This window comes from Pediculus humanus, genomic scaffold (assembly GCF_000006295.1).
Source record: "Pediculus humanus corporis 1103172108180 genomic scaffold, whole genome shotgun sequence".
Classification (NCBI taxonomy): domain Eukaryota; kingdom Metazoa; phylum Arthropoda; class Insecta; order Psocodea; family Pediculidae; genus Pediculus; species Pediculus humanus.
Window position 1 is genome coordinate 282968 of NW_002987750.1, and position 61990 is coordinate 344957.

The 61990-nt window shown below is 30.8% G+C and overlaps 2 protein-coding genes across 2 annotated transcripts; both read left to right on the plus strand.

The window, feature by feature from the left end:
- Positions 1–37505: 37505 nt before the first annotated feature.
- Positions 37506–47027, plus strand: Phum_PHUM412780 (uncharacterized protein; the record flags this gene model as incomplete). Its single annotated transcript, XM_002428928.1, has 3 exons — positions 37506–37527; positions 37799–37807; positions 38308–47027. The coding sequence occupies 3 exons, from the start codon at positions 37506–37508 to the stop codon at positions 47025–47027; spliced, it is 8751 nt and encodes a 2916-aa protein (XP_002428973.1).
- Positions 47028–48908: 1881 nt separating this feature from the next.
- On the plus strand, positions 48909–60412 carry Phum_PHUM412790 (uncharacterized protein; the record flags this gene model as incomplete). The annotated part of the gene is made up of 11 exons (XM_002428929.1): positions 48909–49184; positions 49273–56989; positions 57220–57416; positions 57824–57989; positions 58067–58213; positions 58293–58529; positions 58631–58871; positions 58968–59149; positions 59282–59560; positions 59650–59930; positions 60320–60412. The coding sequence occupies 11 exons, from the start codon at positions 48909–48911 to the stop codon at positions 60410–60412; spliced, it is 9816 nt and encodes a 3271-aa protein (XP_002428974.1).
- Between the last annotated feature and the right edge of the window lie 1578 nt (positions 60413–61990).

Consider the following 61990-nt stretch of genomic DNA (forward strand, 5'->3'; position numbering starts at 1 on the left):
TTTTCTAGTTCATTCAGTATTAGGTAAGGAATATTTATTTATTTATCTGTCGATTCCCCCCCCCCTATCTCTCTCTCTCTCACATACACACACACACCCTCTCTATCTCTCTCACTCTTCATTGCAAATTTAAATAAAGTGGGTCATTATGAAAATTAAATTAAATTTTTTATGAAAACGCGGAAGAGTAATAAAAAAAAAAATGTCCTCTCCTTTTCTTTTCTTTTTTCTCGTGTGGGAGCAGCACCATCAGCATCAACGACAGCACCAACAGCAACACGTTTAACACCCCCAAAAATTTTTTTTTTTTAATAATAATAATCATATTTACACTCGCGTTACTAACAAAAAAAACTTAAAGTTATCATTATTTTAATTATTCACTGTTCCTTTCGATGGGAGCGACAGACCATTCATTTAATTAAATTTCATTACGGCATTCATTATTATTATTATTATTATTATTATTATTATTAATATTTTCGAGCGTGAAAACGTGACCGTTTCTTTTCTTATAAAAAAAAAAATCGCTGTGTGTTATTTTTTCCCTGTAAGGAATGTGCGAGTGAGTACGATGAAAACTAGTACCTGCTTTTAACCGAAATTTCTTTATACCCATCCATTTGGTAAAAGTTGTATCGAAAAATTTTTTCTAAATGTGAAAGGTGTAGTGGTAGTGGTAGTAGTAGTTGTGGCAGTAGAACAAACACGCGTACGCACATACAAACAACATCTTCGACAAGAAAGCAATAAAAAAAAAACAGACAAATTTTTATTACATTTTTTTTTTCTTTTTTTAATAATGCCAATTTTATTTAATGACTTTTCATCATCCCTTCTCCAGTTTGTTCGTTTGTTCGTTTGTTCGTTCGTTTGTTTGTTTGTTTTTAATTTCCGAATCGTGAATTTAATTTTTTTTAAAATCGAAATCTGAAGAAAAATTACGAGGGGAAAAAAAAACAGTTTTGACAATGACGGTGATCGGTGACGATCACATTTTTATTTTTCATTCATCGACGACAATTTTCACGTTTACGTCATAATAAATACGTCATTCGAATGACGTCATCCGTACTTTAAAAAAAAAAAAAATTTTTATTATTTTAACCGGGAATCATCGCCAACATTCTTCTTCCTCGCAAGAAAATCTTTTCGTTCGTTCGTTCGTTTGTTTGTTTGTTTTAAAATAAAATAAAAACATTATTATTATTATTATTATTATTATCCACCATTAAACACGACAAGGCTACTTGTCGGAGTTTTTAAGTATTTATCCGAGGTTTCTACCCGATTCCTTAGGGACAAATACTCGAATTTCGGTGGTGCCACTTATTATAAGATAGCACCACATCAATTCTTGAAGGTCTTCCTGAGTCCGTCTTTTTCGATGGGAACGATTTGTCTCCTGAACTGGGCTCCGGTGACTAACATCTTTGGAGTGGCCAGGGTCAGAAGCAGTGAAATTCACGTTCTCGTCGAGCTGCCTCAGGTCGACAGTAGAACAAGATTTGTTTTTTGGTTCTTACTTTGTCTTGTTCTCATTTTTTTGCTCTTTTTAAGCCAACAGCACGTGGCGTTCTCAAACGGTCACCCATCCAAGTTTGCACCACGCCCGATGCTGCTTAACTTCGGTGATCGTACGGGAACCGGTGTGACCAGCACGCTATGGCCGTTGGCTTTTATTATTATTATTATTATTATTATTATTATTATTATTAATATTAATATTATTATTATTATTATTATTATTATTATTATTAGAAAAAAAAAATTTTGTTTGTAGGAAATGAGAATAAGGAGGCTAACAACGTTAAAATATTTTACCGTGACAAAAAAAAAAAAAAATTTTAAAACGTCCGTTAAACAGCCCATGAAGTTAATATAAATAATAATAATAAAAAGTTTTCATCATCGTGATAATGCAAATAGAAAATTATTATTATTATTATTATTATTATTATCATCATGTTTGTTTGTTTGTTTGTTCGTTCGTTCGTATTTTTCTGACTGACAGGAAGTGCATGAATTTATTTAAATAAAAAAATAATACGTCACGAATTTGGGTTACTTTTTACAATTTTTTTTTTATTAGAAAAAATGGCAAAAGAAATTTATTTTTTTTAAAATGCGTGTCCGCCATTTTGAACTTTTTAAACGGATGTGAAATGAGAAAAGCTCATTCATCACACGTGGGAGAAGTGGAAAATAAAAAAGAACGGTAAACACGTAAAAGCTCTGATGCCACTTTTATAAATAAATAAATAAATAATTTTTTTTTTTTTTTTAAAGTGGTTTTAACCTCGTTTTTTTTATTTAATCGAATTCCTATCCATAATAATAATAATAATAATATCTATAATAATAATAATCGATATTGATTCGTCGACTTTCGATATATAAAAAAAAAGAAAAGAAATGAAAAGAAAAGAAAACTGAATCGATCGTAAATTAGAAATTTAAAAAAAAAAAAAAATTCAAGAGAAAAACATTTTTTTTAGTTTAAAAATTTAGTTTGTGCAAAATCACATGACTTTCAAAATGATCATCATTATCATCATCATTATCATCATCATCATCATCGTAGTCGGGTGAGAAAGTAAAAGTTTTAAATCGAATTTAATATGAGAGATTCGATTTAACGTTAAAAAAAAAAAAATTTAATGGAAAAAGTTGATTTGAAAAGAAGAACAAAAAAAAAAAAAAAAATTCCTGAAGAGATGTGTGAGAAAGAAAGAGAGAGAGAGAGAGAGTGTGCGTGCGTGCGTGTGTCGTTGTGCGCGTGAGTTTGCGTGCTTGTGAGAGTGTGCTGGAGAAAAGAAGAGAGAGAGAGAGAGAGCTAGAGAAAAAGAGAAAAATATTTCCAATCAATTTTTCTTTTTTTTTTTTAATACCAACATTCGATGATTAATTAATTTTTTTTTTCTTTCATTTCGTTCACTCTCTCTCTCTCTCTCTCTCTTTCTTTCTCCCTCTCCCTCTCACTCTCTCTCTTTTTTTCTCTCTCTCTCTCTCTCTAAAATTTTTTTTTGGAAACAATCAATGGAGCGAATAAATAAAACTTTTTTTTTTTTAATATCAAACGTTTTGAAAAAAAAAATACGCGCGTTTTTAAATTCTTTTTCGTCATCGTCGAGACGTTTGGTGACGTTTAATCGATGACGTAACATCTTTGACACATTTTAAACGTACCGTTACTAACGTACTGTCACCCAAGTACTCACCGACGATACTTCTTTCGCGTCACGACCGTCAAAATTTATTTTACTTATTTCATTATTTTTTTACATATCGAACGCATTATTTTTATTACGCATCGAGTACGCAGTCGTTCGAAAAAAAAAAAAACGCGCCTCGTTTCTCATAGTTTTTTTGTTTTGTTTTTTTTTTTTGGTGGAGCAGGTATGACCCAGTATTTTGCCAAACATATAATATGCATTGTAATTCTTAATAGATAAATAAAAAAAAAAAAAAAAAAACGTGATGGGAATTTTAAATGTAATTTCATATTCAAAGTAGGTAAATCATGATTAAATTTTATGCGAAAATTAAAGAAGGAGGTGACGGCTACAATTATTATTATTATTATCATAATAATAATAATAATAATAATAATAACGACAATTATTATAAAATTGTTGTACTAAAACAAAAATAATAAAAAAAAAAAAAGTCTTTGAAGTTAATGACACGATCGTCGTGTCATTTGTCTTTTTTTAAACTTTTCAAATCAATTTAACCTTTCATTAATAAATAATCATTCGAGTTTTTTTTTATTTTTTATTTTTGGTTATTTTTAGGTTGGCAAGCCTTAAATTTTTCAAAAAAAAAAAAAAAATTTTTTTTAAAATCGTTTTCCGATCGATTTTATTATATATTACCTTTACGTATTCCCCCTGCGCGCATGTGTCTGTTTCTCTCTCTCTCTCTCTCTTTAACCTTTTATTATTATTATTATTAATAATAATAATAATAAAAACCGTTTAAAAAGAATGTGGATTAATCCAAATTTTTCGCCAACACTCTCGCGCTCCAAAAAAAAAAAAAAAAATTTTCAAGCGTGGGAAGAAATTTTCATCGGTTTATTATAAACAAAGACGAAAATTTTAAAATCCTTTTTCATCGTCACCGTGAATCGATCGATCGATCCATCGATACAAACCAATCAGATCGATTTTTGTAATGGTAACATAATCGAAAAAATAAATATTACGGCCTTCTCATATAAAAAGCAAAAACAAAATAACAAAATAATTAAGAGAGAAAGAAAGAGGAATTCTGTCTCTCTCACACACACACAGAGAGAGAGAGAGAGAGTCGAATGAAAAGTATTAAAAAAAAAAAAAAAAAAACAAATAATTCCCAGGACTTACTGGCACACAATTGAGTTTTGATGATAATAATAATAATAAAGAGTGAGCGAACATTACAGTTATATCGCGCGGGTCAACTCTGGAAGACCCATCCAAGGTTGGTAAGACTATTAGTAGGCCTCAAACTGCGACCTACATTTCGAATCATGACTCAATGATTTTTCGCTCATCGTTTTATTCCACTCTTCATCTTCTTTTTTTTTCTTCTTCTTCCTCTTCATCACCATCGTCATCTTCTTCACTCTCATCTTCTTCTTTTTCTTTCATTTGATTCCAGTAGTTTATTTGAGTCCATCTAAAACTAGCAAATAATTTCTCACACGTCATTTTTTCTCATTCAAAATTTAAATTGGATCATCTTGCGTACCCCCCCCCATTCTCCCCATTCTCCCCTCATCGTTATGAATTTATGGTTCCTGGAGTCGACGACGATCGTTTACAAATTATTATTATCATCGTCGTATTTTTTTTTTGTTTCCCCATCGTAAAATATTATTATTATTACATTTCGGACGAGCACGCAACATTACGTTAAAGAAAAAAAAGCGTTATTTGGTAAATGAATGTAAAATAAAATGACTCGCACGCACATGCACGCACGCACGCATACACGCACGCACACACGTGTAATAACGGAATCATTTGCCATTGTGTTTCAAATAATCATAATAATAATAATAATATATATAAGTTAAAGAAAAAAAAAAAAAAAAGAACCGAAATGATTACCATCCCGGTAATTTAAACTAAAATATATAAGCGTAATATTTCAACCAATTACGAATCGAGTACCACGAGTATTAAACAAAAAAAAAAAAAAATAATAATAATAATGATGATGATGATAATGATAATAAAACACACGAGACGGTCTGGATGGTTTTGTTTTTGTTTTTTTTTTTTTTCTTACTTCCCACGATACTTATTTTCCTCCAAAGACTTGAAAGAAAAAAAAAAAAATTATTTGTTTTAAAGTATCCGTTTGTTTGTTTGTTTGTGTTTGTTTGGTTGTTAGCCCTTTTGTTGTAAATCTTCGATTGTTGGAATTTTCCACCAGAAAGCGGCGATGGCAATGGATACTTTTCAAATATTTGAACCAAATAATCAATCCGAAGGAAAGAAAAATGTCGAACCGTCGGTCAAAGGTCACAACGCAAAAAAAAAAAACGGAAATTTATTTTAAAATGCGTTTACGCACTTAATAACAACATGTAAAATAATAATAATAATAATAATTACAAGTGCGTGATTAATTCGTTAATTACGGCTTGAAAAAATCATTTTGCCACATTACCGACCTTTTAAAAAAAAAAACGCGTGTCGTAAAATAATAATAATAATAATACTAATGATAATTTAGCGCTAATTATTTTCCGTAATAATATAATGTTCGTCATATCACTTAACGTACGGTTTAAAAAAAAAAAAAAAAAAAAATTAAAATCGTATGAAAGGTCACAAGGTCAAAATACAGAGAGAGGAGAAAAAAAAAGAAAAACATTTTTGTCATAAAGTGTCGACGACGCATTTCCCGTACATTTTTCTTTGGATTTCCCCCCCCCTTTTTTTTTAATATTTAAATTTTGAATTTGGAAAAGTTGCGACAAAAAAAACTCGTTTTACAATTGTGAAAAAAAAAAATCTATATTATCAACGTCATCAACGAGTTTTTTTTTTTTTTTTTTGGTACCACACGGATTGTATATGAAGAAGTTGAAAATGTCGTGAAATTTAAAAAAAGAGTCTCTCTCTCTCTCTCTCGCTCGCTCACTCACTCACCACTGGAATTAAAATTGGCCTCTAACCTAAATTTCTCGTTTTTGTATGTTTAAACAAAACGGTACGCCCCCTTCCCCTTTCCCCCTTCCCCGACGATCGATTTCGTCCGTTCGATTTTCTTTAACCGGAAGCGAAAAAAAATTTTTTTTTAATTTTCCTTCATCGAAATTCACTTCCTGAGGGTATAAAAACCGTTTGAAAAATAAAAACATTTTATCAACATTTATTAACTTGTCCTATTGTTTTTGTGCCGTTTTCCTCGTCGTCGTCGTCGTTGTCGTATTATCGTAAATTGCGACAAAACCGACATTTTTAATTTCGATATAAATAAATTACCGTTTTTTTTTTATTTAAATTTCGAAAAGAAAAAAAAAAAAAAAAAACTCGACAATAATTGCGAAACCTACTTTTTTTCTTCTTTACAATTTTACCTGACTCAATATTATTATTAGCTCATTGTATTTTTAGGTGTCATCATCATCATCATCATCATCATTATTATCTATATAAAATTTGTACTCATCTTATGTATGTAATCAAACGACGGCATAAAAATTATAAGATAATAATAATAATGATGCTAAATCTAATCAAAATGTTTGACCTGTCGATGACACGGAACAACCAGCGTTTCGTCGCCCGTTTGTTTCCATCACGCAAAAGAAATAAAAAAAAAAATTTTTTAAAAATTTTCATTTGGCGATACGATTGCGTCGAAAAAAAACGTTTTCTAATAATAATAATAATAATAATAATAAGGATATCGGTCAGTTTTTTTTCCCGTCGGGAAATCGTCTCGCGATTATTTACACACGCGATTTTTCACGGAGTTGCCTAACTTTTCCTGTTTGCGGAAAACCCATAATAACACCCCCCCCGAAATTCATGAATGAATCATGCAGAAAAAGTAGAAAATTCTCTTTAAAAAAATTTTAAAACCGTTTTTGATGAATGAACGCATGTGTGCTTGATAAACAAAAAAAATTAAATTTAAAAGAACGCAACAACAAACAAACAAACGCAAACAAACCAACAAACAAACGGAAAAAAAAAAAAATTTTTTTCTATTAATGTTAATCTCATCTTAACCATTTCAATTATCGTAAGGCGGGGAGGAAAGGGAGATAGGGAGGTAAAAAAAATATTTGATCAAATGAGAATGAAATTTAAGAATCGTTTTGACCTCGTGACCTCTCTTTCGACCTTTTTTTTTTTTGAACCCCAATCGAAAACCCAATTTTATATCTCCTTGTCACGTTTAAACGAAACCTTTTATATAATTTTCGCGCCTTTTTTTTTTTTTATTTTAAATATTATGGGAACGAATGAATTTGCGTAGAGGATTATGTAGTCAAACGTAGGGAAAAAAAATTTTTTTTTTCTTACCCCCCCGGGGGAGCACCATTTTGTTTTTTTTGCGTTCGATAATAAAAAAAAAGAGAGAAAAAAATTGATGGTAATTAAAAAGTTGTAACGTGTAATTATTTATATTTAAAATACTTTTGAAGATGATTAAAATTCTATTCTCTCATCCGTGTAGTATAAAACTAGCCGAGAGGTAGTAAAAAAAAAAAAAAAAAAAAAAAAAACTGTTACTTTATCAGAAGGTTATCAACATCGAATTCCAACAAAAAAAATTCTCCAACAAGTATTTTACGACTGGAAATATTTTTTTTAAAAAATAAAAAACCTTTTTTCTGGAAAACCGTCCTGGAATTAATCATCCCATTTTATTTTTCCCCCAAATTTTTTTTTGCGAAATAATTACGAAAATAAAAAAAAAACCTTAAAATAAAATTTAATAGGAAGAAAGAAAAAATTTTTTTAAATTGTTTAAGTGGGTCAGGTTAAACAAATTCTATTGACCCTTTACGACTACTACGTCATCAAAAAAAAAAAAAAAAAAAAAAACCATAAATAAATTGATTTCGTTTCGCTAAATACTAAATACACGACGACGACGACGACGACGACGATGACGATTTTCGTGGATTAAAATTTTCTTTTTTTAAGGGCCCTACCTCCCCCTTCCCCCCTAACAAAAAAAAAAAAGGTGAAAGGTGTGCGTGTGTGTGTGGGAAAGAGAGAGAGAGAGGAAGAAAAAAAAAAAGAAAATCGAAATCGAAAAAAAAAAAAATTTTGAAACAAATCAATTTCTTCGACGTTTTTTTTTTTTTTTGACTCTCTCGTTATCACTCACTTTTCGAATTGATTAGAACGTTGTTATACACGTGTAATTAGTGAGGAGAGAGAAAAAAAAAAGAAAAGATTCGTACCCGTCAATTTATCACATATAAAAGGCGGGAAAAAGTTATTTAAACCGATAACTTTCGCTATTTTTTCTATTATCATCATCATCATTATTATTATTATTATTATTATTATTATTTTAAACATTCTTTTCTATTTCCACGATATTTAAATTTCGGAAAAGATGGAGAAAGAGAGAGAGAGAGAGGGGGGGGAGGTCAAATCGTGTACGGAAAAACATTTTCCATATTTAACAAAACAAACGTTACGATAAATTTTTTTTTTTCGTAAAAAGCAAAAGTTAACACGTTTGCTAAGTATAGAAAAAACAATCATTTAAAAATAATTTTTTTTGTTTTTACACGAACGTTTTTCCGCAATACTAATAATAGGCCTCGTTTTTTGATTTTTTTCTTTTTTTTTTTAACAAAATAAATTCGACACGTGACGTTACACGATTATTATCATTATTATTATTGTATTTTACGCGCGTACACTTTAATGCGTTATTTATATAAATTTTATGATTCGATTACTACTTATACAAAAAAAAAAACAAAAAAAAAAAAAAAAACGAACGGATTCTCTTACAACCATCATCATCATCATCATCATTATTATTATTATTTACCGTGACCGAATGGCAAATTTTTTAACGTGAGTAAAACGCCGCGTTTTTTATTTTTAATTGCAATTTAAAAAAATTAATTTAAAAAAAAAAATAATAATAATAAAAATTTAACACGCGATGACGTGTTAAAATTTTTTATAGAATGTTCTACAAGATTCTAAAAACCTCCTATTCACACCTGTCGTTAAAAACAACAACGCGCGTATAGAGAGAGAAAGAGAGAGAGAGAGAGAGAGAATGAGTGAGCATGAACCACGCCCTGTCTGTCTGTCGTTTCGATAAAAATTTACCATAAATAATTTAATTGTCGCAATTTAAATACCTGACAGCGGTCACAAATACGACAACCGACAACCGACAACCAACAACCAACAACAATCGCTTTGTTCAGTCTTTGCCAAATTCTCCATGTTCTTCTATATAACGTTCTTTTAAACGTTGTCCAAATCGTGTGCGTGCGTGCGCGCGCGCGTTTTTTCATCCAAATTATTTTACTTAACTTAGTATTACATTAACAACTTCAATAATCTTACTCATTTTGTGATTACGTCATCGCATAACGTATATTATTATTATTATTATTATTATTATTATTATTATTATTATCATTATGAGTTTTTCATTTGTAAATAATGCAGTTTTTTTACGTAACAACCAACGCGCGCCAATTAAAAAAAAATTTTGTAAAAAAAAAAAAAAAAAAAAAATCGATTTTATGATTAACTGCGGCGAGTAAAACGTTTAACGTTTTAAGGAGGAAAAAAAAAAGGAAAATTAATATCGTGTGCGAAATATTATTATTATTATTATCAGAGTAATTAACAGTTTATTTCTCCAGTCTCTGGAGTTTTGTAAACTTTTTTTTTTCTTTGCGGTTTTTTTTTTTTTTTTTTCACGAAACCGTAAAATAAAAATTCACAACCGTTTGAAGGACGTCAATAAATTTTTAATAATTTTTTTTTTTCTGCTGGAAAATTTTTTCCAGGTTTTATTATTACATCACATCCAAATCTTCCAGGCTCGCCGCCATGTTTTTTTTTTATTATCAAGCAACAAAAAAATATTTTTATTTAACCTGATTGTTAGTAATAATAACCAGGTAAAACATTTTTCTTTTGAAAGAATTTTTAGATTTAACAAAATAATAATAATAATAATAATAATAATAATAATAATAATAATAATAATAATAATAATAATAATAATAATAATAATAATAATAATAATAATAATAATAATAATAATAGTAATAATAATAATAATAATAATAATAATAAATTACAATTGATGACGTTGGAAAAAATTTTCATGGAAAACAAAATTATAGAATCCAGTTCGTTGTTGTATAAAAAAAAAAATTCAAAATTGAAATTGAAATGATGAAAATCAAAATGTGATGATGATAATCAATGATGACTCAGCTTGAAAATTTTTGAATTTTTGGAGCCACCGCCCCCCTTCCCGTTTTTTCCCTCCTTCCCTTCCCTCACCCTCTCCTTCTCCATGTCTGGAATTCACCTTTCACCCCACCGAGTGATTTCTTTTTTTTTTTAAAATTAATTGTGATGAGAATACGCAAACATTATTCTCATTCAATTGCAAATGCGTTTTTATAATAATAAATATTATTATTATTATTATCATTATATATATATTGAAAACTTTGTCCAGGATGTTTGTGTGTTTGTGCGTGTGTGCGTGTGTGCGTGCGCATCAATTAAACCAAGTTCTTTGAATCTACACACTTTCTCTCTTCTCCGAGATTGTGATTTACAAACAAACAAACAACCAACCAACCTGACTCCGAATCGAGTTTTTTTTTTTTGTGTGTGTGTGCATGAATTAATTTCTCTCTCTCTCTCCCTCCCTCTCTCTCCCTCTCTCCATCCCTCTCTCTCTTTCTTTCCATCTTCTGCTACTACGTGTGTGAAAAATTTTAATCTAAAAATTCGAATATTTCATAGAGTAATAATAACAACAACACTAATAATTTTTTTTCTTTTTCCTAATAATAATTATAATAATCATTATTATTAATTGTGTTGTTGTTTTTCTCTCTCGTTCTCTCGTTTGTTTGTTTGTTGTTTGTTGCGTTTGATTGTTTGTTCTCATTTTTATCGAGTGTTAATTTATTTGATTCGTTTTAATAATAATAATAAAAAAATAATCAAAAATTTTGATTTTTTTTTCGCTTTCTCCAGTTAAAATAATAATAATAGTAATAATAATAGTAATAATAATAATAATAATAATAATAATAATAATAATAATAATAATAATAATAATAATAATAATAATAATGATAATGATAATAAAACGTGATGAAGAATAAAACAATAGGGGGGTTAAATTAATCACGAGGTCGTGAAAGGTGATTCAGGTCGGAATTTTCTTGTATTAATAATAATATTTTCATTTATTAATAATAATAATAATAATAATAATGATAAATATTATTATTATTATTATTATTATAATTATTATTATTATTATTATTATTATTATTATTATTATTATTAATTTTTATAATAGAAAAAAAAATTTTTTTTTACGTTGGAAAAACTGACGAACGAAAAATTTTATTTGGCAAATAATAAAAATAATGATGATGATGATAATTATTTCTATCGTATATAAAAAAAATTGGGATTTATTTATTTATTTTACATAAGTTTAACATAAAGCAGAAGACGTAGATGAAAATGGAAAAGAAGAAGAAGACGTCCTTGTCGGTTCTTTTTTTTTTTTTTTTTTTTTTCATTTTCCCTTCGATGGATGAGTTTAAGGCGGATTAGAAAGGAAGTGACTTTTCAAATAACAAAAAAAAAAAAAAAAAAAAAAATTTTTTTAAATGTTATCGATAAAAATATTTTCCAGGCATTTATTCTTCATTTACGTCAAAAATAAAAATAAGATTAAAATAATAATAATGATGATAATTCGAACAACCCGCGTTTTTTTTTTTTTTTTTTTTAAAAAAAAATTTACAATTTTTATACATAAATAAATTTATTTATTTATTTTTTGTTCGTTTATTTCGACCTTGGTAATTTTTTTTTTTTTTCACATTTATTATGGGTCGTGCCCATCATCGACACGACGCCATGTTTTAATTAATAAAAAAAAAAAAAAAAAAAAATTATCCGCTTAGCCTTTGTCTGTTTATTAAACCTTTTCAACAAATAAATTATCTACCGTTTGACGATAATAATAATAATAACGGAGATGATGACGATGATGATGATGACATTAACATTAATAGATTGTGCGATTAATAATAATACAATTTTATTAAAAATAATAAAACCTCATTTATTTATTAAAAAATTATTTTAAACAAAACGGTAAATAAATAAAATGCCGTCGTGATGATGATGATGATAATAATAACGCGTAATTATTTTAAAACTCAAAAATATATATAATTAATAATAATAATAATAATAATAATAATAATAATAATAATAATTTTCCCGTTTGAGTTACCTTGAATTAAACCGAAAGATTATTATCACTGTGTTATCACGTCTTTCTCCCTTTTTATCACACACACACACAAAAAAAAAAAAAAAAAGATTTAATTCATTAAACTCGAAAATTTTTTTGTTTGTTTGTTTGTTTGTTGAAAAATAAAAAATAAAAAATCATCATCATCATCATCGTCATCCTTATTAAACTTAACAAAAATATTTTTCCCACGTATTAACATTTAAAAAAATTATTATTATTAATTAAATTGAGAGAGAGAGAGAGAGAGAGAGATGATGAGGGTGGTAAATGTTAAGAAATGATTATTATTACTTCGTAGAATGTAAAAGATGAAAAATTATAATGATAATAATAATAATAATAATAAACCGTCGTCACATAACGCGTGAAAGTTTTTAAATGTCAAACAAACGCGCGTACGTCGACGACGACGACGACGAAAATAAAAAAAGTTTTTTTTTTTTTTTTTTTTTTTGATTTTTGGAGAAAATCAATTAACCTTGAAAAATATTTATTATTATTATTACCATTATTATTATTATTACTATTATTATTATTTCATCGAATTGAAAATAAATTGAATAAAAACGATTCACGACGTTCTTTCTCTCTCTCTCTCTCTCTCTCTCTCTCTCTCTCTCTCTCTGTCTCTATCGATGTTTTATTTTATTTTATTTTCTCCTCCAGTTTTTGTTTTGTCCAGTCGACCGTTTTTTTTTTTTTTATTGAAACCCTGGAGCGTTATTAATTTTTTTTCATTTTTTTTTTTTTTTTACGATCACGATGAAATATTAATAAATAAATAAATAAATAAAATTCAATTAAATTTTATTTGGTGAAAGTTTTGTGCCCACACACAAACACACACCTGGAGAATAAGAAAGAAAAAAACTATTAACGATTTATTTATTAATCTATTCGCGCCCGTTATATTCGCGAGGAAAGGGGAAGAGAAAGAGTTTAAAAAAATATTTTTTTCCAGCATTTTTTCGAAAAAAAAAAAAAAAAAAAAAATTTCTCCAGATGATTTCCTTTATGTAAATTATTAAAAAAAAAAAAACATGATTTGCACTTTGTCTTCGACTCTACTACTACTACTACTTATTCTTACACCTACGCTTAAAAGCACGTTAATCATAATAATAATAATAATAATAAAAGGTTTATGAAGTGGTTTTTGTAAGGGGGGAGGGGGGGTTACCAAATCATTTTATTATTACTAATATTACGGTAATAATAGTAATAATAATAATAAAATTACGACGACAAATAAATAAAAAAAATAATTACGTTGCTGTTATTTAAAAAAAAAAAAAAGAAATTTTATTCGACGCAACTACTACGGCCCCTATCATCATCATCATCATCATTATCATTATTATCATCATCATCACCATCATTATTATTATTATCCTAATTGTCGATAAATCAAATATATTTATTTGAATTTAAAAAAAAAAAAGAAAGAAATTTACGAAATAAAATTTTTTTAAAGGTTTTCGACTGAAAAAAAAAAAATTATGCCAAGTTTCCCTCCCTCCCTCCCTCCCCTCCTCCAGAACTCATTTCGATGATTGTTGTCGCAATCGATCGACATTAAAATAAAACAAACAAGCAAACAAACGAAAAATGGGATAAACGACAAACGAGAAAATAAAAAAAAAAAGTTTTTTGTTTAAAAAAAACGTTAAAATAATTTTTACCGGAAGTGAACGTTCACGTTTACTTTTTGTTCTTTCCGTACGCATGTTAAATTAAACCAACCACGTTTACCTTCGAACGGGAACAAACAAACCAACAAACAAACGAAAAATACAAATTTTTTCCGTTTTTATTATTATTATTTTGTTAGACATTTGAACCGAAAGAAAAAAAAAAAACATGGTTACCCTCTTACTCAATCATTCTTATTATCATTATCATTATATTTATTTTTATTATTTTTATTATTGAAATTTTAATAGAAAGTAACAATTTTAATAATAATAATACAAGACTCGTGTAATTTTTGTTTCATTATTATTATTATTATTATTATTATTATTATTATTATTATTATTATTATTATTATCGTCATCATGAACAACAATAACAATAACAACAACGACAACAACAACAACAACAACAATGTTAGTCAGTGTTTTTTTTTTAATGAATTAAAACAACCGAAAGAGAAATTTAACTTTATTATCGTCATCATCATCATCATTACTATTACGCATACAAACAAACAAGCAAACAAAAAAAAAAAAAGAAAAATTTTCTCCAGGAGATTTGAATTTTTCTCCAAAACAAAAAAAAAAATAAATAAAAACGATAATGATAATAAAAATAAAAAAAAAATTAATTTCGATACGTTCCCGCTTGTGTTGTTTGTTTGTTTCTTCGTTTGTCTCTTATTAATATTCGATTAAGTTTTTTTTTTTTTTTTTTTTTGGAAGAAATTTTTGTTGGAATATGTTACGACGACGAACATGTTTTGTGATCATAATAATAATAATAATAATAATAATAATTGATTGAATAATCTTTAAAAAAGTTACGACATGGAGAGAGAAAAAAAATCTTTTCCTTTGTTTTTCTTTCTTTTTTTTTTTCCTTTGCCAAAATATTAAAACGTAATAAAAAAAACCCAATTCGAAAGGGGAAGGCGGGGGAGGAGGGGAAGAAAAGCGCGCGAGCAATTTCTCTCCTGCCACGTTTTTTTTATTTTTTTTAAATAAAAATTTAAATCGACTCCAAAATCTTTTTTTATTTATAAAATTTAAATTTAATTTAAAAAAATAAAAGCTATTATTATTACTATCTATTATTATTATTATTAGAAAATATTTAGGATTGAAACAAACAAGGAAGAAAAAAAAAACATTTTTTTGTTTTTTTTTCTTAAAAAAAAAAAAAAAAAAGAAAAGAAAAAAGTTACGCGCCACGTTTTGACCTTTGTTACTTTAAAAGAAAAAAAAAAAAAAAAACTTTGATGATTTTTTATTACGTAATAATTTTTACGATAGAGAAAAAATAAATAAATAAATACCTGTTATGGGAAAAAAAAAAAAAAATTTTTTTTCCAGGAGGTTAATCTCTCTCTCTCCCTCTTATAAATTTGGGCGCTACGAAGGCCCTTTTTAATACAAACGTTTCGTAATTTTCCTTAATATTAAAATTAAATAAAAAATCGATAAATTTACGCGGAACGCGCACTCGCATACTAATCATTTACATACGCACGCACGTACGCACGCGAAAAAAAAAAACAGGCAGACAAACAGACAGACAGACAAACGAAACGAGTAGGTAGGCAGACAAACCAGGCAAACGTTTAATCATTCCAGCAAAAAAAATGTAACAAAAGCGTTAATTTCACGGACGTGCAGTCAAGGAGTTAAATAGATATTTGCTTTTCATTATTATTATTATTAAAAAAAAAAAAAAAACGCGCGCGTTTTAAATTAAAATCACTTTAATAAAAAAAAAAATTTTTTTTTGGGGGGGTTTTCGTACCTTAATACACAAACGTAAAATTTTTTAACGTTATTTTGACATAGTTTTGCCCGTTTGTTTCGTTTGTATAAAAACTTATTGGAATGAAAAACGCGCGCGTTTCTTTTGTTTTTCTCATTTTCGTGATTTTTTTTCTTTTGTTTTTATTTCCACGTTTTTCTCATGTTACGTAAAAAGAAAGAGAGAAAAAAAATAACGATTATGTTATTTTGTTTGTCATTGTCATAAATTTTCCCCCTCCTTCCCCCCATCTTTTTGAAGAAAAAACGCGCGTTTTTCTTTAAAAAACGAGGGCAGAACCGCAAATCGTAATAAAAAAATTTTTCATTCATTCATTAATTTCTTCTTCTTCTTCTTTTCGACTTGATAATATAAATAAAAATTACTCGGGTAATTTTTTCTTTTTTTTTTTTTTTTCAAATGTTGAAATCGTCATCACCATTTATTATTATTATTATTATCACGGTTATAATTTTTTTTTTTTCGGGTTCATCCGTTAAATAAAAAAACTTTTTATAAAGTTTGGATTAATTATAATTATAAAATACTGTTAACGGTAACGTTACTGATAACGATGATAAGAAATCGGACGAATAAAATGACACCGCGCGTCCCACTTTTTTTTTTTTTTTGGAAACGTTTAAGTATCATCATTATCGTTATCATTATCATTATTATTATTAATACAGACCGGATGAGAATTTTTTTTAATACGATCGGACACATCGTTTTCATTACCTTGTAATGAACTCAAGTAATAAAAAAACTAAATTACGGTTAAAATTTTCATCGATATTAATTATCGTTATCATTATTATCATTATTATTATTATTGTATTTTATCGTCTGCTTTTTGTCCGACGACACACCTTTCGACCTTTTAATATCAACGATATCATAATCACCCGTGTAAAAACCCGAAAATAATTTTTATTGTTGTTATTTTCAAGGGTTAATTAATTATTATTATTATTAATAACGGTTTTTTTGTTTTTTGAATTTTCGGTTCGTTTTTTTTTTTTTTGGTCATTGGTCTGGAATTTTTCTCCAGAATTCTATCTTTCCAGAATTTTATCTTTCCAGAATTTTACTGAGTTCCCGACGGTGGAGTTTTTTTTATTAAAAAAAAGTTTTTTTTCCGAAATCAAAAAAATTTTCCTCTTTGGAATTTTCTCATCCTCCAGCGATTTCGATCGTTATTATTATCATTATTATCATCATCGATTAAAAAACTTTTTTTTGGAATTTTTTCGATGACGTAACGGATTTTTGGAAAATCTAGTAAAAATATTGTTGTTGTTGTTTTTATTAAATAATTTTCTTTTAAAACGATTTAATTGAAATACAAAAAAAATGGCGGCGGCCATTTTGAAAACAATTAAATATGTTTTTAACGCATGCGCGTTCACGTATACGAGACAAACATTTACGCGTTCTCTTTTTTTTTTTTTTTTTTTTTTTTTTTTTTTTTTTTTTTTTTTTTAAATTAATTACGTTCGTCCTGATATGGAGTGAAAATGACAAAATCCTATACATAACCGCCCGAAATATTATTATTATTTTTTTTTTTTTTTCGAAATGAATTAGAAAACGTTTTTACGCGCGTAATAAATAGCAAAAAAAAAAATGGATTCATTACGAAAACGCGGCGGAAATTTTTTTTTTTTTTTTTCTAATCAAATTTAATAATGACAAATGATTAACCAGTAGTGAGTATGTTTTGTAATAATCATAGGTTTTTTTTCTTTTACAAATTGAATAAATAATTCGAAATCTCTTTCGTGTCAAAGGTCAACCCCCGACGTCGTTTTTCACGGTTCACGTGACGTCATAATGAAACATATTAATATTATAATAAGATTCAAAAATTGTAACCCTGTCAAGTTGGGCTGTGTACGACCGTCTTATTTTTTTTACTTTTTTTTTCTCACGCGCCCATTAAACTTTCGCTTCCGTTTATTATTATTATTATTATTACTATTATTATTAGAGAAGATTCTGGAAAAAATTTGCCAACACGTCCTTGACTCCTAGAATTTTTTTGACCGATACAAAAAAAAAAAAAAAGTGATTGTCAAAATTAAAAAAACAAAAAACTTTATAATTGTAAAATTAAACCTGACGTCCTTCGTTCTTTTGTTTAAATAAATTTAAATTTTATTATTGTTATTATTATCATCATCATCATCATCATCATCACCATCATTATTATTATTATTATTATTATTATTATTAATATTATTATTATTATTATTATTATTATTGATAAATAACGCGTTTTTAAACTTATTAATCTTACGTAAAAAAAAAAAAAAAAAATTAAAATTAATAAAAAAAATTTTTTTTTTTTTTTCAACTATTTTTTTTATCCTTTCGACTCTTGGCACTCGCGTTATGCCAAATTTCAAGGTTGATTCTTTCAAAAAAAAAAAAAAAAAAAAAATGCCTTCTATCATCATCATCATCATCATCATCATTATTATTTTTTAATTAAAAACAAAAATGGCGACGGGATTGCAAATAATTCAAACGACAGCAAAAACAAAAAACAAATCGAAGAAAAAGTTTCTCCTTCTATACGAAAAGAAAAAAAAAACCGTTTTCGTTCGAAAAAAAAAAAAAAAAAAAATTCGAACACGAACGAACGTGGAATTAGAAAAGTAAAAACTCAAATAATAATAATAATAACGATAATATAAAAATTATTACGTTCGATTTTATTCGCTGTGTAAAAACAAAAACAAAACAAAAAGCAAAAACAAAACTTTTACTTCCTCTCATTCTTGATCTCGGGTTAATTTTTATCATTATTATTTTTTTTTTCGTAATAATAATAATAATAATAATAATAATAATAATAATAATAATCGTAAATTTTATTTTTATCATTATCATTATTAATAATAAACAATACCGCATTAAATTATTTTTTATGACGTAATATATATATAAATAAATAAATTACGGGGTGTCGGAGCGCGTTCGGTTTGAAAATTCAATTTACTCCACCGCGATTTGTTTTAACAATTTACCACTTGAGCAAACGATGATAATGATGATGATAATAATAATAATGATAATAATGATAATGGGATTGCATACTTTTAGCAAAACGAAACGAAAGTTCACCACGTACAAATGCGTAAATAAAAAAAATAATTTTTTTTTTCGACCGGATAAAATCGAAACGGAAAAAAAAAAAAAAAAAAAAATGGTGAAAGTAGAATTCTAAAAGGATGATGGTTAAATTGAAAAACGTTTTAGAAATTGACACGCCGTAAAAAGAAAAAGAAAAAGAAGAAGAAAAAGTCATGAAAGAAAAAATACGCGTTGACCCTAATTAATAAACATAAAAACAATGCGTGCGATTGCGCGTAAAACACACGCGTACGAAAAAATAAAAATAAAAAATATTCAATTAATAATAATAATAATAATAATAATAATAGTAAAGGTGACAGAAAAAAAAAAAAAAATTCTGTGATACCACGTATTATTAAATTTTTTTTTTTTTTTTTGTTTCTCAAATAGTGGAAGAAGAAATAATGAATATTATTATTTTTTATTGTTTATTGCGTTTAATGAAACGTTAAAAAAAAAAAAACAATGTTTGTTTTGTTTGTTTGTTTGTTTTATTTTTTCGTATATTGCACACCCTTAATTACGTGTACCGCACACGAGCAAAATTTACGTAAACCGTTCGGATAAGATATAAGAACAACAAACAACGACAAACGAAAAATTGGTCATTAGGTGAGTAGGCAGGCGATTTCTCGTCGACACACCTTTTTTTTTTTTCGCTTAAATTCCATGGATTTTTTATTTAGCCTCTGAAAATTTTTTTTTATTGTGATTCAGCAACAAACTTTTTTTTTTTTTTTTTTTTCGTATGATTCATACATAAAACCGGAATAAAATGACGGCACATATCCGTGTCTCCAGACATATTGTTTGTGTCGTGACTTTAATCGTATATCAAATATTATTTTTATTTGTTGTTGTTGTTGTAATTCTGGAACTCGTTATATCGACCGTTAAAAGACTCGCCCATTTTTCTTTCTCTCTCTTTTCCATTTCATTTTTTTCCTCAAACAATTTTATGTTTGGAAAGGATCTAAACCTTTTCGGAGAACGTGAGAGAGAGAGAGAGAGAGAGAGAGAGGCAGAGACAAACAAAACTCAATAACATTTCATTTATCAACCCGAACCTGGGGGGAAGGAGGAGGGGAGACATTTTGTTTTTTTTTCTCTTTTACTTTTCACTTATTTAAATTTCCAGTCTGGAGATTTCCAGCGTGGAATTTTAACGAGGTTTAATAATTAACTAATGATTATTTATTAAAAACAATTTCTCTATCGAAAAGGTGTTACCGACTCATTTTTTTTCTCTCTCTCTCTCTCTTTCTCTTTGACACCTACTGTTAATTGTTGATATAAATTAGAACGCGCGTATACACGCACACGCAAACGCCTCCTCCCCCCTCACACACACTCTCACTCTCTCTCTCTCACTTTCTTTTTTGTAATAATAATTTATGTGCGTTCCAAAATACGTATATGTACGCACTCATGAATTATTATTATTATTAATATTAAATATATTTAACAACACGCGCGTGACATTATTTAAATTAATGAATTATTGAATAATCGATTCGTACGCGCGTTCGATAAAAAAAATTAATTATTACCAATAACGCGCGGAAAAAAAAAAAATTTAAATCAATAGTTTCCATTCGATTCATTTGTTATATTTTGCTGCGAATTTGCCGGGGCGTTGCGTAATTTTTACACAATTCAAACAAACTGAATCACACGCACACGCACTCACGCACGCACACTCGCACGCATATAATTATACATTTGGTGATTAATATAGAATTAGAGATTTAATTATGTAAACGTTTTTTTTTTTTTTAAAAAATTTAGTAACAAATTAATAATTATCGATTACTAGTTATTAAAATTTTTTTTTTTTGCCACGCCGCCACGTTTTTTTTTTTTTTTTTTTTTCTATCTATAAGTTAAGAAAGAATAAAATTAAACTGGATTTTTATTAGTTAAGCACCTTTGAGGAGGATCACAAACAAACGAACAAACAACCACAACCACCACCACCACCATCACAGTTCGATTTCACCTTACGTAACAAACAAACAAACAAATTAATTTTATTGGGTTGTTGAATTTTTTCTACAAATTCCATTATCATTATTATTATTATTATTATTATTGTATTCGTATTGAAAAGAAGAAAGTTTTTTTTTTCTAAAGGAGAGAAAGAGAGAGAGGGGAGAACAATGTCTGGAATATAAATAAACTCTATGAAATTAATGAGATGTGACACGATTATTTTGGAGAGAAAAAAAAAACAGGTGAATAATTTAAAACAACAACAACAATAACAAACTGGAGAAATCGATAACTGGATAACCGACTTTTTAATTTTTAAAAAAACGACAATTTGGAAACCGGATATTATTATTATTATTTTCCCGACAGAAAAATTTAAAAAAAAATTTTTTTTCTCCAGCGTCGATTGACGACGACGAAATCAAACGCAAATTATCTATAACGGATCGCCAAAACGCGGCGTGTATAAAGAAAAAAAACAAGCAGACGACATTTTTAAACAAATAATAATAATAATAATAATAATAATAATAATAATAATGAGAAATTTTTCATATTTTTTTTTTTTTTTGTCCAGAGCCGAATCGAAACAAGTGTTTGGAAGTTAAAGTAGTAGTAGTAGCGTGGAATTCGATTGCCTACGGCGTGGAACCAAATAATCGAAACTCCGACGTGGTTTTAGATAGATTTTTTCGTTATTAATTCTTTCCCGTTCGATAATACTACATATATTGTCCGTTTGTACGAATGGTTGTTATGTGTGCGTGAGTGCGCGCGCGCGATTGTCCCAGTTTTTATTTTTTTTTCTTAACATCCTACTCGAAGGCATTGAATAAAGTGTAACCAGACATGGTAATTTCAGGTTTTTTTTTTTTTTTTATTTATCCAGTTTTTTTAATTTTTTCGTGACACTTATTATTATTATTATTATTATATATACCTGTTTTCTCTATTTAATAAATAAATTTGATAAAAACTTCCCTGGAGGTTATTAACTACTCCCCTTCTTCCCCCCGCCCTCCCCCCAACCGACCGACCGATTTTATTTCAAACGATTTATATTAGGAACGAAATAAAAACATGAATGAGATAAAGACACGTTTTTTTTTTTTTCGGTTTCTTCTTTTTTTTTTAAACTTTTTCTGACGAGAATAAAAAATTTTTCGAATTCGAATCGTTTTTGATTTAAGTTGGTAGTACTTACTTTCCAAGTACATCAATGAAAACCGGAGTTTATACAATCGAGAAAAAAAAAACTCGTACCTGTTTTTTTTTTTTTTTGTGATGACAAGTGTATACCTCGATGTAGATTACCTTGGATTATCAAAATGTTTTCTCTCGTTAAAAAAAAAAATTGTTATTTTTAATGTGATGATTCCACGACGTTTTCCCTTCCCCTCCCTCTCTTCTACCCCTCTCGAATCAATAATTAAATTATTTATTTACCTGGAACAAAAAAAAAAACGTTTAAACGCATACACGGTTATAAAGTCAGCCATTTTGTTTTTTGTTTTCGTTTATAATTAAAACGCATCATCGAATTGTGGGAATTTTAAATTTTTCTTCTCCCTTAACCCTGGAATGATTAAAAAAAAATAAATAATAATAATAATTTTTCTTTTTGTTAACTCATCGTCTTCTGCTTTCATTCCACTCGATTATTCTCTAAACGGTCACGGTCAAAAACATTTTAAATAATAATAATAATAACTGCACGATATTTTGTTTTTTTTTTTTTTTTTTTCTTTTCAAGTTCATCAAGTCAATTTGTTTCGAAATGATTATATTACGATTGATAATCAATTTTTATTATTATTATTATTTTTTTTTTGTCTGCTGCCACTTCTTCATATTTACCCATGAAAAACAATAAACATAATTAAAAAACACTATACGACGTTCCGAACATATTCTCACGTAATTTTTTTTTTTTTTAAATTTAATTTAAGGTTTCAGGTAGTTTTGAAATCATCATCATCATCATCATCATTATTATCGATAATAATTAAATTATTATTATTATTATTATTATTGTTGTTTCATTTTAGGTCAAAACGTGGCACAATTTAAAAAAAAATATAAATATAATGATGACTACGGTTATGTTATTAAAAATAAAAATGAAAAAAAAATTAATTTGCAAAACATAATAGAATTCGTTGATAATAATAATAATAATAAAAATAATAAAAATCCTGATTGCCCACTTTTGATACCTTTAAGGTATAATCTCACAAAATGAACTCCATCTTGAATTACGATGATAATAATAATAATTAGGTATAAAAGAATAAAATTTCTCTCTCTCTCTGTCTCTCTCTTTCTCTCAAATCTTAAAAACGATATTAAAATACGTTCGTCGAAAAAAAAATTTTGTTTTTTGTTGACGAACGTAACCGTAAACGAACGACATTTAAATTTAAATTTTTAAAATAAAACCGCCATCACGGGTACCAACCTAAATTTTTTTTTTTTCAAACGAAAACCGTTATTATCATAACAAATTATGACGTAGGAATTTCTTTTTTTTCCAAACCGATTTACGATTTGATTATGTAAGAAATGAAAAAAAAAAAATTCGATTAATAATTTCGAACGTTTTTAAATTCCACACACACACACACGCATTCTAGAAAAAAAAAAAAACAAATTATTTATTTATTTATTATTATTATTATTATTATTAATAATAATTTCGAAATAAGTAATTCGTCGAACGTTCAAATTCGCAAACCTTTCAAGGTTGTATACATTTGATTACGAGGAACATAAATTTATTTATTTATTTATTTAAAGTAACACGTTGTTATGTAAACGAATAAATAAATAATAATGATAAAGATAAGTAGCATTATCATTATTATTATTTGTTATTAACGGATTATTATTATTATCGCGCGTTTGTTTTTGTCGAAAGAAAGGTAAAAAGTGAAAGGTTGGTTCGTTCGAAAAATTTATTTTTTCTGTAATTAAAAAAAAATTTTCCCCCCTCACTTTATTATTATTATTATTATTATTATTATCATTCACATTTTATTCATCGTCTGCTTTATTACATAAACATTCCTTATACGATGAATATTAATCGTCGCACACGCACACACACGCACGAATGTCGTTAAATTATAAAAATTGGCGAATTTTTTTTTTTTTTTTTTTTGGAAAACAAGGGAACATTTTTTTTTTCTCCAGAGTTCGACAAAAAATATTATCATCATCATTATTATTATTATTTAAATGACATTTTTTTTTTTTAAACATTACAATTTTTCCTTATTTGTTTTACTATTATTATTATTATTATTATTATTATTATTATTATTATTTTTAAATCGATTTATTTCGACGTGTATTTTTTTAAATTTGAAATTAAACGACAAAAATTTATTCGCCGGATGATTGCAAGGGGGGAGGAAGAAGTGGTAGTAGTAGTATAGTAAGAAAAAAATGGCCGAAACGGAAGTAGAACAACAACAACAACAAAAACAATTATTAATTAATTTAAAAAAAAAAAACAAACAAACACGATACAAAAAAAACACGAAAAAACAAACAACATAAAAAATTTAATGTTTTCAATTCGAAAAACGAGGAGGGAGGGAGGGGGGAGCGAAACAAAAATCATTCCAGACAACATCAACAACAACAACAAGACAAACTCGTATCAATAAATTAATAATAATAATAATAATAAAATTCTCCGTGACGTAGTAGTTATAGTTTTTAAATGAGGATAAACGAAAAAAATTTTCCAGGATTTAAATTCCACTCAATAAACAATCATCATCATCATCATTATTATTTTTATCTTTTTTTAACGTCTTTTAAAGTTATTTAAAAAAATTTTTTTTTTTTTTAATGTTAATATTTATTTAGTAATTTAAACAAATTCCAGAGGACTCTGATTGTATTTATTAGGTTTATATTTCATTTCTTTTCTAGGACGAAAGTTTTAAATAACAAAAAAAAAATAATAATAATAGTAATAATAATAATTTATTTAAACGATCAGAAGAAAAAAAAAAGAAAAAAATCATTATTATTTATGTATTTATTTATTTTTCGTGTGTTAGGTAACGTTTAAATGAGGTAACAAATGTTACCAACATTTAAAAAAAAAAATTCTTATTGGCAACCAAAAGTGACGACGTGGATTATTACGTTTAGTAAATTATTTATTTATTTATTTATTTAAATTAAATAAATTTTCCAATAATATATATGTATATATATTCACACACGCCTACTAACCTATAAAATCCTTTTAAAAAATCGATAAATCCATAAATAAATAATTTAACGCGTTTAATAATAATAATATTAATAACGGGGAGGAAAAAAAATTTTTTCTTTTTTTTTTTTGGTTTTCTTTATTCTTCTGCCACTTTCTTTTTTTTTAGGAAGGGGCAAGGGGGAAGGGGGCCACGTCCGCTTGTGTTTTATATATAACGAAGAGAAAAAAAATTTTTTAAAAAAATATATTTACGACGGACATCGTTTTCTTTTTCTCTCTCTCTCTCTCTTTCATCTCGCAGGTGTAAAACACGGAACGTCATTAATAAAATAATAATGATGATGATGATTTCATACGGTTTTTTTTTTTTTTTTGAACAAATTCCGATGTAAATTTTTTTTACTGTTTTATATAAAAAAAAAAACTTGACAATGCAAGGTCAAGAACTTTTATTAAGATTCATCCAAACGGGGCGTTCCAAAAAAAAAAAATTAAAGGCGTTCGCCTTGGAACACCCGAATGATAAAAAAAATATTTTAATCGTGACGTCATCACATCCCGTACAACATATATTTATATATATATTTAGATTTATGATTAATCTATAATTAATTAATTACCTTTTACACCTGCACCTATTAATAATTAATAATAATAATCTTACGTTTCTTTTTACCGCACTTAAATGCACACACGCACACGCATTATCATTATTATTATCATTATTATTTTTTTTAATTTGATAAATGCCGAATCGATTGATAAAAAAAACCGTTCGTAAAAATTAAAAAGAAAAAAAAAAACGTTTATAACAAGCGGATTATTTTCGTAACGGTTAAATTTTATTATTATTATTATTATTATTTTCCACCATTAAACACGACAAGGCTACTTGTCGGGGGTTTTTAAGTATTTATCCGAGGTTTCTACCCGATTCCTTAGGGACAAATACTCGAATTTCGGTGGTGCCACTTATTATAAGATAGCACCACATCAATTCTTGAAGGTCTTCCTGAGTCCGTCTTTTTCGATGGGAACGATTTGTCTCCTGAACTGGGCTCCGGTGACTAACATCTTTGGAGTGGCCAGGGTCAGAAGCAGTGAAATTCACGTTCTCGTCGAGCTGCCTCAGGTCGACAGTAGAACAAGATTTTGTTTTTGGTTCTTACTTTGTCTTGTTCTCATTTTTTTTTTTTCTCTTTTTAAGCCAACAGCACGTGGCGTTCTCAAACGGTCACCCATCCAAGTTTGCACCACGCCCGATGCTGCTTAACTTCGGTGATCGTACGGGAACCGGTGTGACCAGCACGCTATGGCCGTTGGCTTTTATTATTATTATTATTATTATTATTATTATTATTGTTGTTGTTGTTGTTGTTGTTGTTGTTGTTGTTGTTGTTATTAACCATTAAATCAATCGATAGATCGATAAACGATCGAAACAAATTGTTCGTATTGCCCAATTAAACTCTAATTCTTTATTTGATTTAAAAGAAAAAAGGAAAATTCTTTCGTGATGATAATAATAATAGTAATAATAATAATAAATTTTTTTTTGTTTATGAACCGTAAAAAAAATTTTTTGTTGTTGTTGTTGTGAATTACGACTTCGAAACGAGTAATAAATAAATAATATTTTTTTTCTTTTTACCTACGTTTAATTCAATATTTAAAAAAAAATTACTCGGTTGTTAAGAGTAAGTAAAAGTAATAAAAAAAATTAATTTTTTTTCAAATTTTATTATCGAATCTTTATACAAAAAAAAAAAAAAAGATTTCTACATATCATCATCATCATCATCATCTTTTTTTTTTATTTATACGGCCGCGAGGTAAAAGATGTCGAGGTGAAATCAGATATTAAAAAAAAAAAGATGAAGATTTTCTTACTTTATTTAATGGTTTTAATTAATTAAACTTTTATTACCATTATTATTATTATTATTATTATTATTATTAGAGGTATAAAAGATGGCGGCGGTAGTGATGGTGGTAGCGGCGGTAATGCCACAACACCTGAACGTTGGAATTTTTTTTTTCTTTTTTTTTCCTTTTTTTTTTTTTTTTTAAAAAAAGAAAATTAATAAATCGTGATTGACCTAATTTTTTTTTCCTTCTCTTTCTGACTACATTTCAAAATGAATAAAACAACAACAAACAACAACAAGCAACAAACAACAAATTATACGGTAAAAGTTGTTAAAAATGTAAAAGAATGGATCCCATATGTAATTTTTTTTTTTTTCTTCTTTTCCAATTCGCCATTTTAAATATATTCGGCAAAATACCGGATTTTTTTTTTTTTTTTATTTTTCGTTATAGGTACGAACCTTAAAACGAGTTTTTTTTCGTGACCTTCGAAAGGTCAAATTCTCAATTTGAAAATTTATTTTTCTAATTTATTTAAAAAAATCGATCGATGGATCGATCGATCTTTTTTTTTTGTTAAAAATTTCATTTCGACTTAATCGATTGTCAATCGATTTGTCTTATTGAAAATCAAATCGAACGTTTCAAAATAATAATAATAATAATAATGACAACGAGTTTATTTTTCGAAGGTTGTAGGAGATATGGGGGAGGAGGGGCAGGGGGCAGGGGAAGAAGGGAAAACATTTCCTTTCACTAACATCATTTTTCATCGAAAAAAATTTGTTTTTTTTTTTCTTTTAAATCGACCTCGAATATGGCGAACGTATACACACAAACTTTAAATATCAAAATTGTTTGTTTGTTTGTTTGTAATCGTTAACCGTTCGGTACTTTTCTCAATGAATTTTCATATACAATCTGAACTTTTAATAATAATTAGAGAAACAAACGGAACCGAAACGAAACGACGTCGCCTAATTTTTCGTTTTTTTGTTTTGTTTTATTTTCTAAAATATTTAAGTGAAAGTTTTTTTTTCGTTTTTTTTTTTTTTTTTTTTTTTTTTTTTTTAGGGCCCTTAAGGCTCCCCCCTCGGGGAAATTTTTAATTGTCAATCAATGAAACGTTACAAAAAATAAATTTTTTTAAACAACTCAATCGATTTTACACTTGAAAAAATAAATAAATAAAAAAACTTTCGTTTGTTTACTCATGTTGTTGTTGTTTTAAAGGTGCACCACCGATTTTCAAATGTTCAAAAATGAATAAAGAAGAGAGAGAGAGGGGGGGAGGGGGGGAGGGGTTTAACGTAATCAATAACCGAACGTATTGTTAATATCGATAAGAAAAACTCGTTATTATTATTTCATCAAAAACTACAATCACATACAGTAATTTTTTATTTTCCCCGAGAGACGAATTTTTACTTTTTATAATAATAATAATAATTGAATAACATCAACAAAAAAAAAATCTTTTTTTTTTTTTTTCACTTTCTCCAAACGTTCATAATTTTTTTTTTTTTTTCTATTTTCGAAATCACTTTTTGAATAAAAAATTAAAACACAAAACTTTAATTACTTATCACAAAAATGGGTAATAGTTATGGGTATAAATAAGGCAACAAGACGAACGGGTGGGGAAACTAATTATCGATATATCGATTAATTTATCGATTCTCGTTTTTTTTTTTTGTACGATAAAGAAGTTTTTATTGAGGGTATATAATAAACAAACGTTATGTTTGAAGCAGGAAAAAAAAAGAAAAAAACAATCGAAAAAGAAATTTTCTTTTTTTTTCTCTCTCTTTAAGTTATTATTATTATTGTTGTTGTTGTTATTATCATTGTTATTATTATTATTATTATTACTGATACCGTTATCATTGTTATTGGTTAAACATCGATACGTATTATTATTTTACGAGGAAAAAAAAACAAAAAAAAACAAAAAAAAAATCACCGAATTTTCCATGCTTTTAAAATTTTTTTAGTAAATAATAATTAAAAATATTTTTTTCTTCTGTTATTTTTTAATTCTGACGTTGTGACAGAAGAAAAACAAAAAAAAAAAAGTTGCGACAAAAATTTTACAAAAACCGCATTTTTGACTTTATACTGCTGCCACGACGATTTCATTTTGAAAAATACCAAAACAAACCGCAACCTTAATAATATACATATCGAAATACTATCACTGCTACCGCCACCACAACAATTTCCATTTTCCCCCCCCTTACCTATCCTTTTTTTAAGCACAAACACACCCCCTTCATCCCCGCATTCTTACCCCCGTCATTTCATCACCGTCAAGCCAAGGAAAATTTTACCGCGAAATGAAAATTCCTATCGTTTTTTTTTTTTTTTTTTTTTTTTTTTTTGGGAAAGAGAAGATTTTTTTTTCGTTCGATATCCATTTTTGTTTATTTCACGATTATTCGTGATAATAATAATAATAATAAACGAATTTTTTTTTTTTAAATGGCCGCCGACGTCCTTCCGCTTTAATAATACCCTCATCGGTCGGCCCTGAACTCTTCGACGTTCCTCCTTTCCATTCAAAATGTTTGTAATCTTTTGCCTGACATTTGATTCGTGCCTTCGAATAAAAAAAATTATTAATTTTTTCAATTTTTTTCTACGTTTCTTCTTCTAATCTTCTCTATCGAAATTCGAAATCGTTTCAAGATCATACACACATTTCGCAAATTTAATAATAATACTAATACTGATAATAATAATAATAATAATAATAATAATAATAATAATAAACAATGAAAAAACATAATAATAATAAAAAAAAACCATTTACGCGAAAACAAATTAACGTTTCCCTCAAATCTTTATTATTATTATTATTATTATTACAAAAAAAAAAATTGAAAGATGAAATGAGAGAGAAAGAAAGAGAGAGAGAGTGAGAGAGAGAGAGGAAAACACATCATCACGATTTATATCGGAAAGGAAAACAATAATAAAAATAGTGAAAGGAAATAGTTTTTTTTTTTTTTTTTTTTTTTTCTTATAAAAACAAATCTCAGCCATCTTTAAAAACAAAAAACGCTACGGTTTCATAATTTTTCGTTATTCATTCTTTCATTCTTCGTCAGATAGTGTCGATTCATTACAAAAAAAAAACGATAATAATAATAATAATAATAAAAATAATGATAATATTGATGATGATGATGATGATGATAGAAAAGAAAAAAAGGAAACCGAAGAATGAAAAATACATAAAAACACACGTAAAGGAACGATGGGAGGGATTCGGAGGCGTCACGGGGGGGAAACTGGGAGGAGGGAGGTAGGGATTGATAAAATCAGTATAACCGTTTCGTGATAACCGGAAAAGGAAAAAAAAAATATAAACCGGAAATGAAAAAAAATGGATAAAAAACATAAATTATATCAACGACATAAATAAATAAAATCATCGTCGTTAATAAAAATTACTAAAAAAAAAATTTAATATGGCGGACACGTAAAACCGTAGTTAAAGGTTAATGTCAAACTAATTAACTATTTCTAATAATAATAATAATAATAATAATAATAATAAATTTGAAAAGGAGAGAGAATCCGAAAGGGAAAAAAGAGAAAAAAGGTGTGTTTGAATATTTTTTAATTATTTACAAGATGAGGGTGAATAACAACAAAAAAAAAAAAAAAAAAACAAGAAGGCCGTGAAATTATCAAACGTGGGTAGTAGGATCAGCGAATAGTAATATAATAATAATAATGATAATGATAATGATAATAATCTCGTTTCAAACGTCTTTTTTTTTCAAAAATAATTAGGTTAGGGTTACTGTTGGGTTTGTTTATTTATTTTTTTTTTTTTTACCTACATTTTCCAAGGGTAACAAACAGGATGAAGATGATGATGACGATGACGTCAGTGATGCTGTGCATTATTATTATTATTATTCCGTTTATGAAGAAAAAAAAAAACGAATAAATGAAAGAAGAAGAAAAATTAGAACGAAAAAATTATTATTTATTAAAATCGATTATAAAAAATTCAAGTTTTTCAACTTTTAAAAAAAAAAAAATTAAATTAAATAAAAAAAACTGTTACGGTTACTTTTACAAAGTAGTAGTGGTAGTAGAAAACAAAAAAAAAAAATTTCTAATTCCACGACATCATATCTCTCACATTTTTTTCTTTTTTTTTTTTTTTTTTTTTTGCGTTCGTTTAAAAAAAATAGAAAAGAAAACCGAATTGATTAATGGTTTTTGCTTTAATTGTCTTACAAAATAAATCACTATATAATAAATTTGATTTGTTTTTTTTTTTTTTCAATTTTTCATTTGTTTGTTTGTTTGTTTGTTTGTTTCAGGAAATGAAAAAGAAGCGTACAGAGACGTGGAAGGGGAAAAAATTCAATTAGAAAAAGAAAAAATAAGTTTGGATAGAGTTAAAAGAGACGATGCAGGTAGGATTTACATCCAACTTCCATACGTTATTATTATTATTATTATTACTATTATTAATATTTTTTAAAAGGTTGAATTTTATGTACATAAACAACAACAACAACAACCATTAACAATAAAATAAAATTTTAACGTAAAAAAAAAAAAAAAAAAAAAAAACAAGAGAAAAATTAAAATTGGTAAACAATCGCAATCGGTACCGTTAACGAAATTTTTAAAAAATATTATTTTTCTACAAAAAAAAAAATTATTATCATTATTATCATTATTATCATTATTATTATTATTATTATTATTATTATTATTATTATTTTTATATAAGTTCTGTATATATAAATGGAAATGTTAACACACGCAAATGTCATTTAATTCTAATAGATAATAATAATGATAATAAAAGAAAAATATATAAAAGAAAAATATATAAAAGAAAAATTTTTTTTTTTACTCTTAATGAATCGTTCGTTCGCTAACCGCCCAACTACGCGCGAATGACAAACGTTTATTAATGATTCGCGGGTTCGAATAAAAATTGAAAAACTATAAATAAATAAATATAATGATGATGATGATGATGATGATGATGAATAGGTTTTCTTTTGTGAAATAAAAATAATAATAATAATAATAATGAAAGGAAATTTTTGAAGTAAAAAAAAAAAAAAAAAAAGGAAAAAAAAAATTCGATTCGTGACTGAATGAATTCTAAAAAAAAAAAAAAAACATTTAATTGACGTCACCTTTCCCTAAAGTAAAATTATCAAAACAATTAAAAAAGAAAAAAAGAAAGAGGAATACAAAGAGAAGAGATAGAGAAAAAAAAAAAAAAAGAAAAAAGAGAGGGGGAAAAAGATAGAAAAATAAAGAGAAAAAAGAGAGAATCAGAAAGAGAAAGAGAGAAGGAAAAATATTCAGAAAAAAAGGAGAGAAGAGAAACAGAAAAAGAGAGAGAGGGAGAGAGGAAGAGGAAAAAAAAGAAACAGATAGAGGGTAGTTAGAGAAAAAGAAAGAGAAGAAAGAGGAAAGGGAAAGAAATGAAAAAAAGGGAGAGAAAAATATTAAGACAAAAAAAATACATTGAGAACAAATAAAAAATATAAAACAGAGGAAAGGCAGAGGAAAAAAAAAGAAATCAGAGAGGGAAAGAGAAAGAGATAGAAAAGAGAGAGAGGAAGGTAGAAAAGCGAGAAAGATAAAGAGGAATACAAAAAAAAAAAAAATTTTAAAAGAACAGGTAGAGGATATATAACATAGAAGGAATGTAGAAGAAAAAAAAGAGATCAGAGATCAGGAAAAGAGATCAGAGAAAGAGAGAGATAGAAAAGAGGAAGAGAGAGAGATAGGGAGGGAAGTAGAAAACAGAAAGAGAGAGAAAATAAGTATGAATGACAATAAAAAAAAAAAAAAGATAGGAGGGGCGAATTATTTAAATCAAAAAAAAGTGGCACACGCAAATGCGGACTTTTAAATTTTTAAATGGCAAAAAAAACAGGAAGTTAAACAAAAACGGAAACACCGTTAAAAAGTAAAAAAAAAAAAAAAAAAAAAAAAAAAAGGCGGGAAAAAAAAGAAACGAGAAGCTCTATATTAATAATAAAGACGTAAATAATAACGTCTAAAAAAAGTTAGTTTCCAAAATTGATGATATTTCATTAACTTAAGAATCAAATCCTCTTATAGCGCTATAAAAAATTATTATTATTATTATTTAATTTTAATTTTCAAACTGTACATTGAGAAATAAATAAAAAAAAAAAAAAATCTCCTCATCCCAAATTTGGTTCGATTAACTCAAATGAATGACTACTAATTAGTAAAGTAACGAAAAAAAAAAAAAAAAAATTGCAAATGGCAAATTTTTTAATTACAATTAACTGTAAATTATAAATAACGAAAAAAGAAAATGACAGAAAAGAAAAAAGCAGAAGAAAAATTTATTATTATTATTATTATTATTATTATTATTTAAATTGAGATTGCGTAAATCTCTTGGAAAAAATTTTTTTACGATGAGAAAGAAAAAAATTTAAATTTACCGGAAAATTTCTTTATTTTATTTTTTTTTTTTTTTAACGCTTACTCCACGTAATAATGATGATAATGATAATAAATAAAATAACACGGTGATTAAAATAACTAAAAATAAAATAATAATAATAATAATAAAATAACTAATAATAATAATAATAATAATAGTAAAGCTATAAATTCTCGAAGGAACGCGCGCGTTCACGTTTAGCAATTACATAAATAAAGCGCTATAAAAAAATTAATTTTTTTTTTTTTTTTCGTTGCCAAATTTATTAATAACCCCTTTAAATTTCCTTCCTCCCTCCCTCTGCCTCCACCCTCCTCTCCCTTCCCCTCTCCAATTCGAAATTTCATACGAAAATTTTCCTTTTTCCTTTTTTTTTTTTTTAACTGTTTTCACCTTGAAAATTTAGTATAATTAATCAAAAATTTACAGTAAAAATCGAACAAACAAACAATCATACTTCTAAGAAACTTATAAAACTTTAAAAAAAAAGAAAATGACTCCAATGAATTTTCCAGAATTTTCCAGAATATTCCAGAGAAAAATTTTTTTAAAAAAAATTTTCCAAAAAATAAATCGTGGAAATTTAAGAATCGAATTAAAATACAAATCATCATCATCATCTTTATCATTGCTACTAAAGCTCAAACAGAAATATAAAAAAAAAAATTCCAGAGCCGTGAGAAAAATCCGGTTCGGAGCAAAAAAAAAAAAAATCCTGGAAAACGAAAAAAAAAATTCCAGGATGAACAACAAACGATTATCCAGATCCTATTTATTAAAACTTATAATTGAATGATCAATTTTTACACGAGAAAAATCTTTCTAAAAAAAAAAAATGAGGTCAAATAAGGTCATGGAAAATCAAGTTTTACTAATTATTCTTTTCCCCTTCTCCCTTTACCCCTCCCGCGGGATCCTATTTACTTTTCCCTTTACAAAAAAAACATTTTTAAATTTTTAATTAGAAGATGATTCGAGGTCTAAAAAAAAAAAAAAAAAATTAAAAACGTATAAATGATTAATAACAGCAACAACAACTACAACGGAACGGTTATCCCCGTTTGTTGTTTAACACGAATCCAGGTAAATTTTATTATCATTATTATTAGTATTATCATTATTATTAAATCAATCATGCGTGAAAACAAATCTCATGATGTTATTTACTGTACGAGTCACGTTAATTATAAATAAAATTTTTAATTAATTTTTATTACCATTTTTTAAATAATTTATTCGGTTTTTAAAACAAAGAAATTAAAAATAATAATAATAATAAATTTTAATAGCAAATAAGGAAATAAAATGAGAGAGAGAGAGAGACAGAGTTATTTTTGTTTGTTGTTTGTTTTCCCGTTGTTAAATAATCGATCATCGCACCGTAAAAATGAATATTATTAATCACAAAAAACACGTTTGTACGAAACTTTAACAAAAAAAGAAAAAAAAAATTTTTTTAAATGACGTCATCACAGCAAGCAAACGAACAAACACACAAAACAACAACCAAAAAAAAAATTCTCAACAACCGAAGGAAAAAAAATTCGACGTTTTTAAATGTTTCATGCTAAAACATTTCGCCAACGCGAAAAACATTCGAAAACAATTAATTTTTATTACTGACGTAATCGTGAAACAAACACATTAAAATTATAACACATCGTTTGTTGCAATTTTAACAACAAACAAACAAACAAGCAGAAAACCTAATTGATCGTTAATTACATAGAGAGAGAGAGAGAAAAGTTTGTCGATAAATAAAAGAAAACCAAATGTGAATACCGACGATAACTTTTGCGTGTTGGATAAATAATTTTTTTTTTTTTTTTTTTTTTAATCGAAGCAGACGACGACGTGAATAGCAGACGACAATGTGAATAGCAGACGATGACGAGATGTAGAAGCAGACGACGACGATAATGTTTTGCAATTTGTTGAAAAATTCATGTGAACTTTAAACTAAGCTTTGATATTAATTACAAAAATTTTTTTTTTTCACATGGATTTACGACATTTTAAAATTTATCATCATTATCATTATTATTATTATTATTATTTGTAGGAAAAAAAAACGTTTTTTTTCTTTTCGATTTGGGTTGTAAAACCTAAAAGGTTGTTAACCTTTATTTAAAAATCATTTTTTTCTAATTCGTTAAAAATAAATGACGTGCGAACGCAAACGACGACAAATATAAATATGAATTCATTGAATTCGTTTTTTTTTTTTTTTGAGGTCACGACGACGACGACGACGCGATGCGTTTATTATTATATTAATTTATTAGATTTCGTGTCACGATACGTCAATTAAATTTTTTTTTTCTTCTTCTTCTGACACTTTTTTTTTTTTTTTTTCATTGTCAACCTCCAAAAAAAAAAGAAAGGAAAACAAAATCTTCTCCGAAATTAAAAAAAAATTCTTTACACTACTTTTTACAAAATAACTGTAAAAGTATTTACTTTTTTTTATCGGGGAAGTAGACGATTTTAACCCCCCGATTCGAATAAAAATTATCATCATCATCTTTTTAGTTATTGATAATAATATTAATTTAAAATTGATTTATCACACACGCATACGCGATCGAAAATTATTTTAATTAAATTAGAATTTTTTGCTCCCGTTTTTTTTTTTTTTTTACAATGGCCGCCATCTTTTTTCCCCCCACTCGTTACCGTAAAATTAAAATATTATTATTATTATGTGTACCGATAATTATTATCGTCTGACCTTCGATTCGTCAAGGTTTTTTTATTTTTACCGTTTTTCGTAAATTAAAGCGCAATTAAATTTTTATATTTGAATCATTTATAAATTTAAATTCAAATTATTATTATTATTATTGCGCAGCATCCACGTCATCGTCGTCGTCTTCAACGTCATCGTAATCGAAAATATTTTAATTTAAATAAAAAAAGAAAGTTTTTAAATTTTAATAATTAATTAATTAATTAATAAAAGGAAAAAGGGTTCATTTATACGTAACGCGTATGTTTACGCATGCGTACAAATGCGTAAAAATGCGTCGCATTCGCGCCATTTTCCACGTTCCAAATTTTTTTAAAATTCCCTTTGTTTCTCTCGTTCATTGTTTGTTGGGGTTTCAATGTTTCTTCATTATTATTATTATTATTATTATATTATTCTTTCTCTCTCTCTCTTTTGTTTCTATCGCCACGAAATTTTTTTTTCCTCCTTTCCCCTCACCCTTCCCTCCCCTGGAGTTACCACCACCGATTATTTAAAACATTATTATTCCCTTCCTCATTTTTCTTTTTTTAACAATCAAATTAAATGCAAATAATTTTAAATAATAATAATAATAATGATAAAAGTTGTTTGTTTGTTAATTGAAATGTGTTCCCAGTCATAAAACTATGTTACGAGTATTATTAACCAATTTGTAATTTTTTCCCTATCCGCGAACTCTACGACCCCAAAAGAAAAAAAAAAACAAAGCAGACGAATTTATCATCGTCACCGTCGCAAATTTACATTACGTTTAACAATAAATACTCGGTCGCCATTTTGTTTTTTTTTTCGAGGGAAATTAATTAATTACTCGATCGATTCGACGGGAAAATTTTTTTTCAACTTGAGTATTTCCGGTTACTTTCCATTTGAAATGGAAAATGATCGAATAAACCCTTTTTTTCGGATAAGGCACCAATCGATAATCGATCGGAAATCGTTAAAAAAAAAAAAAATAATAATAATAATAATAATAATGATGATGATGATGATGATGATGATGATGATGATAGAAATAAATGAATTATTCGTTAACCGATTGTGATTGTTTTTTTTTTTTTTTTTAATTACACGCACACAATTTCTTAACATCAATTTCTTTGATTTTTACATGTATATATGCACACACGCGCACATACGACAGTAATAATAATAATAATAATAATAATAAAAATAATAATTATTTTGGGGGGGTATTTTCATGATAATAAATTTTATCGTCATTTAAAATTACACAAATTTTTGAATTGCGTAGTAAACTCCACGTCATTTTTATTCAGAAAAAAGTTTTCTTTTTTTTTTTTTCTTAAAGTCAATGGCAGTAATATTCTCTTCTTCTTATTACGTAATTAATTAAATAAAAAAAATTATAAACGGTAATAAAAATTACGTAATTAATTTTTTTTACTTAACAAAAAAAAAGAAAAGAAAAAAGAAAACGAAAAACATTTTACGTAAAATTTTTTGCTAATTCGACTTAAATTTTTTTTTTTCTGTAAAATAATATTTATTATTATTATTATTATTATTACTATCGTATTTTTTTGTTTTGTTTTCTATTGACACGATCATTTAAAAATGTCAGTAACAAAATAAAAAAAAATTTTTTTTGTATAATTTTGTAAATATAAAAAATTAGCGCAAAATTCGCACGAGCATTTTTTTATCAAGAAAAATGTTCCTGCTTGCTTTTTCATTTTTTTTTTTTTTTTTAATGTTGGTAACAGGTTTTTTTTTTTTTTTTTTTTTTTTTTTTATCTTTTGTTTTTATGTTAATCTTCTTTCCGCTGTCTCACACAATTCACTAATTGACAAACAAAGGCTTTACAACGCTGTTACTGATCGACAATGATGATGATACTAGAAGCGGAAGATCTGCGAGACCTTCTGGCGTTCTCACATCCACGGCTCGAACGTTTGTACACGATGGCACAACAACGGAGTACGGAACTCAAGTCATCGGTACCACGTTAGATCATGGAAAATATTATGCTCAATTGTTACAAACTAGTTCGAAAATATATTACGGAAGTCATGAGAAAACGAACACGATTAAAACCAAATCCGACGATAGAGTTTATTACAAGAGTCGTTATTTAGGTTTTCCACACAATGTCGATAATTACATACAATCCTCCATTTTTCAAAATTTTCAACCCACTGAACCTTATTTTATATACGCGAGCAAAGAATCCAATCCCGAAAATCTAATCAAAACGGAAAATTTTGAAATCTCATTCGAAAACGGCGGTGCTAATTATCGCGATTCGAAATCGAAAAAAGAAGGCGGTGGTTTTGGTGTTGGTGGTGGTGGCGGTGGCGGCAGCGGCGACGGCGGTAACAAAGAGGTTATCATATTTCAAAGCGGCGACTCCGGACACCGTGCGGGAAAAAATGAAGAAAGCGGTGAAGTTATCGAAAACGTCATAAAACAAGAAAGGATTAACTTGTTTAACAAAAACAACGGTCAGTACGAAATAAAACCGACAAAAGTTTTTTCCAATGATCTTCCGACCGTCACCATTCGTCACGATTTTGCACCGAGCGGATTCAGCGTCGTGACGGAAGAAAAAAAAGAAGAAAAAATTTTCAAACCGGAAAAAACAAAATTGAGATCCGGTAAAAGTTTTGTTAGTAAACCCGTTGAAAAAAAATTCGACACCGTCACATACATGGGTTTTGCTGATTTTGTAACAACGGTTGGCAATACTGTTATTGTTTTTATGCCGAGCACGAGATCGGGAGATGATAAAGTTAAAGAAGTCACCGTGACTAAAATTGAAAGTGCACGATCTAAAAGCGGACAAGATGAAACCGTCGTGAAAACTCTCGTGTCGGAAAATCCGATAACCGTTACTAAAACCATCATCGAACACGATGTTAATCTTCAAACAACTGTACCGTCCCCGGTGGGCCTGGACAAAGGTGAAAACAAAGGGTTCGGAGAAGGTTTGGAATATGTATCGTCGGCTTTAGCGAAAGAACAAATTAAATTTGGAAATCCCGGTTTTGTCACGACCATTTTAGAACCTTCCGAAGTACTTTTGGAACCGTCCGAAACTATGTCTTATTCTTCGATTTCTAGAACTTCTCAAGTCACGGAACCTTTAGCGACGTTTGCAACAACCGTAACGAGAACTTTTAACACCGGTGGTAGCGATAAACCTTTGGGCTTGTTGAAATCGATCGGAGGAACAAAAGCGTACAATGGTACGACCACTCACTTCGCCAGCATGATTTACGGTACTTTTATCGACGGAAGCTACGCTCAGATACTTAAAACGTCATCCAATATTTATTATTTGGTTGAAACTCCCGACAGTATAACGGCCACCGTGGTTATCGATCAATCAAATACCGATTCACCAGATACGAAAGTAGTAGTCGAAGTTGAAAATCCTTCGACGACGGATGTTACCTTATCCGGTGTTGTTACAACTCCGGTAACCGTTGACGGAGAAGATGAATTGCTCGAAACATCCGATCCTGACGACGACGAGGACGACGACGACGTCGATGAAAAGATTCGATTGGGAACAACAACTGAATATGTTACCGAAGAAAATAAAACGGAAGAAGGTATTATAAAATCCGAAAAAGACGACGATGATGATGATGAAGAAGAAGTAAAACAACCTGAAAAGGATGATGATGATGATGATGATGATGATGATGACGATGGTATAAAAATTGTTAAAGGCGATGACAAAGAAGTAAAATCGGAGAGCGAAGATATTAAAAATAAGGATACCCTTGACGAAACCGAAATTACACAAACGGAAAAAGATAACGTTGATGTTTCTCAAACGAAAACCGAAGGCCTCGTCACTAGTTTGGTACCAACTACGGTCTATAAAACGTTTACTTACTTAACAACATTTTTTATTCCGACGGATGAAACTACGACAACATCTATTCGATCTAGAGAAGTTGTTACGTCAGAAGTTAGTTTAGTAACAAAAATAATTGATCCGAATGCAGTTTCACAAGAAATTTATCCCACAACTTCCATTTCTACACATGCCAATGAACTGGATAGCGATGACATGGATGATGAATTTCAATTACCCGATGCTAAACTTTCAACCCCGGACGTAATTCCTGTTACCGAAGAAACAGACAACAATAAAGAAAATGAAACAACAGCAACGACGACTACAACAACTACAACTACTACCACTACTACCGAAAAAGTTTTGGTAACCGAAGAAACACCACAATCAACTTTTGTTACGGCCGGTAATGCAGATGAAACGGAAAGCACGAATACTGAAGTAACATTACCAGACACTACTACTCCATTAACATTGCAAGAAACTCCCTCGTTAACAACAGTTACCGATAATGTAGAAGAAATAAAAACAACAACTACCGAAGAACCGAAAGCAGAAGAAGAAGAAGGAGAAGGAGAAGAAGAAGAGGAAAAGGAAAAACCAGAAAAATCCGAAGATTCTGAAACCGCGACCAAAGACGATGATGAGAGCGATGATGAAGAAGTCGAAGTCATTTTTAAAACATTGTTTACGACATACACTTATTTGACCACCTTTTTCGACGAGTCGACGAGTATTTCTTCGAGCGAAGTCGTAGTTACAAATATTATTACGTCGACATTAGATGCCACGTCGGAACTTTCGTCTAAACCGGTACCCAAAAGCACTCCCGTGTCTGACGAAGAAGTCAAACCCACAGAATTGCCAAAAAATATTGCAGAAGGCGAAATAAGTCCCAGTGGTGTTATACTCGGTGGTGCCGAAACAAAATTTTTCGACGACGATGAAGATGATGACGATGATGATGGAAATGATGAGAACGAAGATGACAAATCTTCCGTAACTTCTTCGTTGAAAGAAATACCGGAAAAAGAAGTGACGGCAACGCCAGCGTTAGACATCAGCGGTTTGAAAACACTTTACACCACTTACACGTATTACACCACTCTAGTTGACGAAGATGACTCCACCGAAGTGCAAACCAATACGGAAGTTGTTACAAATGTTGTTGGAGCCAATTCCGTTTCCGTACTTCCATCGTCGATTTTAGAAAATGAAGCTTTGTTTAAATCAAAATTTGAAATGTTGTTAAGACAACAACAAAGTCAAAGAGAAAGTGGCAAAACTAGTGATTTACCTTCTTCTTCATCTTCATCTTCTTCTTCGTCGCCATCTTCGTTAATATCGAAATCAGGTAATAAAGGTTCTTCCCTTTATTCGAGTAATCGACTCAATTCAAGCTCTCAAAGATTTTCCGGATCTTCGATTCAAGCATCATCGACCCTACAATCAAAACTTCAGTCCGATTTTAGTCGGTTGAGTCAATCATCAAAGGGATCCTATTTTCCAAAATTTTCAATCAAACCTACAGCATCGCTAAAAGATAAATACGGAGTTTTTTCCACTAAAAAATACAAAGATTCAGGAAACGATAAAGGTACCGAAGAAACGGAAGTAACGGATAGCGAAGAAGATAATTCCGTGACTCGATTAATATTAAAAGGAGACAAAAAAGATAGAACCGTCATTCGGAAACGTGTCAGAGCCAAACCCAAAGTTCTCGTTAAAGCAACCGAAGTAGATGAAAACTTGGGTGTGACCACAATTAGATTGGATCCGACTCCCGTCGAAGAAGAAAAAATTTCCGTTGAAACAATGGTAACCGATGTTAAGAGCAGTAGTTCCAAAGGCAGCAGACAAATTCGCATAGCGCCACCGGAACCCATTGAAAGAATAGGAGAAGTATTTTACGACGATCAAATCAGTTCGGAAACAAACACTGACGAAATTGAACCGTCTCCGACGATAGTTTTACAAACGTCTTTCACAACGTTCACGTATTTCACCACCGTTTACAAAGGCACGAGTTCTTCGGATGTCATAAGCAGATTAGAAACTGTAACAAACATCGTCACGGAAACTGTGAAACCAGAACTGGCACCCACATCAGATTTGAGTCCAGAAGATTCTACGCTTCCGATAACGTATTTTACGACTTTCACCTATTGGACTACACTTTATAAAGAAGGAAATACCATAATTACCAGCAGAGAAGAAACCGTTTCGAACGTGGTCACGCCTACCATTATACCTTCATCGACTTCAACGGCAGAAACAACAGCATCCGTCGACATCGGTCAAACGACTCCGTCTTTAATTTCTAATTTATTTTCGAGTACCATTATTCCGGATATCATTCCCGTGACAATAACATCCGATGTCGTCACAGAAACCGTAAGCACGGAAACTGCTGCTGCAGATTCGAGCGTAAAACCCACAGACAACTTAACTGATGTTTTGATTAGCAAAGAAGGTCTTTTCGGTAAAATAGAACCTACGACTTATTTTACCACGTATACTTATTTTACAACGAATTACGTGGATGATAGCACCGTGCTAAAAAGTCGATTGGAAACTGTTACCAACGTGGTCATTCCAACTCCGACAATATCGGATATATTGGTAAATGATCTGCAAACCGGCAGAGCCATAAACTTGGGGTCTGCTAACGCAATTTCTAAAATTTCGGAAAAAAGTAGCAGCGGTGAAAATTCAGTTAATGCTTTTCAAACGGGACTACTATCGACCGAAGTATCTAGTTTGATTGAAGATGGAAAAACAACCCTTTACTCGACAGATATTTTCGGTACTTTTATTGACGGACTCTATGCAAAAGTTTTAGAGAGTACAACAAAGGTTATTTCAGAAGCGGAAGTGTCTTCTACCATAGCATCTTCTTCTTCACCTTCTTCTTCTTCTTCCTCTGCAGTACAAAAAACGGGTATTGTATCTATTAACGAAGGAAAAATCGTGGATGCTGATGGAATTAGCACAACATTTTTTACAACCAAAGCGATAGGAACTTCCATCGACGAACTTTATGCTCAAGTGGTCGAAAGCACGACGTCAGTTTACGTTGATAATGATAAAAAATCAGCTTTAGCCAGTTTGCACACGGAAAGTCAAGACGAAAATGAATTTAAAACCGGACTCGTGCGTCTTATTGAAGGTAGCATAGTTCAAGACGGTACTACAACTTTGTACGAATCCAGAGTCATAGGTACCGTAATCGAAGGCAGGTATGCTCAAATAATAGAAAGTTCATCGAGTTATAAAATTGAACCAAGCATTGCTCCTTCTGTGACGATAGATTCCGAAGTGACGCAAACGCCGACTGTTGAGTTGACGTCACCTTCGCCTGCAGTTATCGAGGGATCTATTACGGATGAAATTAAAACGTCCGAAGAAGAACAAGAAGAAGGTGAAAATGGTGAGGGCGATAGTGAAGAAGAAGGAGATGAAAAAGATAAGGGAAGACACAAATCGCGTTTGACGTTCCAGTCTAAAAAGAGAACCTTCACGCCTGTTATCAGGCCATTTGCTAGCAGAAATAGACCGACATTTTTACCGAAAAAGAAAACTTTAGGCTCTACGGGAGCTCAAACTATTACGCGTGCAAACTTCACGCCGACAATTACGGCGACGCTAGCTACAAAAAGTGAGGGAACCAGAGGTAATAGATTTGGCGGCAACAGAAAAAGCTCTTATCAAAATCTAAGTTCTGATGTGAAACCGACGGCGAGTAGTAGCAGAAAATTTGGTAGAAACAGAAGTACATTTGCTTACTCCTCTCCGACCATTTCCTCTTCTTCTTATTCGCCTTCCCGCGGTAGAGGATCGTCAGCTAGAGTAAGTGCTACGCCGACATTAAATGTGAACGGTGGTAGAAGTCGCGCTAATTACAAAGGAAGCACTAGCAGAGCTGCCTTTAATTTTGATGCAGCAGCTGCGAGAAGTAGTTTGGGAATCGGTCGACCTCGAGTGAGACCGACATTATCTGGTTTAAACAGAGGAATCGGAGGTCAAACAGTTTTAAACAATCCACCGAATGATAAGGTAAATGATTTGACGACGATTGTCAGTGAAGATGATGAAGGAGCTTTTACATCTGAAGAAGACATTCCAGGAACTACTGTACCGACGACAACAACCGAAGATCCTAATTTAGCCCGTCGCAATAATAATCCACTTCTTAGATTCAGGAGGCCTTTATTGCCCAAAGTGCAAACATCGACTACCACACCTAAACCTGCCACAACTCAGGCTCCAAAAAGAGGAATATTAAGTGGTAGGAATAACAGAGTGTCGAATATAAATACGACACCTCGCGGAGCCAGCAGAACTCCAGTAAATATTGGACGTAATAATTTACCGGGACGTTCCAGGACAGGAAATAATTTATTTCCTCCGAGAGGTTTATTTAAAAAGCCCACTCCTCAAGAAGTAGAAAAAGAAGAAGAGGAATTTTTCGATGACGACGACGAAGATAACATTGAAGACGAAGACAACAACTTTGATGAATCTTATACGAAAGAAGTGGAAATAGAACCGGAACCGAAAAAAATTGAAAAGGTCGGAAGAGGAAGAGGTTTCAATCCGGTACAAATCAGGCCATTTAATTTTCAAAGACGGTCAAAAAGACAAGCGGATTACGGATCTAGAAACAAACAGAGTTCTGACTCATCGTTGTCACCGAGATACCGTCGTCCTAAAGCCAAAGCAGCAGCACCAGTTCAAGCTCAAGAACGCATAGACTATTACGATGATGAACCGGTTTCATCGGAATTGCCAAAAACTCTTAAAAATGGTAACGGAAGAGTGTATTCCAGAAACAGACCTCAAAATCATCAGGCTCAGACTTCGAGTCCTCCACCACAATCGAGAATAAGGCCAACATCGGCTACGTCGCAAAACTCTCAACGACCACAGTTTACTCTCAGAGAGAAAGACACAAACTCGAGTCCGAAAACCACTAATTTCAGAAGAGGACAAACTTCTGCTCCTCGTCGAAAGAGTAGTAGCAACACTCACAAGGAAAGTGAATCTCCTAGAAGAAAATCAAGTAGCAGAAATAGACCTCAACATCAAAATCAAGCACTCAATGACTTGACCAGAAATAATCAAAGAAGAGGATACTCTAACAATAGAAACAAAGTGAGCACGACCAGGCCTAGAGCACGATTCGGAGAAACAGATGATACTTTCACTTATCAACCTCCTGTTTTCGATGGAACCATAACAGTCACGCATAAAATTCCCTCGGAAGTAACGATTCCGGTCGTTAATGGTAAAGTTACCGAATACCGGAATGTAATTACAGCAAAACCAAGTCTTGAAGTATTAGGACCTCATCAATATACCATAAGTAGCACTAATGGCGGTACCGTTTTGTACTTAAACCGCGAAATAACCGAAACTTTAAACAACGGAATAACTGAAATTACAAAATTTTTAGTACATGAAACGCCTACCACGAGCGTTGTTTTCACTCCCACGACAATTAGAGGACGAAAAACAAGTTTTTCGCACATCGTACCGAGCACCGTTTACGATATAGAAAACATTGTAACAAGCATTCAACCGCAAATAGCAGCAAACGCGCCTTTAGCAAATATTTTATTATCTCAATTGTTACTCGGCAACATTAATTTGCCGCAGAATCAACCATTGGGCATCCCTCAACCGCCGGCACCCTTAACGCCGACCACCGAATACAAAGTGAGAACAACGAGCTATGTAACATCCGTTACGGATCACATTTCTACAGTATTACCAATCACGTTCAGAGGAAAGGAAATATTAACGACAATCGTAGAGGATACGGTTAACGTGATAACAGCCACTGAATACATCACCGACACCATCGTCGTAACGCCAACGTTCAGCCCCAATCAGCAAATAAATTCTTTGCTATTGCCAGCACTTCTACAAGCTCAGCTGTTAAACCCCAACCAACCCGTACCTCCGCCTCAACTCCCGATTCCGGCTTTCACTCAATTACCCTTCACTCCTCCTCTCGGAATAGAACAATTTAAATACGACGCATTACAACCCCAAGATTTCAAATTGGAACCCGTGACGGACGACAGATTAAAATTGGGAAGAGACAACGACATTCACTTGGAAAGAGAACTCGAAGAAAGAACCGTCGAGGGAACGGAAAACGTTAAAGTCTCACACAAATCCAAAAGTCGTAAAAAAAGTGATAAAAAAAGATTAGAACCGGAACCGGCGAGAGAAATCATAACGCTCTACGTTTCGGGTAGGAAACCCGGAGAATTCAGCACCATATTATCAACGGTCACGAGCGGTGAAACATCCGTCATAGTTCGAAAAAGAGAAGCTCCATTGTACGACGTTGAAAAATTTTTCATAAAACCATCCGAAGCGAAACAAATGAAAGTCTTATCATCGATAGCTTTGATGACCCTTGACGAAGACGCGTCACATCCAAATGAGAAAACTTATTTAGATTATTACGTATCGCCGGCAGCATCCGAGGTACACGTACCCGTTCCGAGCAAGGATATCAATTTAGAGACTCAAAGTTTAGAAAGTGTTTTGGGTGATGTGAGCAAACACGTGACGAACAGTTTAAAAACAGCCAAATCAACAAAAACAATCGTCAAACCGACTCTGAACAATTACAATAAGAAAAAAACCAGTGCAAAATCATTTCAATCCAAATCCCTGATCGATAATTATTGACGTCATTGATTTATTGATTTTTTTTTATTAAAAAAAAAAAAAAATTTTTTTTACGTTAAACATTATTACAAACGGACAAACAAAACAGACGAGACTCAATAGAAACCGATACATAATTTAATACGACTAATTATTATTATTATTATTAATATTATTATTATTATTATTTGTATATAGTGAACTCTATAGATTAAATTTTTTTTTTTTTTTTTAACCAATCCAATTTGTAAAAATTACATTAAGTGTATGAATGAATGAAAAAAAAAATAAAATGTCGGACGGTAACTTTTAATAATAATAATAATTATATATATATATGTATATGTATATGGTTACCCCTCCCTCTCCTTTTCCCTCCCCTCCCCACTTAAAAAAAAAACCAAACTTATTTTATTATTAATATAAATTATATATATATAAATAAATATATTTAAAGTTTTTTTTTATTTTTAATTTTTTATTCTATTTAATAAGTAAACAAAAAACCTTTAAAAAAAAATAATGATAATGATAATGTTTATCATTATTATTATAACGGGAAAAATGAAGCCGAGAAGAAAAAAAAAAAAAAAATTTTTTTTTTAAATTATCTGCTTAAACTTGACACTTCAACCACCACCACCACGCTGTTTTTATCCTTCAACAGCAGACTTGATTTCTAATTTTCTAAAAAATTTTTATTGGGGTGAGTTTGGTTCATATTTACTTCTCTTTTCTATCTTTTAATTAATTTTTTTTATTTTTTTTTTAAACAGATTAATTAAAAAAAAAAAAAAAAAAAGAAAAAACGAAGAAAAAACGGTTTTCGCGGGTTTTTTCCGGTTCGTCTCCTCCCCCCGGTTTGTTTACGTTAAGTTAACGGTAAAAATAAAATCAATGAAATCATCGATTCCACCGCCTTCGTTAAACTTGTGAACGTTTTAACGTGACGTCATCAAACGCCATACTCGTTTCGCCATTTTGGAAAACTCTACGATTATTCCGAAATCGTTTTTTTTTTTTGTTTTAAAAATTTCACTGTTTTTTCTCATCATTATTATTATTATTATTATTAGATTGCATAATTATTTGTTATTAATTGTTTATTTAAAATAATGTATACGACTAATTATTTATTTTTTTTAGCGGTAATAATAATAAAAAAATTACTTGAAAAAAATTGTTTTTTTTTTAACGTACGTAAGAAAAATACGTAATAAATAATTATCGCGAATTACTTAATATTATTATTATTATTATTATTGGGTTTTTCTCGAAAAAAATTTTCTTCGGTCATTTTCTAAACCTTTTTATTACTTAATTTTTTTTTTTCCTTTAAGAAACGACGATTGTTTTCTTTTTAAAAAAAAAAAAAAAAAAAAAGTTCATAACCTTTTTGGGTTTTTTTTTTTGTTTTGTTTTACGATCGTGACATAATATTAACGCGGAAACAATTCTTATTGAGTATTATTATGTTACTTAATTTTTTTGTTTTTCCTTATTTTCGGGGGGCGGAGAGAGAGAGAGGGGGCGGAGAGAGGGAGGGGGTTTCACTATTCAAAAAAAAAATTCTTTTTAAAGTATGAGAATGAATTATTTATTAACCTGCGATACCAAATAATTAGTTAGCCGACGTGAAAAAAAAAATTGAAAACAATTCAATAATTATGCAATTAATAATAATAATAATAGTGATGATAATAATAATAATAATAAAAAACCCTTTCGGCCGCCAATTTAAATAAATAAAATAAAAATTATCGATTCGTTTTTTCTTTTTTTTTCTTTTTTTTTTCTTTTTTTTTTTTCTTTTAAATATTTCCGTTTTTTATTTTATTTTATACGTTTTATTATTATTGTTATTTATTTATTTATTTATGTGAAAGAGATAATAATGATTTAATGTTTTATTTTAAAAATTCAGAAAGTATTGTTAACAACAAAAAATTCGGTAGGAGTTTCGATGCCGTACATTCGGATTTGCGTTATAATTTAGCGACCAAAGTCATGAGCAACGGAGTCGAAGTCATCGTGGCAACAGATAAAAAATCGAGACCTGCTTTGGAACCCGAATATTTAAGACTTTTATCAAGCACGGTAACGAGACCCATAACTTTGGCACCACACACTTTATCAAATCTCATGTCGATGGTACTTTCTTCTGAACAAGTCAATGAAGTAAGTTTAATTTTTCTTTTTCGGAAAGTAAATTCTTTTTACTATTATTTACTCATTTTCTTTTTTTTTTTTTTGTTTTCCTTTACAGGATCACAACAGCATCATGTCTCTCCTCAATCCTTCTTTCGTAACCGACACATATTACACGGTTTTCAATTACAAAACGACGACGGTCAAAAATTCTAGCACGAACGTATCGAACGGTAAAACGACCGTGACAAATTATAAAATCAAACCGAACGGTGGCGAGAGCCAGGGTGAAGAAATCGCACCGACAAAAACAATATCACTGTCGGCAAATACGAGTCCGACGTTGGAAACGGAAGTTTACAATACCGAATACACGTACATAAATAAATTTTTCGACGAAGATCAACCCTTGGTGGTGTCGGCCACGCATAACGTGTACAACACGATCGTAGGCGGTGCTTACGACTATCACATGAATTTAGAACCGTCCGAAACGTTTCCGACAACGAACACGTATTTGAAAACGGTCGAACTGACGAAAACCTTGACGGATGGTACGGATGTACAGACGATGAGTACGACCGATGTCCTCACACAAATCATCGTCACAAACAAACCGGTTAAGAAAGCGACGACGAATTTGCCAACGACTAAAAACATTACGAAAACTTATTTCGTGACCTATACTTATTTCAGTACTTACGTAGACGGTGATAAGACGAAAGTGAAAAGTGACGTCAGCGTGAGTTCGGATGTCACCGTGGAAAAATATTACATAAAACCCAAAAAAACGGATTCGAAATTTTCACAAGAGATAAAAAAAACGGAAAAGCCTATTGATCCGACGAGTTTTCCGTTTAACATCGTCGCCACGAAAACGTACCTCACCGCTTTTACGTATTACACGACGTACTTGCAAGAAGAATCCGGGAAAGAAAACTTTCAGACCAAAGTCAATTTGAAAACGAAATTAGTGGAGAACACGGTGACGGAAACGTTGTCACCTCAAGAATTCAGTTCGAAAGATTTAAACGCGTTAACGAGTTCTCTGCGCGAAATAACCGGTTCGATTGTGGCGACGGCAACGCTTTTAAAAGGCGACACGATCGTCATAACGGCATACAAAAGTCCGCACGCGAAAGAATCCTCAACGTTGAAAAAACCGGAAATCAAAATCACAAAAACTATCATGCACGACGGCGAATTAAAAACAAAATGGCATCATCACGATAACAAACAAGATAATGAATCATCCAAAACGGAATTCACCCTTAGACCGAGTAGTTCGTCGGGAACTAAAACTAAAATAACTTTGTTGAAATCGTCAAAGAGTTCGTCGTCGTCCAACATTCCCGTTGCTGAACTTTTGGTCGACGAAGGAGAAAGGGATACGATGGCGATCACACCAACGAGTACGTTGTTGACGCCTACGGAAACACCTTCCGTTTCTCACTTCACCACAAGTCAGAACGATCACGAAAATAAAGAAAAGAATTCGGCGAATGCAGAAGAAAGTTACGACACCGACTCAACCGCATCTTCGGTAAATGATCAAGAGACAAAAGGTGAAAAAGACGAAGAGTTCAATTCGATTTCGAATGATCAAAAAAAAGAGGAAACGATGACGCAATCGACTTCGAATATGACTAATAATAATAATGGCGGATTAATCACTTTAAACGTTTTGAAACCGGTTATTAATGCAATGGCGGAATTGATACAAAACAACTTGAATAAAAATTCACATTCGGCAAATAAGAAAAACGATACGATTAAAAATGACAACGGATTGTTTGTCGACAAACAATCCGTGAGCAATAACGTCAATCCTCTTCTTAAATTTGTCAATAAATTTACGTCGGGAACGACGAGTAAACCCTCGTTGGAACCCAAGCCGAGATTTACGACTCCGAGAACTCCCGTATACATCCCTGTGGGTAGCTTCGGTCAGGACTCTAAATTTGTTGAAAATCAAAACAGACGAGTACTGATAGCCAATGAACCGGAAAACTGGCACGAAAAATGGAAAAACATTCACGCTAAAAATTTTGAAAAAATTCGAACCCACGATAATCCGATTAATTTACTGGAAGGTGGAATACCCATAAGTCCCGGACAAGTCATAACGACCAATTCCGATGTTATCATAGGGAGACCGGGTGAATCGGGTCCGAGACCGCCAACTTTTGCTCTGAAAAACAATATACCGGTTGATATGAAACCCCCGCCGGTTCCTCCCAATTTATTTGCCGCCTCCGAAGAAGATCATTTTATCGGACAGCACAGCACGAACAAAGGCGTCAATCTGAGTTATAAAAATGGAGCGTTAAACGTTAAACCGCCGCCGTCGTCTCATGTATCATCATCATTATCATTATCAAAAGTTCATAATCAAAATTTTAAAAATTCGCGTCTTAGTTCGAACGAACGTCAAAAAATCAGCACCCATCATAAAAATTCTCAGGGTGTGGGATCCGGTGCTAACGTGAAATACGATTCGGGAACGATTGATTTGAATCCACCACCTGTACCACCGCCCCCGGTACCTCCTCCGAATCGCGGTGTCCACCACCGACCTCATTTGAATAATAATCACAAGCCTCCTAAAAAACCCATTCCTCACAAAACGCCAAATGTCATCCCTCCTCCTGGACCATTGATCGAACCCCACTTATCTGCAGCCAATTTAAACCCTCCGTTGATAGCAGTTCCGGCGATACCGATAATAAATCAACCGGTACCCGTACCGATATTACAATCTACTCCCACGTTAAACGTTATCAATCCCGATGGTGTGTTACTAGTGCCGACTGTTGGTGACGTTTTAGAGAGTAATGAAAATAACGTTGTGGATCGTTCGACGAATCGACCATTTTTGGTTAACATTCAACCGTCTCAAGTGGCCAACATCGTAATACCTCACGGAAGTTCAACGGCTGTCATTGTCGGCGGTGAAAAACAGCATGCGTTAAAAGGAGAAGTAATTGATGATCCTTCTCCTCATCCGGAACCCGAAACCGTCGGTTTTGTCGGTTCTGAACCCGTATTAAAACTCGAAAACGATGATATATCGTCTCAGATTCACTCCAACGAAGCATTATCAGCTGGAAGCGTTCAAGTACCGCAAACGAGTCAAATCGGTAACTTGCTTTTGACCACAAATTCAAAACTGGTACAAAATTCGGATCAGGCATATTCAACTCTACAAAATTCTTATTTAAATCAATTCAGTCAAAATCATCAATCGATTTCGAACGTTTTCACCGGAAGTTTTAATCAACAACCGGTTTCTCCGTTGAGTGGTAGCAGCACATCATCGTTTAAAGATCAATATAAACTAAAACAAAAAGTTGAAAGTGAAGTTTTGCCTGGACGCGATCATCCACATAAACTACAAAACAACGACGTGAAATCGACAAATGAAAATATCAGGTTCGGGTCATCCGAATTGACGAAACATCAACAACAAAGCGGGGAAATTCAAAACGTTTACAATCCTCACCAACAGGAACCTGGTATCAATGGCGGCGTGTCAAACGTTCACGCCACTCTAGGGTCCAATCATAATTTCGATGAAAAATATTTAAAACAAATACAAAATTTTAATGGAGGAACATTGTATCCGTTGCCTCCGAATGGTTTGTACGCTCCCCAAATAAATTATAATTACGGTCAAAATTTGAACGGGGGAGAAATTCTCGTTGGAACGTCATTCGTCAATCATTCACCCGGTCAACCCGGTACGATTTCTCATTCAGGAAGTGATTTATTTACAACTTCATCAAATTATCAAAATAAGACAACTTCTCAAGATATTCCCAACAAGATTTCTGGACAAAATGTAAAAGGTTCTTCTCAAAGGAAAGAAACGAATCCGTTGAAAGATATATTGATGAGTTACACGGAGGAGAAAGAGAATTTAAAGACTCAAAATTCAAAAACTGTTCAAAATCAAGGTCAAAATTTTAACAAGGGTCATCCGAACGATTTTACCAACGATCTTTCGCCTCCTCCTTTGCCACACAGGCCCATGTTCATGACACCCCATCAAGTACAAAATTCTCAACAGAGGTATCCTCATTTGCCGCATAAAAATTTACCGACTCCTCTTGAATTTATGGTACCGCCACCGAAAACTCCCGTCCGTCACAAACCCAACAAACCTCACGGAGTTATAGAACCGCACGCGAGACCTGTGATTCCCGTGGGTGCTAATGCTCCTATTCAAAACTATCCACATCCTAGACCCGACGAAATGGTCATCTTGCCAAATAAAAATCGCGTTGAATATTCGGAAAATGGTTTTATTAATCAAATCAAAACCCAACAGCAGCAGCAACAACAACAGCAACAACAGCTGCAGCAGGACCAACATCAAATTTCACCAATGACTGTCGTTTACTACGATTTGGATGCTAGTGACACGAACGAACCCTACAGAACGGATAATTCGGACGAACGCGAATCGTTTTCAAGGCCGACACAACTTCCAAATCAATATCCGACGGATTACTCACAATTCAATAAAAATTCGAATCAATCTCACTCGACCGGAAGTCATTTGTTACCGCCAAACTTTTTACCCGGTAAAGTAATTCAAACTCAGCAGCAGAAGCAGCACGACTCACACGTTTCCCAATCCGACAGTGATAAAACTCACGTGAAATCAGAAACGAAATATCATCATTCGTATAATTTGAAAAACGTTTCGAATGCGCCGCCATTTTATAATCACGGACCGATAATTAAAAACAAAACCGAACAAAATGAATTATTTAAACCCGGAGATTATCCAGCGAATTCTTACGAAAATTATTTAATCCGAAACCCTTCGATTCACAATAATAATAATAATAATAATATTAATAATAATAATTTTAAAAATCATAAAGAATTTTACTCGTCCGTGAGTGAAAGTGAAAATTCAAACGCGAACCTTCATTTGAAAAATCAAGAAGAAGAATCCGTTAAAAATCCGACAAAAAGTTCAGGCGGTAAAATACCGACGGAAATAAAACCGATCAAATTAAATGTTTTATTTGACGATTCGAACGCGAGCGTTAATTATCAATTGAACCCGCCGAACGTTCACACGTCGAATCACGTTAAAAATGGTAACGTTTTCGGCGTCAGACCGCAGTACATAAATCAAGAATTATTTCCATACGGTTCGGTGCAAGACGGAGTTAAATCGACACCAGAACAAAATTTGAAAAATCCATCAAAGGACTCATTGGGATCATCATCGCAAACTGAATCAGTCGTCGGTCAAAGTCTAGAATCGAACATCTACGGCAATAAGATAAAAGTTCACAAACCTAACGAGGAATCGTTGAACGGGTCAAAAGGTCATTCAAACAACCCAAGTGAAAAATACGATTCGTCGAAAAGAACGCAAACGCAACAACAAAATCATTCGAAACCTTTCGCGAGTCCTGAAAATCAAAGGCCTTTTAAAAATTTCGGTCATTCTGCTACGTCACAAAATAATAGAAATAAAGTCGTCGTCGGTTATCCGACGATTACGAATGTACCTGCACACGCCGCCGCGGATTCGAACTCCCAGGAATTATTCGATCAAAGTAACAATAATAACGTACACGGAAAACGACCTCTCGATTTTACGAAACCCGGAAATGTAAATAAAATCAAAATACCCGCGGATGTTTCCGGTCAGAATAAAATCACAAACGAAAGTAAAGAAACTGAAAATGTTAAACCTTCCGTCGGTGTACCAGTGAAAGGCCATTCTGGTATACGTACAAATATTACCAACGTTCAAAAATACCAAACAGATCAATACGGTAACAAAACAATAAATTTTTTCGAATATAAACCGAATTATGACGTAACCGAAATTCAAAATGGCAACGATGCCAATAAATGGTTCGGAGGTAATTTTCATCACAATAATAATAATCGATACGGTTACGATTACAACGTATCGATTCCTTCGGCGATAAATCAATTATTGCTCAACGGCGATAATCAATACAATTTGAGCAGTTCGATTAATCCGATGATGGGAGTTCCGTCGGATATTCAAATGACACTCATGACGCCTCCCAAAGCACCGGAAAATAATAAGAAAGTAGAAGAAGTCATGGGTTTGTCTCCTCCCCCTATTGAACGTCCGAGACGACCGTTGAGACCTCACAGACCGCAACGTCCGAAACCCGGTCACAAATTTGAAATACCGACCACTACAAAAACCATTTTGTCACCGATCGCCATGGATGCTGACTTCCCACCGGTTCGTTCTCCGAATTTCAATAGGAAACCGGTTAATCCGCAAGATATATTTCCTCCGAGATTACCCGATGATTTTATTCATCACGTACCGGATTATCCGATTCGAACAACGCCCAAAACGCCTAAACCCTCCCTGAAACCTATCGATGATTTATCTATCGGCGTGCCGACTCCAACTCCGCAAAATACAACGATAACCGCGAGCGAAGAAGAAGTAGAACACGAAGGAGAGCCATATTTTGCAGAATCTGAAATAAACGGTCATTCTAAACCGATCGATAATGATCAATTGCCATCTACCGTTCGACGCCCACCACCATCGGTCAACAACTTGAGTAAAATTAATAACGTTTCGTCGATTTCGACGATCGATCATGAGGAAATCAACACGAAACAAAAACCTCATTCGACGATACATCGAAATAAAGACAGCACGACGGTGTCACCGACGACAGACGACCTCGTCATATCTCCGACGTCAACAATTTCGGTCACGAAAACTTATAAGACGAGAGTTAGTACGTCAGTCATTCCGACGGCTACTGAACCGTACTCTGATTGGCATAACACCGACATAATTACTGGTTCGGAAACAATTTTCGACGTGGATCACTTTAGCAGTCACGGAACTCCGACGATAAAAAGTGTTACAAACAAAAAAAATATTGTCACGTCGATATTAAGCTCGGGATCGACGACCATATTCGGTGAATTGTACACTCCGAAACCGAATCTCATCTTGGAAACCAAATACAATGTTTCGCCAGGAATTAGAAAAAGCGAGGGTTCTGCCAATAAGAAAATCGATAATAATAAAAATGATAAACAATCGACGGAAATTGTTGTCGCACCGGTAATCATACCCACTCGAACGACCACCTTAACCGTCACGACGACGATGACGACGGTGGTGCATAGTTTGGGTCATAAACCTCTCACGAAAACGGTCGTTTTGACTAAAACTTTAATATCGACCGTTTTTAATAAGATCACGGAAACTAAAACATTAGTCAAACCGACAACGTCGACGTTGATTCAAACCCATACAATCGCAACAACCAAAACAACTCTCGTCGTTCCGACTGGTTTATATCCTCCGCAAAATAAATATCCCGCGGGAGGAACGTTAAAACCAGAGATTTTCGTTGCCGACCCACATGCTAAAGACACTATGACCATATCCGTATCATCTTCTTTCAACAAGTACAACAACAACAACAACAACAACACGGAACAAAACGATCAAACCGGTGACGATTCCATCATGGTCGTCGTATCGAACGAACAACCCTCCAAATCCGACCACGCATCCGATAATGGCGATGATGGCGACGATCATGATGACGATGATGATGCCTCGGAGATAAGCGACGAAGAAAATGACGTGTCCCATTCCAGAGTTCTCGTCGGTGGAATATTTAACGCGAACGTTAACAAAGAATTTACGGACATAAGCAAAGTGGATGAATGTTTTCCAAAATGCAAACCCACTAAAAACGAATTGTGTCAAAGAATCAAAGGTGTATTAAAATGCGTTTGTCGACCTGGATTTGCTAGAATGTTCCCGGACAGGCCTTGTGGACGTAAGTAAATTTTAATCATAATTAAATTCAAGTTTTTTTTTTAAAAAAAAAAAAAAAAAAAAAAAAAAAAAACTCGTTTTGACCTAATGAAAAAAAAAAAAACCGCCTTCGACATTTAATTTAAATAAAATAATAATAATAATATTACAACTTTCATCGAAAAATTTCGACGAAAGCAAGCAAGCAAACAACCAAACAAACAAAAAAATTTTTTCATTTTTTTTTTCCAGCAACTTACACGTACAAAGTCAAATTAGCTCTGGATAAACTCGGTACGGAAAAAATAAATTACGAAAAAAATGTCGCGCAAACAAATTCCGCAGACATGTCTAAACTCATGACCGTCACAAAGGAAGGTTTGGACAGGATGATCATGCAAAGCGAATTAAGAGATGTTTATCACGGCGTGATTGTAAACGGTTTTCAGGTATTATTTAGCCCTTTGGCGCGAAAAAAAAAAAAAAAAATATTTTGAATAAGGTAACATGAGAGGTCAATGTGAAAACAGGTTCGAAGAAAGCCGTTAAAAAATTTTTTATTTTAACGATGATGATGATGATGATGATGATGACACAGTTAAATAAAAACGGAAAAAACCATTTTAACTTTTCACTTTTTAAATTCTTAAGACTAATGAAATTTTTTCACGCTCGAAATCGCCATTTCCCCGTTTTTTTTCTGTCGTCGTTGCACGCACACAGTATACACACCCAGGCGGCTTTAAGGGGACTTCAGTTACGTCATCACATCAGTTTAAGGGGGTTTCAGTTACGTCATACGCGACAGCCCGTCATCTGTTTGTTACAATTGTTATTTTTATTATTATTGTTACAGGAAAAAGAAAAAAAAGCAATGGTCAATTTTTACGTGCAACTTTCCGAAAACACGGACGAAAAGAAATTGATGGGCATATTTAAGAACACGTTGCAAACGAGTAACTATAGCTTGGGTGGCACTGAACTTTTCGCCGCGAGGGAAGGTGATAATTTAGATGCCGAAGGTATGTTTTTCCGCCATCTTTTTTCCTCTTTTTTCCCACTTCTTAACTCGGATACGATCGTTTCCGTTTGTTTTCAGATTTCAACGAGTGTTTAAATCCAAAATATCACGATTGTTCCGAACACGCAAGATGTTTTAACCTCAAAGGAACTTACACGTGTAGTTGCAAAGAGGGTTATACTGACGTTTCTGAAAATTCACTCTTTCCGGGACGTCTTTGCTCGGGTACGATAACAAAACGAAAAAAAAAAAAAACAAAATGTCCGTTGCGAAACGTTCGATTAAAAAATTATTGTATTTTCAGACACGATCGGTTGCGAATATTGCGGTTATCACGGTGCCTGCTATCCGAAAGGTGAAGGTCAAATGACTTGCGAATGTTTTCAATGGTATTCCGGAGAAAGATGCAATATAAATTTAAAAGTTTTACTCATTGCCCTTGTGACAATAGGAGCCATTTTATTGGCTCTCTTATTGGTTTGTGCGGTTTTAACGTGTCTCAACAAAGGAAATAAAAATTCATCCGCCAACAGGAGCAGCGGTAAACCTTAACATTACGAAATTTTTTTTTTTTTTTACACACGGTACATTCGAATAATTTAAAAATTATTATTATTATTATTATTATTATTATCGTTTAAGGTTATTTGAGGTACAGAGGACCTTCTAGTCATTCGATCGACAGGCGTGCTATGATAGGAGATTCATCGTCGGAATCTAGTTTGGATAACATACCGTATTTGAATCCGCCGCCGCCGATAATACCCATGCCACCAACAATGATATCGAAGAAAAAAGCCATGTTGAGACAAGTAAAAGGACCCATGACGAAAACATTACCACCACCAATGGGACCACCGCCACCACTCGACCAAAGAGAAAGGTACCTGACAGACATTTTTTTTTTTTTTTTTTTCAAATGATATATAAAAATTAAATCGACCTCAATTTTTTTTTTTTTATAAAAAATTTTCATCAGGTCTGTGACGGTTATGATACCTAGAGCCAAATACAGACCGGTTCCTCCTCTTTCTCCTCACATGACAATGTCGACATTTTCACCGGAAAAACATTTGCCTAAACCCGTAGGAGGGGGTACGATTGCAACGGAACAAAAATTGATAAGTTATCTCGACGGAAATACAAAAGAAGAAAAAATTGGTAATTTATTAAAAAATTAACGTTTGTGCGACAAAATTGTAATTTTTACGACAATTCAAAAATTATTATTATTATTATTTTTTTTTTATTTTAAATTTTCAGTCGTGAGTAAAAATCAAATCAACAGACAAGAGAGCGGAGATCAACATAAAACGTACGATTACAAGACCACTTTGATAGCACAAGTCAACGAACCTTCTAGAATGATGACGTCAGGAGGAGATAAAAAAACCGAATCCAAAATATTCGAATACGAATATAAAATATCCAACATGGTTTTTTCAGATGAAACAAACAGCGCCGACAGGAGATCCGGTAAAAGCATCGACGACAGATTCAGAAGACATTCCGATTCGACTCATCTTCACACGGACAACAACAGAACGTTACAATTTAGAAAATATTCAGCCGGTATGGAAAAAAATTTTTTTTTCACGTTCTCTCCTCCCCCCCCAAAAAAAACCATCTTTCAATCTTTCTTTCTTTTTCCCACCCCACAGGAGCTTTGGTTTCGGCCGGATATGAAGTTTCGGCAAAAGTAGGTATGCACAATCATAATCAATCGGAAGAAGAGGAAGGAACGGAAGATGGAAATTCCGCCATATTGAACACGCTCACGATGAAAAGCAACCGTTCGCAATTTACAACGCTTAACAGAACGGGAGATCACAAAACAATGTCGGAAGCGAGGTCTTACGACGAAACAACGGTACATCCTCAGACTAGGTCGTTAAACACAAATTATTCCGGAAGTAGTCCATCGTCTCGAGCAAACAATGACGTAAGACATCAACAAAAACAACAAACTTTTCATTATTATTATTATTATTATTATTGATTTAAAAATTAGGTGCGGACGAACGAAAGAATTCGGATTATATATCGAGGTTAAGATCGACATTTTTGCCAATTCTAATTCCACGATTAATTGTAAAACTCTTCGAATAAATTTATTTAACAACAAGGTCGCAAACGTGACTTAAAAAAAAAAAAAAAAAAAAAAAACGTGGAACTAGGAAAATATTCCGAAACGATCAATCATGTTTTCTAATCGATATTTTTTTCAATTAAAAACGATTTTTGTAATTCGATTGTAACATGATAATAATAATAATAATAATAATAATAATAATAATAATAATAATAATAATAAAATGTTTTGTGTTTCAGGAAGGGCACACGATGATCGAAAGAGATTTAGGGTCAACATTTATAATGCCCGAATCGCAATTGTTCAAACCGGAACCGGATAGGGTGAGTTAATTAATTAATTAAGTTTTCTATCGACACGTTTTTTAAAAAATTTATGACGTCATAATCGGATTATATATTTGTTTTTTTTTTTTTTTTTTTTTGCAGGGGAGCGACATTTCGAATTTCGATTCGCTTTAATTATTTTAAAGTCGAATAACAACCGACAATCGTTTGTTTTGAAGAATTGAAAAAGATTTGGATGTTTGTGTTTTAACTTGTGGTGTTTGTTTTCGCATACATCCGCATACAAACAAACAAAAAATTTTCTCACTCTTTCGCGCACACACACACACACACATTCAAACTAACTGTGGTTTGAAATTGTTTTCTTTTTCCTTCCATTTTTTTTCTCTTTCATTTTCTTTCTCTCTCTTTCTTTTCCCTTTCTTTTCCGTTACTACCTCCCCTTCCCCTCCCCCGCCCTCTCTCTCTCTCTCTCTCATAAATTTTTTCACCGTCTTCGAATTCGCGTAAATCATGTGAGATGAAGCGGAAACATCATCCACAAACACACATACAAAAAATTTCCAAACGAGGAAAAATTATTTATTTATTTTTTAAATTATTAACTCAAGTATTATTATTATTATTATTATTATTACTTATTTATTTATTTATTTAAATTGTTATTTATTTACATTATTTGCTCTAAAAAATATTTGCCCAACGAATAATTGTGTTTAAACATTTGTCACAAATATATTCGTTGTCGTCGTCGTAGTAAATTGTTTTCTAGAGGGAATATTTTAAAAAAAAAAAAAAAAATTAATGAATTGAATTTTTCAACGATGTTGGGGTAATAACCCCCTACCCGTCGTGCACGTGCATGCCACGTATGAGTAAATAAATTTTAAAAAAAAAAAAAAAAAAATCGCCGTTTTGAAATTTAAAAAAAAAAAAAAAAAAAACGAACAAATTCCTATAAAGATATTTTTTTTTTTCGTAACGCGATTTGTTGGATTTTTCGTGTCATTAGAAAATCGAAAATTTATTTATTTATTTATTTACTTATTCATTATTTGAAAAACAAAATCGTTTTGTGCCACGATTAAAATTTTATTTGAAAAATAATCTTTTTTTTTTTGCGAAAAAAATGGCATTTTATTTATTTAATTTTTTTTTTTATTTTTTTAAAACCAAAGTTTTATTTATTTATTTAATTATTTATTAATTTATTTATTTTTCACTTGTTACGAAATAAGCACAAATTTTATTATTATTTATTCTTTATTTATTAACTTTGGCTTTTTCATTTTAACTTCCCCCCCCCCCCCCGTAACAATACTAATAATAATAAATATATATATAGATAATTAAAGTTATAAAAATAGCATAGTTGATGTATTTAAGGCGTGCATTACGTCACGACCTGTTTTTTTTTTGTTCATGATAATTTTAACGAATGGAAAATGCCATTTAGAATAATAATAATAATAATTTTCTTGTTTTTTTTTTTTTTTTTTAAATAAGTATACATAGATTATTATTATAAATATGTGTGCGCACGCATATATATATATATATATATATATATATATATATATATATATATATATATATATATATATATATATATATATATATATG